The sequence below is a fragment of the Bufo bufo genome, chromosome 6, assembly GCF_905171765.1.
Source record: "Bufo bufo chromosome 6, aBufBuf1.1, whole genome shotgun sequence".
Classification (NCBI taxonomy): domain Eukaryota; kingdom Metazoa; phylum Chordata; class Amphibia; order Anura; family Bufonidae; genus Bufo; species Bufo bufo.
This window is the reverse complement of record NC_053394.1, coordinates 216,957,771-217,029,859: the sequence shown is the minus strand read 5'-3', so window position 1 is coordinate 217,029,859 and position 72,089 is coordinate 216,957,771. Positions and strand designations below refer to the sequence as shown.

Sequence of the window (72,089 nt, the reverse complement as noted above, 5' to 3'; positions counted from 1 at the left end):
TTCTGGATCTTATATTAGGGTCATCCATCATTGTGCACGCATACTGCATAATAATTATGTGCATCATTGTTCACTTTTAACCACTTATATGTCCTTGTAGAGATGTATATTGTGATTACGGGCAATGCCATGAGCTTCAGTGTTTCAGTGTTTGAATGTGTGTATTTTTCATATATATTTGTACGCTGTTATATGCACTGACAGTGTCATATATAATACATATCTATGTTTTTTCTTTATGTATTATATACATGAATTGGTATATATTCTGTATTTTATGTTTGTTTGTCCATCTGTGCCCACATTTCTATGCATTTGCTATATTATATGATTTATGTATTTATTTGTATTCGAACTCATGGGTGCACAAGAACTTCTGCCCCAGCTTCATGTAGAGACAGGTACACAGATTAGGTTTTGGCCTGTCTATGATTATTATAGTATATCATCATATTGCCCCCATCTACAGATGCTTGCTCCTTCTATCCCCTCCAGTGTGCTGAGATGCCTCCGATGCCTCCAAACGGATGCTGGCCGCATTGTGCGCTCCACCAGTCACAGTGGAGCGCACTATGCGTTCCACCATGCGTTCCACTGCGGCACCCGACTTCCGGTTAGGTGATGACTCACTTCCGGTTCGGGAATGCCGCCTCCTCTGCTGACCAGCTTGTCTGGTATCGTTATTGTGATTATAAGTGGCTGTATGTATCTATGCCAATGTATTACTCCAGTGCCCCTTCTCCCTTGCTTATTATATGGCTGAGTTTTGGCTGGTGGAACGCATATGCGTTCCACCAGCCGATCATGTGACTTCCACACTTCCGGTTTGATGATTGGATATGCTCACATACCGCCCACAGCTCTTCCCACTGCACAGGTGAATGAAATTACATCTTATCTAATACCCTTTATAATGTGACACCCCAACATACAGTTCTTTACCCCTGAGGAAGCCGGATTGCTCCGGCGATACGCGTTGGGCGCTTGTCATTTTCCAGGTCCACTGCACCAGCTGGCTACGTAGGTTTGGCTCTTGTCATTTGACCGCATGTTGGTCTGTTTTTATCTGTATTGCTAGTGGTCTTACCTTACCTTGCATTTGCTTTATGGTATTTATTACATTTCTTTATAAGCTGGTTGATAACGTATACACCTATTTTGTGGTAATTCAGTGGACCTGTGTGTGTCGGTTATATATATCTTATTGCATACCGCACTTTGTTCTAATATTGTATACAATTTTTTAATGCGTGTTTTGTTGTCGTGTCTAATAAACTTTATATATATTTTTAATATGTCTTTATGGTCGGATGTGCATTTATGGGGTGGCTTCTTTTGACTCACTCTTGAGTCAGGTCATTTTTCTCTTTCTTTTAACGTGTGCGAAGGGCTCCTCTTTCCTCTTCCTCTCCGCACCGCCTCTATTTCTCCACAGTGGGCAAGGGTAATTCTTTGACCCACCGAAACACTTGTGCTGCCTTTCCTGATCCATAGCTGTGGACGAGCATAACTCCTATACACATATATTTTTTCTATAAAATTCACCTCCACCCCTTGGTGCCTCTGTTAGCCTCTGCTTCAGGTACTTGTTTTTCGTGTCACCTGGTCCATCCTTAGGACCAGAGAGCCCTAATTGTACCGTAATCCTCTTTTTTTTGTATATTTCTATATTCTCACCAGCAGGTGGCAGTGCAAATGGCAGAGCTATAGTTAGAGAGGATAGAACTTACCATTCCATTTACCCCCCTTTGGACTAAAGTGGGTCAGTCCTGCTTCCTGCCGGAAGGGTAGGGCAGAAGTTTCTAGTTAGTTCTAGTCTCCTCTAGACAGGGGAAGGGAGTGCAGGGACACATCACTGCAGCAAAAAAGTCCAAATGGATCCAGAAAGTAAAATTAAGGATTCTTTATTTCTTCATTAAAAAAAAAAAAAGAAACTAAAAAATAATTTCTAAAATAAAGTGTATGAGATCCAATGAGTATTCACTATAAACTCTCAAATGAAATTCCAGAGCTTCCATTATAAACCCATGTGACAATGACAGATACAGAGCGTTTACATCACAGCTAAGCCACCAGTTATTACAGTGGCAAATTCTATGTTCCATATTGCGCAAAATCTGTAAAGAATAAATCAAGGCAACTGGGCTTACTGTAGATTTCTTGGAGTCAGTAGGTGATAATGACCTCCCAGAAAAAGGTGTCAAGACAGCATTGTATGTGGCAGACAATAGCCTCTATTCAAGCTTGGCTTCTCCTTCACACCTTTGAAGACAGTCAAGTATGTGTTTTGGATAAGGAGATGATTGGTACAAACGAGGTGTGAAGGAGGTCATCTACGTAAAAATGGAGAAGCCAAGCTTGAATAGAGGTGGGGGGTTTAGACATCTATTGTCTGCCACATACAATGCTGTCTTGACACCTTTTTCTGGGAGGTCATTATCACCTGCTGACTCCAATTAGGATAATGGCATCAACACCTTTGACCCCATGCTAGGTATAATGACCTCTGACCCCATGCTGGGTATAATTACCAGATGTTGATTCAGTTACATATTTATTCCCAGAGAATTCTTGTACAGTCACTCAGAATTGAGAAAGCTCGTTGGAAGAACGAGTGAAATTTTTTCAAGAAATCTACAGTAAGTCCAGTTGCCTTGATTTATTCTTTACAGATATACCATGACCTGGATAAATGAGAACCTTCACAGACATATTGCGCAAAACTTCTTTTATATCCTTTAAAAGGCCTAGTACTCTGCATATTAAGGGTTGTAGTAAATTGTCTAACCAGGCTCCCAGATTTTCACAAAGGGAACCCACACCTGAGACAATAAGTCTCAGTGGGGGAGGTGAGACCCCCTTGTGAACCTTCGGGAGCCCGTAGACAATAGGTGTAATAGGTTCATTAATAAGTAAAAAAAATCACTTTGTTTTTGGTTAATGACCCCCAAAGCTAGACCTTCAAAAAACAAGATTATTTGTTTCAATAAGTTTTTAGTGGGTTCACTTGTCAGGATTTCATAAATTGGGATGGGGGATATTGAAGAATGACCCCATTTTAAGAGGAGTCCTTCCCGAGCATCCAGTTGTCATCTTTAAGAAGACCCCTAATCTTCAGCAGCAGTTAGTACATAGTGCTGAACATAAGAGTGATGAGAGGAAAAGAGAGGATAAATTAACCTAGGGTGGATTCTGTCTCCCTTGCAAAAATAGGAGCAGGAATTATAGATTGCGGACAACGTAGGTGATATGAAGTCAACGAGTGTTTAAGGTAAAGGGGAGCATCACATGTGAAAGTACAGGGGGGATCTACGTACTGGAGTGCCCTTGCAGCCTTCAGTACGTAGGGAGAACCACTAGGAAACTTAAGACTCAGGTACAAGAGCATATACGCAATATAAAGAAAGGACTATATATGCATGGTGTTCCCATTCATTTTGCGAGATGCTATCATAAGAACACTAAGGGACTGTGTTTTATGGGTGTGGAATTAGTTAAAACTCATTGGCGAGAGAGCGACTATGTAGCAAAAATTAATAAGAGGGAGGTGGAGTGGATGTACAATCTAGGGACACTACAACCTAATGGACTAAATATTGAGTGCGATTTGAAACCATGCTTAATGTAGTTCTATACGTTACATACCGGCAGTGTTATTGAGGTAGGACCTGTGGTTGTAAGGGGTGGTACCAAGCAGTGGTTGGTTGAATTCTGTCAGGTGACCTTGATCACGTGTGTTATCATGTGACCGGTTACCTTTGTGAATGATACCAGCGTATTTCCTTTATAGCTAACATTATGTTAAGACCTTCGATTGTAAGGGGTGGTGCCAAGCAGTGGTTGGTTAGATTCTGTCAGATGACGTGGATCACGTGTGTTATCATGTGACCGGTTACCTTTGTGAATGATACTGGCATTTTTCTTTTATAGCTAATATTATGTATAGGAGTGGGGGGTAAAAATAGATTAGTGAGGATGTTTTTGTTTTTAATTTCTTTGTTTATATTGATTTGAGGTTTTAATTGTGCATGATTAAATTATGTGGATAAGGGGTTTATAAGGTTGGTCATTTGGAATGCAGATATTCCCCATGAAGAAGCATGTAAGCGAAACCCGGGTCGGGCGATACCTGTGATTGTGCACCTTTGTGATTTTATATATATACGTTTTAATCAAGTTTCTGCTTGTGAGTATAATAAAACATTTTTAATGCACGGAGGAAGTCAGTGCTTCACTATGTTTGCGATTCCTCGATTACCTACAGGAAGGGTGGGTAGAGGAGAGATACCTATCTGTGGAGCTTGATGGTCCGTTTTCATGCCAGATATTTGCTCTGTACCGAAAAAAGAGGAGGCTCAGAGGAGTGAACAGCAGCGCGGTCTTCTTATACAACAAATGTGAACAGGAAGCAATACACAATAGATTGTCAGCCAGGGGTTACCCTAATTGGATGAAAAAACAAGCCACTGACCGTGTTAACAAGTTAACACAACATGAGCTTTTAACAAAAGAACATAATGAAAACAGGAACAAAAATAAAAGCAAGTTCACACCAACACTTTTTTTTTTATCAAGTAAGCTCCTTAACTCCTTAAGGACACAGCCTTATTTCACCTTAAGGACCAGGCCATATTTTGCAAATCTGACCAATGTCACTTTAAGTGGTGATAACTTTAAAACGCTTTGACTTATTCAGGCCATTCTGAGATAGTTTTTTTCATCACATATTGTACTTCATGACAGTAGTAAAATTGAGTAAAAAAATAATAATTTTTATTTATAGAAAAAATACCAAATTTGCCAAAAATTTGGAAAAATTTGCAAATTTCCAAGTTTCAATTTCTCTACTTCTATAATACATAGTAATACCTACAAAAATAGTTATTACTTTACATTCCCCATATGTCTACTTTATGTTAGGATCATTTTGGGAATTACATTTTATTTTATTTTCGCAGATGACACTAAACTGTGTAAAGTAATTAACACTGAAGAGGACAATATACTACTACAGAGGGATCTGGATAGATTGCAGGCTTGGTCAGATAAGTGGCAGATGAGGTTTAACACTGACAAATGTAAAGTTATGCACATGGGAAGGAATAATGCAAGTCACCCGTACATACTAAATGGTAAAACACTCGGTAACACTGACATGGAAAAGGATCTAGGAATTTTAATAAACAGCAAACTAAGCTGCAAAAAACAGTGTCAGGCAGCTGCTGCCAAGGCCAATAAGATAATGGGTTGCATCAAAAGGGGCATAGATGCCCGTGATGAGAACATATTCCTACTACTTTACAAATCATTAGTCAGACCGCACATGGAGTACTGTGTACAGTTCTGGGCTCCAGGGAACAAGGCAGACATAGCAGAGCTGGAGAGGGTCCAGAGGAGGGCAACTAAAGTAATAACTGGAATGGGGCAACTAGAGTACCCTGAAAGATTATCAAAATTAGGGTTATTCACGTTAGAAAAAAGATGACTGAGGGGAGATCTAATTACTATGTATAAATATATCAGGGGTCAGTACAGAGATCTATCCCATCATCTATTTATCCCCAGGACTGTGACTGTGACGAGGGGACATCCTCTGCGTTTGGAGGAAAGAAGGTTTGTACACAGACATAGAAAAGGATTCTTTACGGTAAGAGCAGTGAGACTATGGAACTCTCTGCCTGAGGAGGTGGTGATGGTGAGTTCACTAAAGGAATTCAAGAGGGGCCTGGATGTATTTATGGAGTGTAATAATATTACAGGCTATAGCTACTAGAGAGGGGTCGTTGATCCAGGGAGTTATTCTGATTGCCTGATTGGAGTAGGGAAGGAATTTTTTATTCCCCTAAAGTGAGGAAAATTGGCTTCTACCTCACAGTTTTTTTTTGCCTTCCTCTGGATCAACTTGCAGGATAACAGGCCGAACTGGATGGACAAATGTCTTTTTTCGGCCTTATGTACTATGTTACTATGTTACAAGGCTTAGAAGTTTAGAAGTAAATCTTGAAATTTCTCAGAAGTTTTCAAAAACCAACTTTTTAAGGACCAGTTCAGGTCTGAAGTCACTTTGTGAGGCTTACATAATAGAAACCACCCAAAAACAGGAAACATCTGACCTCTGTAATTGCAAAGGTTTCTGTACCAAATACTATGTTCAGTTTGTCTATTGTATCAAATACTTATTTCATGCAGTAAAATGCAATTTAATTATATAAAAATCATACAATGAGATTTTCTGGATTTTTTCTCTCTCACAGTTGAAGTGTACCTACAATAAAAATTACAGACCTCTCCATTCTTTGTAGGTGGGAAAAATGTTAAAATTGCCAGTGTATCAAATACTTACAGTATTTACCCACTTTATATAAAAAATAAAAGTTGTCTGATCATTGCACATTGATTCCGTACTAGGCTTTGTTTATATCTCCGGTGAACAGTATCTGGCATAGTAGTAATATCTGACAGGTAGTGTTGAGCGAGCATTGCAGTTCGGCTCGAGCATTGCTATGCTCGGCACATCGTAGTGTTCGGCCGAATACTGTGTATGCTCGAGCAATTGAACACAATGAAAATCAATGGGAGACCCTAGCATTAAAGGGGTTATACAAGGAGAACGGAGCAAAGAAAGTTGAGGAGGGCGCACTGTGCATGCGCAGCCGCCCTCCATTCATTTCTATGGAGCCACCGAAAATAGCCGAGCGCTGGTTCGGCTATTTCCGTCGGTCCCATAGAAATGAATAGGAGCGGTGGCCATGCATGCGCTGTGCGCTCCCATTAACTTCGATGGGAGAGGCGGGGAGCTGCGCCTGGTGGTGGACAGACCCTGGGAAACCCGGGGTCCTCCAGCCACAACTCTCCCCGGCTCCGTTCTCCTTGTAGGTGCGGGTCCCAGAGGTGGGACCCGCACCTATCAGAAAACGGGGGCATATCCTAGTGATATTTCCCTATTGTCTAAGATGGGATAACCCCTTTTAACCAGGCAGCCCCTGCTCTGAAGAAGAGAGTGTGTCTGGTTCACAGAAAAAGGTTAGAAATTGATGGAAACACCACCAAAATGGTTTGAAAACAGCATGGGAATGATGTCTGGATGCATTTTGGACTCCCATTACCTATGACATACAATAGACAGCCACACAAAGGCTATATGCCAAAAGCCAGGTATGTGCAAGCCAACAATCTATCCATGAGACAGATACAGTCAGCATACCTTACAATGGCAGCCTTGTGCACTATGAGACATTTAAAACTAGCTCTCATCTGGCTGATGAAGCCTCAAAGTTGCTTTATATTTGTTGGGTGGCTTGAGTGGAACTGCACACCTAGATCATTATCATTAGGGTGACAAAAAGTTTTCCGATTGCCCTAACATAATATTCAATAACCTTTCTATACAGTTTTGTAACAGATTTGCATAATCATGGGCATATGCAAATTAGCTGAATCTGCTTGTTTTTCAGCTGAAACACCATTTGCATGGAAAATTCGCAATAAAAATTCACGATTAGAATATTTCCGATCAACTCTACTCATGAACAGCGCCATCTATTGGATTCATAGTCTTATGACAAGACTATTAATCCAATAGATGTCGCTGTTCATGACTCATGAACAGCGCCATCTATTGGTTTCATAGTCTTTTTTTATATACATTTTATTAGGTTTTGATATAATTTGCACATTTACATTCAAAGGTACATATTGGATCCAATTACAGGTCATATTCCTTTTTTACAGATATGTGCATTGAAAACAAAGATAAAACACATATAAATAGTGCAATAATCTTTTCACTAAACACTTCCCTTCCCCCCCCCCCCCCCCCCTAATGCAAGTCACCCGTAATAATGCAAGTCACCCGTACATACTAAATGGTAAAACACTCGGTAACACTGACATGGAAAAGGATCTAGGAATTTTAATAAACAGCAAACTAAGCTGCAAAAAACAGTGTCAGGCAGCTGCTGCCAAGGCCAATAAGATAATGGGTTGCATCAAAAGGGGCATAGATGCCCGTGATGAGAACATATTCCTACTACTTTACAAATCATTAGTCAGACCGCACATGGAGTACTGTGTACAGTTCTGGGCTCCAGGGAACAAGGCAGACATAGCAGAGCTGGAGAGGGTCCAGAGGAGGGCAACTAAAGTAATAACTGGAATGGGGCAACTAGAGTACCCTGAAAGATTATCAAAATTAGGGTTATTCACGTTAGAAAAAAGATGACTGAGGGGAGATCTAATTACTATGTATAAATATATCAGGGGTCAGTACAGAGATCTATCCCATCATCTATTTATCCCCAGGACTGTGACTGTGACGAGGGGACATCCTCTGCGTTTGGAGGAAAGAAGGTTTGTACACAGACATAGAAAAGGATTCTTTACGGTAAGAGCAGTGAGACTATGGAACTCTCTGCCTGAGGAGGTGGTGATGGTGAGTTCACTAAAGGAATTCAAGAGGGGCCTGGATGTATTTATGGAGTGTAATAATATTACAGGCTATAGCTACTAGAGAGGGGTCGTTGATCCAGGGAGTTATTCTGATTGCCTGATTGGAGTAGGGAAGGAATTTTTTATTCCCCTAAAGTGAGGAAAATTGGCTTCTACCTCACAGTTTTTTTTTGCCTTCCTCTGGATCAACTTGCAGGATAACAGGCCGAACTGGATGGACAAATGTCTTTTTTCGGCCTTATGTACTATGTTACTATGTTACAAGGCTTAGAAGTTTAGAAGTAAATCTTGAAATTTCTCAGAAGTTTTCAAAAACCAACTTTTTAAGGACCAGTTCAGGTCTGAAGTCACTTTGTGAGGCTTACATAATAGAAACCACCCAAAAACAGGAAACATCTGACCTCTGTAATTGCAAAGGTTTCTGTACCAAATACTATGTTCAGTTTGTCTATTGTATCAAATACTTATTTCATGCAGTAAAATGCAATTTAATTATATAAAAATCATACAATGAGATTTTCTGGATTTTTTCTCTCTCACAGTTGAAGTGTACCTACAATAAAAATTACAGACCTCTCCATTCTTTGTAGGTGGGAAAAATGTTAAAATTGCCAGTGTATCAAATACTTACAGTATTTACCCACTTTATATAAAAAATAAAAGTTGTCTGATCATTGCACATTGATTCCGTACTAGGCTTTGTTTATATCTCCGGTGAACAGTATCTGGCATAGTAGTAATATCTGACAGGTAGTGTTGAGCGAGCATTGCAGTTCGGCTCGAGCATTGCTATGCTCGGCACATCGTAGTGTTCGGCCGAATACTGTGTATGCTCGAGCAATTGAACACAATGAAAATCAATGGGAGACCCTAGCATTAAAGGCGTTATACAAGGAGAACGGAGCAAAGAAAGTTGAGGAGGGCGCACTGTGCATGCGCAGCCGCCCTCCATTCATTTCTATGGAGCCACCGAAAATAGCCGAGCGCTGGTTCGGCTATTTCCGTCGGTCCCATAGAAATGAATAGGAGCGGTGGCCATGCATGCGCTGTGCGCTCCCATTAACTTCGATGGGAGAGGCGGGGAGCTGCGCCTGGTGGTGGACAGACCCTGGGAAACCCGGGGTCCTCCAGCCACAACTCTCCCCGGCTCCGTTCTCCTTGTAGGTGCGGGTCCCAGAGGTGGGACCCGCACCTATCAGAAAACGGGGGCATATCCTAGTGATATTTCCCTATTGTCTAAGATGGGATAACCCCTTTTAACCAGGCAGCCCCTGCTCTGAAGAAGAGAGTGTGTCTGGTTCACAGAAAAAGGTTAGAAATTGATGGAAACACCACCAAAATGGTTTGAAAACAGCATGGGAATGATGTCTGGATGCATTTTGGACTCCCATTACCTATGACATACAATAGACAGCCACACAAAGGCTATATGCCAAAAGCCAGGTATGTGCAAGCCAACAATCTATCCATGAGACAGATACAGTCAGCATACCTTACAATGGCAGCCTTGTGCACTATGAGACATTTAAAACTAGCTCTCATCTGGCTGATGAAGCCTCAAAGTTGCTTTATATTTGTTGGGTGGCTTGAGTGGAACTGCACACCTAGATCATTATCATTAGGGTGACAAAAAGTTTTCCGATTGCCCTAACATAATATTCAATAACCTTTCTATACAGTTTTGTAACTGATTTGCATAATCATGGGCATATGCAAATTAGCTGAATCTGCTTGTTTTTCAGCTGAAACACCATTTGCATGGAAAATTCGCAATAAAAATTCACGATTAGAATATTTCCGATCAACTCTACTCATGAACAGCGCCATCTATTGGATTCATAGTCTTATGACAAGACTATGAATCCAATAGATGTCGCTGTTCATGACTCATGAACAGCGCCATCTATTGGTTTCATAGTCTTTTTTTATATACATTTTATTAGGTTTTGATATAATTTGCACATTTACATTCAAAGGTACATATTGGATCCAATTACAGGTCATATTCCTTTTTTACAGATATGTGCATTGAAAACAAAGATAAAACACATATAAATAGTGCAATAATCTTTTCACTAAACACTTCCCTTCCCCCCCCCCCCTTAACATACAGGTGATGTGGTTTAAAGTTTTCTTTTTATTATAGGTATTCCTGGAGGTGTACAGTGTCTTATTTCGGAGTTCATTATGATTTATTGTCGTGTAGTCTCATGGTAATGCGTCTTTATGTAAGGATTGATGATGCGTTATGTGTTATTGGTTTCATAGTCTTATTACAAGACTATGAATCCAATAGATGGCGCTGTTCATGTCTTTCCCATATGCCCACGTTTATTCAAATGAGTTTACATGACAAAACTGTATAGAAAGGTTATTGAATATTATGTTAGGACAATCAGAAAACTTTTTGTCACCCTAATGATAATGATCTAGGTGCGCAGGTCCACCCAAGCCATCCAACAGATATGAAGCAACTTTGAGGCTTACTGGTTCTCAGTCAGGTGAGAGCTGGTTTTGAATGCCTCAGACGGGATGGAACGTTTAGGAATGATAGAACTTGATAAGAAAGTATGCAATAAAGTCCGATGATGTTGGGATGGAACGTTTATGAGTAAAAGATCGTAAATATTCCTACCTGAGAAAAAAAAAAGAAGCTGGTTTTGAATGTCTCATAGTGCACAAGGCTGCCATTGTAAGGTGTGCTGACTGTATCTGTCTCATGTATAGATTGTTGGCTTGCACATACCCGGCTTTTATATATAGCCTTTGTGTGGTTGTCTATTGTATGTCATAGGTAATAGAAGTCCAAGATGCATCTAGATGTCCTCCCCATGCTGTTTCCAAACCATTTTGGTGATGTTTCTATCAATTTCTAACCTTTTTCTGTAAACCAGACACCCTATTCTCTTCAGAGCAGGGGGTGCCTGGTTTAATGTTTGAGTTCTCCCATTGACTTCCATTGTGTTTGGGCATCCAGATGTGTTTGGGCAGAACACCTGAGCACTTTGGTGCTCGATCAACACTACTGGCAGGCTGTTCAGGCAGATTGCTCTGGCAGAGAACAACCCGCCGAAGTTTACCGGATCCAGCATTGCCGGATTGTAACATTCACCAGTAGAACAGTTTTTGTCAGAACTAAACCCAGCACTAATGCTGGAAAGCGGCTGGATCCCCGCCGAATCTCATTATAGTCTATGGGGTCCAGCAGTAAATAGTACAACCTGGCAATGTTAAATCTGGTGAACTCTGGCAGGCTGTTCTCTGTCAGAACAACCTGCTAGATATTTTCACCAGAGAAGTACACGAAGCCTTAGCTGGCAGCCTTAGTGTACACATAGGGTGAAATTACCTACTAATTTCACCCTATGTGTACATATTTTTCATAAGCACCCTGCAGGTTATCAAAACCAGTAATAATAAATAATGCAGCACCAATGTTAAGGCACAGTTCATGGGTAGGGAAGAGGAGGGGCTAGGGTTAGATGGTGTGAGGGATCAGGCATGGGTAGTTGGAGGGGCTTGGAAAGGGCCATGGGGGCCCAATTCAGATTTCTGCTATGGGGCTCAGTGAATTTTACATATGCCTCAGCATGTGGTGCTCAGCAGTTTCCATGTCGCTTATTCACAATGGTGCCATGTGTCCACTCATGATACACTTTCACCACAGCAGCATGAGAACATTTTACAAACTCCACAGTTCCAAAAATATTGCCATCCTTGGCTTGAAAGACAATAACCATTCCTTTTTGCAACTCTGATAAATAAGCCCTTTTACCCATGACAACAAGGGACATTCAGCACTCCACATGGGAGCAGAGGGACACAAAGAGCCCAATCCATGTCAGTGGAACGCCTGCGTGGTCATTGTTGAGCATCCCAAATACTTAGGTACTATTACCCTAGCAGATGCACTACAGATCACGATAAACAATCGAAGATGTAGCGACAAAACTTTTGCTTTATTATACGCATCAATAATAATGGGACTGTTATGTGGGGGATCTGTGGATGGCATTATGATGGGGGGGTCTCTGGATGGCATTATGATGGTGGGGGGGATCTGTGTATGGCATTATGATGGTGGGGGGATCTGTGGATGGCACTGTTATGGGGTAGTGGATCTGTGGATGACACTGCTACACTGCTATATGTGTCATCCACAGATCCCCCCATAACAGTCCCATCCACAGATCCCCATGATAATGCCATCCACAGACCCCCCCCCCCATCATTATCCCATCCACAGATCCCTAAGGAGGGGCTGTAGAAGGCGGGGAGAGCGGTGGGGCAGTGCAGGCTGTACTCTGGCCCCGCCACTCAGTATGTACTGTATTATACGTAGTGTTAATCATCATATCTAAACTGAGTAATGATGCGCTCCCCCTGCTCCCCATGTGTACCGTACTTACCGGTGCACATGTCACGCTCCTGTAGTAAGCACTAGCAGGCAGGCCAGGCTGCAGGCGGCCGTAACTCACTGAGGTCACGTGCCTGCTCCGCCTGCTTCATTCATAGAGTAGGCGGAGCAGGCACGTGACCTCAGTGAGTTACGGCCACCTGCAGCCCGGCCTGCCTGCTAGCTGCTTACTACAGGAGCATGACGTATGACGGTAAGTACGGTACACATGGGGAGCAGGGGGAGCGCATCATTACTCAGTTTAGATATGATGAGTAATGATGCCTGCACTGCCCGCCACTCTCCCCGCCTACTACAGCCCCTCCTCCCTCCTCACTAATACATCGCAGTCTGCGATGTAAATTGCCAGCATTCGCCCCATAAGACGTAGGGGCACTTTTCCCCCACTTTTGGGGGGAAAAAGAGCGTCTTATGGGGCGAAAGCCGGAATTAGTACTTACCGGTAATTCATTTTCCATGAGATCACCACAACGGCCATACAAGGAGATTGACCCCTGACCTCTGTAGGGGCAGGAAGCAGAGAAAGGTTTAAATACTCCCCTCCCACCACCAAACACCAGTGCTTCCAAAATACCAGAGTAAAGGGTGGTGGATACACACGTGAAAAAAATAAATAAACAGGAGAAGATATTTCATCATATCAACCCCCAAGTAATTAACAGGGAGGGAAATACGGGCCGTCGTGGTGATCTCATGGAAAATGAATTACCGGTAAGTACTAATTCCGGCTTTCCATATCATCACCACGACGGCCATACAAGGAGGTATATCAAATATGAATCTACAGGGGAGACACAGACTGAAGGACTTTTTGTCCGAAAGACATATCAGTCTTTTTGAAAAGGTCCAATCTATAATGTTTGGCAAAAGTATGGATACTGGACCAAGTGGTTGCCTTACAGATCTCCTCAAGGGAGACACCCACTCTTTCTGCTTGAGAAGATGACATTGCCCTGGTAGAGTGGGCTCTGATATTATCAGGGCAGGAAAGATTCTGTAAGGAATAACAAGAAGCGATGGTAGCTTTGATCCATCTGGCAATGGAGGACTTGGAAACTTTCTGACCCTTGCTTCTTCCTCCAAACTGGATAAAGAGGCAGTCTGACTTCCTAAAGTCTTTTGTGGTCTCTAAGTAATCCAGTACTGCCCGTCTGACATCAAGTGAATGAAGGGTAGATTCCCAATCATTAGATGGGTTGTTAAACAAGGAAGGAAGAGTGATCTCCTGGTCTTTATGAAATTACGAGACTACTTTCGGTAGAAAACACGGGTCTAGTTTTAGAATTATCCTGTCGTCCAGGACCTGTAGATAAGGCTCTCTAATTGAAAGTGCCTGTAGTTCACTTATTCTTCTGGCTGAGGTGATGGCAACCAGGAATGCAGTTTTGTAGGATTTTAGTTTCATAGAGCAGTCACTCAGAGGTTCAAATGGAGGATGTAATAGTCCCCTAAGGACGATGTCTAAATCCCAGGTAGGTACCTGAGACCTTATAGTCGGACGTAACCTCGTTATTGCCTTCATGAATCGCTTTATCCACCTATGGTTCGCCAGTTCGGTGTCGTAAAAGCAACTGAGGGCTGATACCTGTACCTTGAGTGTGGATGGTCTTAATCCCATGTCAAAGCCTTTTTGTAAAAAGTCCAGAATCATTTGGATGTTTGGAGCTGAGGTATTCAGTGAGGGCGAACCTGACCACGAGCAGAACCGTTTCCAAATCTTCAGGTAAATTGAAAAGGTGACTTTCTTTTTGGAAGCCTTTAGGGTTGAAATTACTGCATCTGATAGTCCCTGATGCTTTAGGATCTGGGTCTCAGGATCCAGGCTGCTAGGTTGAGGAAGTCCGGGTCCGGGTGTAGAATCGGACCTTGGTGAAGGATGTCTCGTCTCTTTGGTAGAATCCAAGGATCCTCTCTGGCAAGGTTCCACAAGATTGGGAACCAGCTCCTCTTTGGCCAGTAGGGTGTTACTAGTATGACTGAAGTACTGTCCTGTATGATCTTCTGTACCACCCTCGGTATAAACGGAAGAGGAGGGAAAGCGTAATGGAGACCTCGGTTCCATCTGAAAGAGAAAGCGTCCAGAAATCTCGGGCTGTCTCTGGGATGTAGGGAACAAAAAACTGGCAATTTTGTGTTTACTCGAGTGGCAAAGAGATCTATTGTTGGTCTCCCCCACTTGTTGCTTTAGAGTTTCCCAGACTGCCATCAATTCTCAAAGATTTGATGACTGGAGACTGAAAGATTTTGGCCAGACTCCCTGGTAATAAACATCTCCGACCTTCGCTCCCCAACCATACTGGCTTACATCCGTGGTGATCTGGGCATAGGGATTCTTTGACCACTTCACCCCCCTGGAGATATTGAGCCTGTTTTTCCACCAAAGAAGGGAGGTTTTTATCCTCTGAGGGATGATCACCTTTTGGTCTAGGGAAGATTCCCTTCTGTCCCAGACCCTGAGGATCCACATCTGCAGGGTTCGGAAATGGATCTGACACCACTGAACGGACGGTATGCAGGATGTGAGGATCCCCAGGAGACTCATTGGGTCTCTGATGGAGCAGAAACTCTTTGAGTTGAAGATGGAGATTTTCTTTTGGATGTCCTGTATCTTGCTCTGAGGTAAACAGGTTATCTGTTTCTGGGAATCCAGAATAACCCCCAGGAACTGGATCTTTGTTGTCGGATCTAACTGTGATTTTCTTATGTTGATCAACCAACCCAGTCCCTCTAGGGTTTGACGGAAAAAAATTAGATCTCTCTGCAGAAGAAGAGCAGAACTGTTTGAGATCAGAAAATCGTCTAAGTATGGAAAAACTGTCAGACCTTCCTTCCTTAGATAAGCCACTACCTCGATCATTAGTTTTGTAAAAACTCGAGGGGCTGATGATATGCCGAAGGGGAGAGAGGTGAATTGGTAATGGAGAATTCTGCCCAGATGGTCTCTGACCGCGAACCTTAAGAACCGTTGAGAGCTGGGATGTATCGGTACATGATAGTAGGCGTCGGTCAGATCGACCGAGCACATTACTGAATTGTTCTGGAGCAGAGGAACTATGGATCTTAGGGTCTCCATCCTGAATTTTTGATAGGTAATGTACCTGTTCAGGCGCTTTAAGTTTATTATTGTGCGATAGGATCCCTCCTTCTTCTTCACTAGGAAGAGGTTCGAATAGAACACCTTTCCTTGTTCGGATCGTGGTACTTCCACCACTACCCCTTTTGCGAGTAGTTCCCGAATGCCCACGTGAATAGGATGATTGAAGTCTGGGATCGCAACATTGGTGACTAGAAATCTCTTTGGGGGAGAATCCGAGAATTGTATTCTGTAACCTGACTCTACAATCCTCAGAGCCCAGGAGTTTGAGGATATCTCCTCCCAATGGAGAAAAAACATCCTCAATCTCCCCCCTACCCTGATGTCACTGGTTTCCATTTCCTTTTTGGGGGGCAGAGGCGGGAGCCCTACCCCTCCCCCTTTGGGGTAACTGAAACGGCCTGACTTGCCCTTACCACTGTACTGACTACTTTGGTTGGAAGGGGCACGAAAGACTGCCATTGACTTCCATTGTGTTTGGGCATCCAGATGTGTTTGGGCAGAACACCTGAGCACTTTGGTGCTCGATCAACACTACTGGCAGGCTGTTCAGGCAGATTGCTCTGGCAGAGAACAACCCGCCGAAGTTTACCGGATCCAGCATTGCCGGATTGTAACATTCACCAGTAGAACAGTTTTTGTCAGAACTAAACCCAGCACTAATGCTGGAAAGCGGCTGGATCCCCGCCGAATCTCATTATAGTCTATGGGGTCCAGCAGTAAATAGTACAACCTGGCAATGTTAAATCTGGTGAACTCTGGCAGGCTGTTCTCTGTCAGAACAACCTGCTAGATATTTTCACCAGAGAAGTACACGAAGCCTTAGCTGGCAGCCTTAGTGTACACATAGGGTGAAATTACCTACTAATTTCACCCTATGTGTACATATTTTTCATAAGCACCCTGCAGGTTATCAAAACCAGTAATAATAAATAATGCAGCACCAATGTTAAGGCACAGTTCATGGGTAGGGAAGAGGAGGGGCTAGGGTTAGATGGTGTGAGGGATCAGGCATGGGTAGTTGGAGGGGCTTGGAAAGGGCCATGGGGGCCCAATTCAGATTTCTGCTATGGGGCTCAGTGAATTTTACATATGCCTCAGCATGTGGTGCTCAGCAGTTTCCATGTCGCTTATTCACAATGGTGCCATGTGTCCACTCATGATACACTTTCACCACAGCAGCATGAGAACATTTTACAAACTCCACAGTTCCAAAAATATTGCCATCCTTGGCTTGAAAGACAATAACCATTCCTTTTTGCAACTCTGATAAATAAGCCCTTTTACCCATGACAACAAGGGACATTCAGCACTCCACATGGGAGCAGAGGGACACAAAGAGCCCAATCCATGTCAGTGGAACGCCTGCGTGGTCATTGTTGAGCATCCCAAATACTTAGGTACTATTACCCTAGCAGATGCACTACAGATCACGATAAACAATCGAAGATGTAGCGACAAAACTTTTGCTTTATTATACGCATCAATAATAATGGGACTGTTATGTGGGGGATCTGTGGATGGCATTATGATGGGGGGGTCTCTGGATGGCATTATGATGGTGGGGGGGATCTGTGTATGGCATTATGATGGTGGGGGGATCTGTGGATGGCACTGTTATGGGGTAGTGGATCTGTGGATGACACTGCTACACTGCTATATGTGTCATCCACAGATCCCCCCATAACAGTCCCATCCACAGATCCCCATGATAATGCCATCCACAGACCCCCCCCCCCATCATTATCCCATCCACAGATCCCTAAGGAGGGGCTGTAGAAGGCGGGGAGAGCGGTGGGGCAGTGCAGGCTGTACTCTGGCCCCGCCACTCAGTATGTACTGTATTATACGTAGTGTTAATCATCATATCTAAACTGAGTAATGATGCGCTCCCCCTGCTCCCCATGTGTACCGTACTTACCGGTGCACATGTCACGCTCCTGTAGTAAGCACTAGCAGGCAGGCCAGGCTGCAGGCGGCCGTAACTCACTGAGGTCACGTGCCTGCTCCGCCTGCTTCATTCATAGAGTAGGCGGAGCAGGCACGTGACCTCAGTGAGTTACGGCCACCTGCAGCCCGGCCTGCCTGCTAGCTGCTTACTACAGGAGCATGACGTATGACGGTAAGTACGGTACACATGGGGAGCAGGGGGAGCGCATCATTACTCAGTTTAGATATGATGAGTAATGATGCCTGCACTGCCCGCCACTCTCCCCGCCTACTACAGCCCCTCCTCCCTCCTCACTAATACATCGCAGTCTGCGATGTAAATTGCCAGCATTCGCCCCATAAGACGTAGGGGCACTTTTCCCCCACTTTTGGGGGGAAAAAGAGCGTCTTATGGGGCGAAAGCCGGAATTAGTACTTACCGGTAATTCATTTTCCATGAGATCACCACAACGGCCATACAAGGAGATTGACCCCTGACCTCTGTAGGGGCAGGAAGCAGAGAAAGGTTTAAATACTCCCCTCCCACCACCAAACACCAGTGCTTCCAAAATACCAGAGTAAAGGGTGGTGGATACACACGTGAAAAAAATAAATAAACAGGAGAAGATATTTCATCATATCAACCCCCAAGTAATTAACAGGGAGGGAAATACGGGCCGTCGTGGTGATCTCATGGAAAATGAATTACCGGTAAGTACTAATTCCGGCTTTCCATATCATCACCACGACGGCCATACAAGGAGGTATATCAAATATGAATCTACAGGGGAGACACAGACTGAAGGACTTTTTGTCCGAAAGACATATCAGTCTTTTTGAAAAGGTCCAATCTATAATGTTTGGCAAAAGTATGGATACTGGACCAAGTGGTTGCCTTACAGATCTCCTCAAGGGAGACACCCACTCTTTCTGCTTGAGAAGATGACATTGCCCTGGTAGAGTGGGCTCTGATATTATCAGGGCAGGAAAGATTCTGTAAGGAATAACAAGAAGCGATGGTAGCTTTGATCCATCTGGCAATGGAGGACTTGGAAACTTTCTGACCCTTGCTTCTTCCTCCAAACTGGATAAAGAGGCAGTCTGACTTCCTAAAGTCTTTTGTGGTCTCTAAGTAATCCAGTACTGCCCGTCTGACATCAAGTGAATGAAGGGTAGATTCCCAATCATTAGATGGGTTGTTAAACAAGGAAGGAAGAGTGATCTCCTGGTCTTTATGAAATTACGAGACTACTTTCGGTAGAAAACACTGGTCTAGTTTTAGAATTATCCTGTCGTCCAGGACCTGTAGATAAGGCTCTCTAATTGAAAGTGCCTGTAGTTCACTTATTCTTCTGGCTGAGGTGATGGCAACCAGGAATGCAGTTTTGTAGGATTTTAGTTTCATAGAGCAGTCACTCAGAGGTTCAAATGGAGGATGTAATAGTCCCCTAAGGACGATGTCTAAATCCCAGGTAGGTACCTGAGACCTTATAGTCGGACGTAACCTCGTTATTGCCTTCATGAATCGCTTTATCCACCTATGGTTCGCCAGTTCGGTGTCGTAAAAGCAACTGAGGGCTGATACCTGTACCTTGAGTGTGGATGGTCTTAATCCCATGTCAAAGCCTTTTTGTAAAAAGTCCAGAATCATTTGGATGTTTGGAGCTGAGGTATTCAGTGAGGGCGAACCTGACCACGAGCAGAACCGTTTCCAAATCTTCAGGTAAATTGAAAAGGTGACTTTCTTTTTGGAAGCCTTTAGGGTTGAAATTACTGCATCTGATAGTCCCTGATGCTTTAGGATCTGGGTCTCAGGATCCAGGCTGCTAGGTTGAGGAAGTCCGGGTCCGGGTGTAGAATCGGACCTTGGTGAAGGATGTCTCGTCTCTTTGGTAGAATCCAAGGATCCTCTCTGGCAAGGTTCCACAAGATTGGGAACCAGCTCCTCTTTGGCCAGTAGGGTGTTACTAGTATGACTGAAGTACTGTCCTGTATGATCTTCTGTACCACCCTCGGTATAAACGGAAGAGGAGGGAAAGCGTAATGGAGACCTCGGTTCCATCTGAAAGAGAAAGCGTCCAGAAATCTCGGGCTGTCTCTGGGATGTAGGGAACAAAAAACTGGCAATTTTGTGTTTACTCGAGTGGCAAAGAGATCTATTGTTGGTCTCCCCCACTTGTTGCTTTAGAGTTTCCCAGACTGCCATCAATTCTCAAAGATTTGATGACTGGAGACTGAAAGATTTTGGCCAGACTCCCTGGTAATAAACATCTCCGACCTTCGCTCCCCAACCATACTGGCTTACATCCGTGGTGATCTGGGCATAGGGATTCTTTGACCACTTCACCCCCCTGGAGATATTGAGCCTGTTTTTCCACCAAAGAAGGGAGGTTTTTATCCTCTGAGGGATGATCACCTTTTGGTCTAGGGAAGATTCCCTTCTGTCCCAGACCCTGAGGATCCACATCTGCAGGGTTCGGAAATGGATCTGACACCACTGAACGGACGGTATGCAGGATGTGAGGATCCCCAGGAGACTCATTGGGTCTCTGATGGAGCAGAAACTCTTTGAGTTGAAGATGGAGATTTTCTTTTGGATGTCCTGTATCTTGCTCTGAGGTAAACAGGTTATCTGTTTCTGGGAATCCAGAATAACCCCCAGGAACTGGATCTTTGTTGTCGGATCTAACTGTGATTTTCTTATGTTGATCAACCAACCCAGTCCCTCTAGGGTTTGACGGAAAAAAATTAGATCTCTCTGCAGAAGAAGAGCAGAACTGTTTGAGATCAGAAAATCGTCTAAGTATGGAAAAACTGTCAGACCTTCCTTCCTTAGATAAGCCACTACCTCGATCATTAGTTTTGTAAAAACTCGAGGGGCTGATGATATGCCGAAGGGGAGAGAGGTGAATTGGTAATGGAGAATTCTGCCCAGATGGTCTCTGACCGCGAACCTTAAGAACCGTTGAGAGCTGGGATGTATCGGTACATGATAGTAGGCGTCGGTCAGATCGACCGAGCACATTACTGAATTGTTCTGGAGCAGAGGAACTATGGATCTTAGGGTCTCCATCCTGAATTTTTGATAGGTAATGTACCTGTTCAGGCGCTTTAAGTTTATTATTGTGCGATAGGATCCCTCCTTCTTCTTCACTAGGAAGAGGTTCGAATAGAACACCTTTCCTTGTTCGGATCGTGGTACTTCCACCACTACCCCTTTTGCGAGTAGTTCCCGAATGCCCACGTGAATAGGATGATTGAAGTCTGGGATCGCAACATTGGTGACTAGAAATCTCTTTGGGGGAGAATCCGAGAATTGTATTCTGTAACCTGACTCTACAATCCTCAGAGCCCAGGAGTTTGAGGATATCTCCTCCCAATGGAGAAAAAACATCCTCAATCTCCCCCCTACCCTGATGTCACTGGTTTCCATTTCCTTTTTGGGGGGCAGAGGCGGGAGCCCTACCCCTCCCCCTTTGGGGTAACTGAAACGGCCTGACTTGCCCTTACCACTGTACTGACTACTTTGGTTGGAAGGGGCACGAAAGGGATACTTCCTTTTATAGACTTTTTCCTCCGGAAAACCCTTCTTTTTATCGGAGGCCTTTTCTAGAATTTTTTCTAATTCTGGTCCGAAGATATACTCTCTAGAAAAGGGGATGCCACATAGTCTGGATTTTGACACTTTGTCCCCCGACCAGCATTTCACCCACAAGGCACGGCGAGCTGCATTGGACAGACCCGCATCCTTTGCTGCAAAACGTACCGACTCCGCGGAGGCGTCCGCTAAAAAAGCTGTAGCAGATTTTAACAGCGGAATAGCACTCAAAATCTCATTTGTTGAGGAATCGCTGGAGGCCCTATTCTCTAACTCTGAGAGCCAGATGAACATAGATCTGGCAACTGATGTGGCTGCTATGTTCAATTTAAGCGTGAACATGGCCGCCTCCCAGGACCTTCTCAATAGACCGTCAGCCTTTCTTTCCAATGGATCTTTGAGCTGAGAGGCATCCTCAAATGGTAGGCTGTTTTTTTTATTGACCCTAGCTACCTGGTCGTCAATTTTAGGGATGGTATCAAAGGTCCTAGCTTCTTCTTGATCAAAGAGAAGCCGGTTTTGGAAGGATCTGGCAACTCCTAGCCGTTTCTCCGGATCTGCCCATTCATCCCAAATCATCCCCTTGATATTATCGTTAGTAGGGAAGACTCTGGATTTCTTCACCCTGAGACCTCCAAACATCTCATCTTGTACTGATGGAGTAGAAGGCACCTCCTCTACTCCCATAGTAGCTCTGACGGCTTTTAAAAGCTCGGGCATATCCTCAGAGGAGAAATAAAATTTCCTTCTGTTCTCTGAAAATTCTCGTTCAGAGAGCTTATCTTCATCCTCCATATGTCTAGAGGAGGAAGCCGAACCGCCATAAACTTCAAAATCAGATGAAATATAATCGTCTGATTTGTGGCGTTTAGCGGGGGGCTCCGAAACAACAGGTTTCTCTGTTTGAAGAGAAGAAAAAGCCGCAAAGGAGGATTTAATCTCTTCCTGCATCATAGACTTAATCTCGTCCATGAGGGACGGCTGTTCCTCACGGACAATTTTAGAAATGCAATCCCTGCACAACTTCTTAGGGTGGTCATTAGGTAGTCGATTAAGACATGAAATACACTTTGATGACTTCTTGGGTTTTCTCAGAGAATCCTTAGCAGTCTGGAAAAGCCAAGAAAAAAACCATCAATAATGTGCCCAGGTGAGAGAGGAAGAAAACTCTCCCCTATGGGGAACTTACAGACGGCAGAGTAGAGGCCTCAGTATGCTCAGACGCAGACATCCTGAAGTATAGCCAGAGAGGGTAAGCACTCACGGCAGGACGCTGCAGCAGGAGGATCCATTTGAATTCTCCCGTCTCCCGAAGCCGGCCCCCCGTACGCGTCACTTCCGGAAACGTCACAGCTACCCGGAAGTGACGAATTTGTATAGCGCCGCATGGTTTCAGTGAACCAGCGGGTGTTCTGTGCTCCAGGAGCAGGCCCCAGATCAACCGGAGGCGAGTTTCTCCCTGTCCGGCGTTAGTACGAGACCGCGGGCTGACAGGGGGGTCCCGCTGAAGCAGGTACGCGACTCCATCCACTTCGGGACCTTAATCTCCACGGCAGCTGCCTGCGGAGACCTTTCTCCGCCCCTGTCCTCTGTAGGGACAGGAAACACTGGTGTTTGGTGGTGGGAGGGGAGTATTTAAACCTTTCTCTGCTTCCTGCCCCTACAGAGGTCAGGGGTCAATCTCCTTGTATGGCCGTCGTGGTGATGATATGGGGGGGAAAAAGAGCGTCTTATGGGGCGAAAAATACGGTATAATATAACATATGATAAAATCATGTCAGGGCCTTAGATTTATTTCAGGAGATTGATCATGTATATTGTACAGTCGTGGCCAAAAGTTTTGAGAATTACATAAATATTGGAAATTGGAAAAGTTGCTGCTTAAGTTTTTATAATGGCAATTTGCATATACTCCAGAATGTTATGAAGAGTGATCAGATGAATTGCATAGTCCTTCTTTGCCATGAAAATTAACTTAATCCAAAAAAAAACTTTCCACTGCATTTCATTGCTGTCATTAAAGGACCTGCTGAGATCATTTCAGTAATCGTCTTGTTAACTCAGGTGAGAATGTCGACGAGCACAAGGCTGGAGATCATTATGTCAGGCTGATTGGGTTAAAATGGCAGACTTGACATATTAAAAGGAGGGTGATGCTTGAAATCATTGTTCTTCCATTGTTAACCATGGTGACCTGCAAAGAAACGCGTGCAGCCATCATTGCGTTGCATAAAAATGGCTTCACAGGCAAGGATATTGTGGCTACTAAGATTGCACCTCAATCAACAATTTATAGGATCATCAAGAACTTCAAGGAAAGAGGTTCAATTCTTGTTAAGAAGGCTTCAGGGCATCCAAGAAAGTCCAGCAAGCAACAGGATCGTCTCCTAAAGAGCATTCAGCTGCGGGATCGGAGTGCCACTAGTGCAGAGCTTGCTCAGGAATGGCAGCAGGCAGGTGTGAGCGCATCTGCACGCATAGTGAGGCGAAGACTTTTGGAAGATGGCCTGGTGTCAAGAAGGCCAGCAAAGAAGCCACTTCTCTCCAAAAAAAACATCAGGGACAGATTGATCTTCTGCAGAAAGTATGGTGAATGGACTGCTGAGGACTGGGGTAAAGTCATATTCTCCGATGAAGCCTCTTTCCGATTGTTTGGGGCATCTGGAAAAAGGCTTGTCCGGAGAAGAAAAGGTGAGCGCTACCATCAGTCCTGTGTCATGCCAACAGTAAAGCATCCTGAGACCATTCATGTGTGGGGTTGCTTCTCATCCAAGGGAGTGGGCTCACTCACAATTTTGCCCAAAAACACAGCCATGAATAAAGAATGGTACCAAAACACCCTCCAACAGCAACTTCTTCCAACAATCCAACAACCGTTTGGTGAAGAACAATGCATTTTCCAGCACGATGGAGCACCGTGCCATAAGGCAAAAGTGATAACTAAGTGGCTCGGGGACCAAAACGTTGACATTTTGGGTCCATGGCCTGGAAACTCCCCAGATCTTAATCCCATTGAGAACTTGTGGTCAATCCTCAAGAGGCGGGTGGACAAACAAAAACCCACTAATTCTGACAAACTCCAAGAAGTGATTATGAAAGAATGGGTTGCTATCAGTCAGGAATTGGCCCAGAAGTGGATTGAGAGCATGCCCAGTCGAATTGCAGAGGTCCTGAAAAAGAAGGGCCAACACTGCAAATACTGACTCTTTGCATAAATGTCATGTAATTGTCGATAAAAGCCTTTGAAACGTATGAAGTGCGTGTAATTATATTTCACTACATCACAGAAACAACTGAAACAAAGATCTAAAAGCAGTTTAGCAGCAAACTTTGTATAAACGAATATTTGTGTCATTCTCAAAACTTTTGGCCACGACTGTATATCCAATCATGCATTTCTTTTTGTTAGCTTATGGAAATATGCCACAATTCTTGTAGTAAATATTTGTTTTGTGTTCTGTTGTAGCTTGAAAAAGGATTTTCTCAATTTAAACCCGAAACGTTGCCTATGTTCTGAACAAAAGATTATGTAATTAATATTTTGCATGTCAATGCTTTACTGTACCTCATATGGCTGAACTATAATGAAATATAGGGAAGCAGATAAAACATAAAAGTTGGAGTGCTGATAATTTTATAGCATGCTGAAATATCACAATGGACGAGAAACGAGCGGTTTATTCTCATCTTTCAATCATTCATACTTAGTACATCACATGATTCACGTCCATTTTCACTCTCATGCAAGAGAATTGGTACGCTATTCGCTCCGTGTAATAGTACCTTTAGTTTCTTATGTTTATCTACATAGCCATAGTATGCCAAACATTATGGTTATACTAGATAAAAACTATTTAGTTCCAGTCCATTGTATAGGATTTAGCGCAGCAATTCCCAAAAGTGAAGTGGGCACAATTCACAGTTCAGTCAATGTGTTATCTGGGACCGCGCGTTCTCTATCCAGAAGAATGAAAACCTCTTCAAGCTCGACCCATCCAATTTTAGAAACATAGGCAATTTATCAGATCCCACTATCACCAATCCAAAGGTTCCTGTGGGATGTCAGAAAATACGCCAATAGTAAATTACTGTGCGTCACCAAAAATCGTATGCCTGAAAACAATCTCAGGTCACAAACCGTGTCAAATACAGACTGCAGGTGACTTGGGGTGGGTTAATGAGTTGAACAAGTTTGTCAATAAGTTTGACCAGATACCCACCCCTCCCCTGACCCAATCCCCCATGCTGCTACAAACAACCAACCCATCTTCTTCCCCCACCACTACCATCACTGCCTGTTCACCTCTTAGCAACCTACCACCACTCTCCCCCTCTACACCAGAGGACTCCATCATTCACCCCCTCCCCACCTTGTCCTTCACCACACTCCAGGTGATGAAGGAACTAAAGAAAATCAAGGTGCGTAAAGCTGCAGGACCAGACGGCATCAGCGCCAGGCTCCTGAAGTGCTGCTCAGACCAACTGTGTGGCATCATGGGTCATGTGTTCAACATAAGCCTGAGGCTGGGAAAGATTCCACAGCTGTGGAAGACCTCCTGTGTGGTACCAGTGCCAAAGACCTCACACCCAAAAGACCTCAGCAGCTACAGGCCGGTAGCACTAACCTCCCACTTGAAGACCCTCGAGAGGCTGGTTCTCAATAATCTTCGCCCCCTGGTGAGGTCTTCATTGGATCCACTGCAGTTTGCCTACCAGCCTGGCATCGGGGTGGATGATGCCATCATCTACCTCCTACACCGAGCTCTAACTCACCTGGAGAGGCCTGGAAGCACTGTGAGGATCATGTTTTTTGATTTCTCCAGTGCTTTTAACACCATCCAACCAGGACTTCTAAAGGGACAAGCTGGAGATGGCAGGAGTGGACTACCACATGTCACATTGGATACTTGACTACCTCACAGAACACCCACAGTTTGTTAAATCTCAGGGTTGTGTCTCTGACAAGCTGATCTGCAGTACGGGGGCACCGCAGGGAACTGTGTTGGCACCGTTCCTCTTCACCCTCTACACTGCAGACTTCTCCATTAACTCCCCAGGCTGCCACCTACAGAAGTTCTCTGATGACTCTGCCATAGTCGGCCTTATCACAGGTGAGGACGACTCAGAGTACAGACAGGGGACACAGGATTTTGTGGACTGGTGTCAGCGGAACCAGCTCCAGATCAACGCAGGCAAAACCAAGGAGCTGGTGGTGGATTTCCGCAGACACAGGCCCTCTGCTTTGGTTCCAGTGAACATACAGGGAACGGACATTGAGGTGGTGGACTCTTATAAGTACCTGGGTGTTCACCTGAACAACAAACTGAACTGGAGCCATAACACTGATGCTCTTTTCAAAAAGGGTCAGAGCAGACTCTATCTGTTGAGGACACTGAGGTCCTTTGGAGTGCAGGGGACGCTCCTAAAGAACTTCTTTGACTCATTGGTGGCATCAGCCATATTCTATGGTGTGGTTTGTTGGGGGAGCAGCTTATCTGTGGCTGAGAGACAGAGATTAGATAAGCTCATTAAGAAAGCCAGCTCTGTCCTAGGTTGTCCCCTTGATCCAGTGCAGGAGGTGGGTGACAGAAGAACTATAGCAAAATTAACATTATTGTTAGACAATGTCTCCTACCCCATGCACAAAGCTGTTGTGGAGCTGGAGAGCTCCTTCAGTGACAGACTGCTGCATCCTAGGTGCACGAAGGAACGTTATCGGAGCTCCTTCCTCCCAGCAGCGGTTAGGATTTATAACCACCACTGTTTCCAGAAACCCAGTAGTGAATTTTTTAAGTAAATTCTGTGTTACGTTTTTCTTGTATTTTAGGCCTCTTTCACACTTGCGTTGTCCGGATCCGGCGTGTACTCCACTTGCCGGAATTACACCCCGGATCCGGAAAAACGCAAGTGTACTGAAAGCATTTGAAGACGGATCCGTCTTCAAAATGCTTTCAGTGTTACTATGGCAGCCAGGACGCTATTCTGTCCTGGTTGCCATAGTAGGAGCGGGGAGCGGGGGAGCAGTATACTTACAGTCCGTGCGGCTCCCCGGGGCGCTCCAAAATGACGTTAGAGCGCCCCATGTGCATGGATGACGTGCCATGCGATCACGTGATCCATGCGCTTGGGGCGCCCTGACGTCACTCTGGAGCGCCCCGGGAGCCGCACGGACGGTAAGTATACTGCTCTCCCGCTCCCCACTACACTTTACCATGGCAAACAGGACTTTAGTGTCCTGGGAGCCATGGTAACCATTCAGAAAAAGCTAAACGTCGGATCCGGCAATGCGCCGAAACGACTTTTAGCTTAAGGCCGGATCCATGCCTTTCAATGGGCATTAATTCCGGATCCGGATCCGGCCTTGCGGCAAGTCTTCAGGATTTTTGGCCGGAGCAAAAAGTGCAGCATGCTGCGGTATTTTCTCCGGCCAAAAAACGTTCCGTTCCGGAACTGAAGACATCCTGATGATTCTGAACGGATTTCTCTCCATTCAGAATGCATTAGGATAAAACTGATCAGGATTCTTCCGGCATAGAGCCCCGACGACGGAACTCTATGCCGGAAGAAAAGAACGCAGGTGTGAAAGAGCCCTTAATCTTTAATTTCTAATTACTCTTATTTTGCTCCTGTTGTGATTGCTGCTGTTATGCCAAAGTTTCCCCACTGAGGTACAATAAAGGGATTTTTTTCTTCTTCTTCTTCACAAGTGTAGCTTGGTATATGCAGGAATGGCTAACCTGAGGCTCTCCAGCTGTTGCAAAACTACAACTCCCATCATGCCCAGACTGCCTACAGCTAGCAGCCTACAGCAGGGCATGGTGGGAGTTGTAGTTTTACACCATCTGGAGAGCCGCAGGTTGGCCATGCCTGGTATATAGGCACACCACACAACCTCCAAGGCTTTGCTTCTTATTTCTTTTTCTTCTTATCTTCTTTTCACCACCGCTATATAAAACATTTAAATCGCTCCAATAGTGAAGCACCGCTTGAGAAATCAGTATAAAGAGGATTTATTATACTCACAAACACAAGACGGTAAAAAGCAATAAAAAGAGCAATCTCCACGATCCTGCCCGACCCGGGTTTTGCTCCAAGCTAAGTCAGGGCGCCGCTGATGAAGCTTGGAGCGAAACCCGGGTCGGGCAGCATCATGGAGATTGCTTTTTTATTTATTTTTACCAAGCTACGCTTGTGAGTACAACTATGTGAATACGATTGTTGGTGACACACAGTACTTTACTATTGGCATATTTTATGACATCCCACAGGAACCTTTGGATTGGTGATAGTGGGATCTGATAAATTGCCTATGTTTCTAAAATTGGATGGGTCGAGCTTGAAGAGGTTTTTATTCTTCTGGATAGGGAACGAGCGGTCTCGGATAACGCATTATGGCTATGATATCACATCTTGGAGCGCTGATATAATAACAACAGAGCTATGCTACATGGACAGAGATAGATATTCATATGTACCAGTAAATAATTTGTCAGACACTAAACATACAATAAAGAGTGAATGATGGAGAATACATTGTGCCAATGAATTATGATACAGGTGTACTGGACTGATCATGAGATTGACAGCCAGTGCTAGTACTAGATAAATACTGAATATGAAACATTGATCATTAAATATGATTTATTGATGGGTCTGAATTAAATGCATTAAACATGATGTGTTAACAAGTGATAAGTTGAATTCATTGAAAAGATAATGAAATAATTGCCAATGTTATTGCTGGGAATCAACAATTCATAATTAAAATCAAAGATCATTGTAATGGTCAATTGTCTCCCAGCCAGTAGTTGGGTATATGACTTTGAGGATGGGTGAATTATGGAAGACGAGCGATACATCTGTTTGGTGCTTGACTGTTTGCTGGATGGTATTGCTCGTAAATGGAAGAGGGGGGTTATGATAATATCTATAAAGTGGCCAAGTTGTTCTCCAATGTTTCATTCAGACCATGAGGTTCTAGAGTTTGCAACTTAAAAGTTCAGAACATTTCTTTTTAACCTCAACATCTGAAAGCGGTCTGGACAAGTCTTGTGTTCTCTCTCTATTGGAGGATACAAGCACCACCTTCTTCCAGAGTGCCGACTGATTATTTCTACCAATAAAAGTTCTGATAAATTAAATGGTGCCATTAAAAAATACAACTTGTCCTACAAAAAAAATAAGCCCTCGTATGGCTATGTGAACTAAAGGTTTTAAAAGTTGTGGCTTTAAAAGTTGGAAAGGAAAAATCAAAAACAAAAATGGTCTGGTCATTAAGAGGTTAACTATGTAGACTTTTTATTCACATTTTTACACGCTCTCTTTTTATTTTAAGTTGATAGCATGTGACGCATCAATCGTCTCTGCTGCTGCATGGATTTTTAGGGCTTACAACTTTTTAGCAAAATGCACATTAACTGCAAACAATTCTATTCTATACAATCTCTACATCTTCTCAAGTTCTTCTAAAAGTACCAGAAAAGAAATGAAATGCCCCATTCACAAATACTGCAGCTGTTCTCTAGCAGATCACACATGGCTTCCTAGCAATGATGGCATTAGAAGAGTTTTGTTGAAAATCTGCAATGCTTTTGCTTTAATTCTTGAGGTAGAGAGAGGGTTAAAGTGGTGGATCTTTTTTTTTTTTTTACAAACTTTTCCTGTAAGGTTAAATGCTGGCCTTTGAATTCCATGCACGCCCTGTGTATATAAATACAGAGGGGGGGCTGGGAGTCTCTCTGGACTCCTGCCAGATTGCTGGATAACTGGGACTGCTGTTAGGCAGGGTAAAAAATATTCCAACCAGCTTTTCCTGATAATATCCTACTTTCAGAGCTGTCTCGCGGTCTTCAGAATAGTGACATAGGACATCTTAAGCACCCTGGATAGGAAACACTTTTTTCAGCTGGATGAAGCTGGATCATAGTATCAATATGGGCACCATCATTCCTGTAATATTCCTGCTGCTAGTTGTGCTGGATGGAAGCATGACAGGTAATGTTATACTTGCATGTTTTTGGTAACATGATTGCAGTTTCTATATGCTTTCATGGTCACTGTATTGAGGCATGCTATTAAGTTTTCAGTCATAGACATGATTTGCAAGCCTTATCAGCTTGTATACTGGTGAAAGGGTTAATTTGGCATGTGCTGACATGTTTCCAAAAATAAGTCTAATTGGGGTGTAATTTGTTATTTTGAGCTTAAAATGTTTCAGTTCTAAACCATACCCATGAAAATGTGTATTATGTGTAAAGAATATGCTGTTATCGACAAGTTTTATCACCGCTTTTGAATGCTTGACAATGTTACAAAGTGTTTTGTGAAAAACGTTTTTCTATGTAAACAGAAAAATCCTATAGATTAGGTTCACATGTGCAATGCTTTTCCATTTTTCCCTCCCGGGATAAGAAGAGAAGAATGAAAAAAAACAAAAACAAATGACAGATCTGAAATGCCCAACCCTTCTTCCCCCCAACAGCAGATAGTCAGGATGCCACCATACACATTAGAAGGTTGGTTGATCCTGCCAGATTCAGCCAGCAGGTACGACCAGCTTTACAGCAGTTTTTCACATTGGAGACATTTATTATAAAATAAAATAAGATGCTAAATTGAATATATAAAAATTTCAGTAAAGCCAATGACCCAAGTGATTCAATTTGTAATGAATAGAAGAGGAAACCATCTGTTCTGCTGTGTGTAATACATTCCATGCCTCAGTCGACAAGTTGTGTGAGTGGCCCAGTTAATTGATAGTAAGAGGTCCTCACAATCAGTTCATCTAAGTGGGTAATAGTTTAGCACTTATTGTAGTTTTGGGAATTCCGATACCGTACTTGGTGGAGGTGAGTGACAGTGTCAGAAAACTTCTGTGAGTGTCAGTTTCTGTCTCAAATACAGCGTTCTGTCAGGCAGGAATTAATTTATGACCTGGAGAAAATAGAGTTAAAACAATGAACTCCTTCTTTCATGATTCTAGACCATGATGCATTGCACCACAATACCAAAATAATTTTTTTCTGATTAAGCATCAACTCCTTAAATGACCAATCCATTTCCGATCTTAAAGAGCATTCCCTGTTACATCAGGCACAATGCTGAGGCGATCATGCAGGACCCTGACCCTGTTGGTCAAGGAAAGTGGGGCTGGCAGAAGGAGGAGGAGAAAGGGTGCACTGGGTGTCTTGGGCCTGCCCTTAGTGCACTTAACTTCTCATTTGCATATAGATTAAAGAACTTTTCTCCAGAATCAAGCTCCAGATCGCTCATTACATTCAGCTGAGCTGGTCCTACAAGGCATTGGGGATCATTTATCAAAGACCAGTGTTTTACATCAATCTTTAATAGCCCCGCACTGCTGAAGGATGCACTCAATGATGATCCGCACACCTTGTCATAAATTAAGCACATCCTCTGGCACTCCATACACCTTAAATAAAAAACACTCAAGTCCCTGACCAGAGTAGTTTTCAATTGTCATTTACACTTTTTCCCAGGCATAAATGTTAGTGAATTTTCCGGGGCTGATAGCACAGCCCCGGCGCCTGCCACCCTCAAATTTTGTCGCATTGGAGTTTAAACAGTCTCAAAATAGGGTCTTGCGACTATTTTTAAGCCAATCACTGTCGTAGCTTTCTTAGTAAATGACCCCTGTTGTGCCTCGTTTAACCCTTAATTTCCTGGCGACAGACTCCCTTTCAGGACCACAAGATCTTTTTCAGCTTTTCGGCTGAAGACTGCATCACATGGGTTTGGTTCATAGGTGTGCACAGAAGCTGTAGACACAACATATCAGGCTATTTCAAATTCTTTCTTTCTTTTTTATTTAAATAAAAATGGAAGGAAAATGTCTTATGGATTTGGCTCTATCACCCACCAGTAAATAATAAATATATGTGTCTTTCCCCCTTGGGCAGCCAATTACACCAGCGGTGCAGAAATTTCTGCAATTGAAAATCCTTTCCATGTTAATCGGTTTGGTTCAGCAGCACATGCATGAATTTCTGCAAGATCCCTTCAGATGAATGGGACAGTCGCATAAACTTCTGCAACGAGTCTGCTACATGTGAATTCATTCTTATGCTGCTTTGACATTGCTGTGTGTAATCCATAAAACACACTCCATGTGACAACCGCATTTTCCAAACTGACTGTGGCTCGTCTGACACCAGCCAAACTCACCCCATCATGGTGATCTATGATGCTGTGAGTTCCAGTCGGACTGCTCTCCTGTACTTACATCATCAAGCTGGAACTCACAGCATCATAAATAATTATGATGCAATGAGCCTGGCTCAGATGGGTCTCAGTCAGTCCGGGGAATGTGACTGTGGCACAGAGCGTGATTCATGGACCACACATGGCTGTGTGAAAGCAGCCTTAGTATCCATTAGCCAGGGTTGCCAACCAGAATTTTTCTTTTTTTCTGGACAACTTGTCCCAAAATCATGGACATTCAAAAAACTTTTATGGGCAAATTGGAAAACCATAAGAAATGATACATACAGGGAGTGCAGAATTATTAGGCAAGTTGTATTTTTGAGGATTAATTTTATTATTGAACAACAACCATGTTCTCAATGAACCCAAAAAACTCATTAATATCAAAGCTGAATATTTTTGGAAGTAGTTTTTAGTTTGTTTTTAGTTTTAGCTATTTTAGGGGGATATCTGTGTGTGCAGGTGACTATTACTGTGCATAATTATTAGGCAACTTAACAAAAAAGAAATGTATACCCATTTCAATTATTTATTTTTACCAGTGAAACCAATATAACATCTCAACATTCACAAATATACATTTCTGACATTCAAAAACAAAACAAAAACAAATCAGTGACCAATATAGCCACCTTTCTTTGCAAGGACACTCAAAATCCTGCCATCCATGGATTCTGTCAGTGTTTTGATATGTTCACCATCAACATTGCGTGCAGCAGCAACCACAGCCTCCCAGACACTGTTCAGAGAGGTGTACTGTTTTCCCTCCTTGTAAATCTCACATTTGATGATGGACCACAGGTTCTCAATGGGGTTCAGATCAGGTGAACAAGGAGGCCATGTCATTAGATTTTCTTCTTTTATACCCTTTCTTGCCAGCCACGCTGTGGAGTACTTGGACGCGTGTGATGGAGCATTGTCCTGCATGAAAATCATGTTTTTCTTGAAGGATGCAGACTTCTTCCTGTACCACTGCTTGAAGAAGGTGTCTTCCAGAAACTGGCAGTAGGACTGGGAGTTGAGCTTGACTCCATCCTCAACTCGAAAAGGCCCCACAAGCTCATCTTTGATGATACCAGCCCAAACCAGTACTCCACCTCCACCTTGCTGGCGTCTGAGTCGGACTGGAGCTCTCTGCCCTTTACCAATCCAGCCACGGGCCCATCCATCTGGCCCATCAAGACTCACTCTCATTTCATCAGTCCATAAAACCTTAGAAAAATCAGTCTTGAGATATTACTTGGCCCAGTCTTGACGTTTCAGCTTGTGTGTCTTGTTCAGTGGTGGTCGTCTTTCAGCCTTTCTTACCTTGGCCATGTCTCTGAGTATTGCACACCTTGTGCTTTTGGGCACTCCAGTGATGTTGCAGCTCTGAAATATGGCCAAACTGGTGGCAAGTGGCATCTTGGCAGCTGCACGCTTGACTTTTCTCAGTTCATGGGCAGTTATTTTGCGCCTTGGTTTTTCCACACGCTTCTTGCGACCCTGTTGACTATTTTGAATGAAACGCTTGATTGTTCGATGATCACGCTTCAGAAGCTTTGCAATTTTAAGAGTGCTGCATCCCTCTGCAAGATATCTCACTATTTTTGACTTTTCTGAGCCTGTCAAGTCCTTCTTTTGACCCATTTTGCCAAAGGAAAGGAAGTTGCCTAATAATTATGCACACCTGATATAGGGTGTTGATGTCATTAGACCACACCCCTTCTCATTACAGAGATGCACATCACCTAATATGCTTAATTGGTAGTAGGCTTTCGAGCCTATACAGCTTGGAGTAAGACGACATGCATAAAGAGGATGATGTGGTCAAAATACTCATTTGCCTAATAATTCTGCACTCCCTGTATTATAAGTAATACATGTTTATAGCTCAATATAGATGAGAACTTGTAAACAAGCATTTACTGTGACCGGGAAAATGATGATAATCAACACCAAAATAATGTAGTCAAGTACCACCAGCCTAAAAAAAAAATCACGGACACGTCTATTTTTTTTCACGGACACAGAAAAAAAGCCCTATTTTTACTAACTGTCCAGAAATTTCTGAATGGTTGGCAACCCTGACATTCACACATGGACTTTGGCATATATGCTTCAAAAAGATCCTTTTTTTGACAATCTGGATCACACACAAGTGAATGGGATTTCATAACTCCATTCCCAGAAAGGAGAAATTTTTTGTGCAAATTTTAGGCTACGGTGGAGGAAAAACATCTGCTGTGGAAATAAGCAGGATAGCTATAAGTAGCAGATTGCAAGCGGAAAAGCCTAACATTAGTCCTATTAAATAACAATAAGGCTAATACTTGTGGGTATCCGAGGGTCTTATAAAATACATTATTGCACCAAACACCACATAAACACACAGCATGAACTCAGCCTCTTTGTACTGTTCTCTGTCTGGAGAAAAGGAAGCAGTTCTCACATCCTAATAACATACTCTATCGCTCCATATAACGGTTTGGTTCCAAGAGCCTAATGAATGGGGCTGTGCCAGTAATTGGCATTTGCCCCTCATGGTGTCATTGAGACATATATTATGTCTTGTTGGTGGCTATATCTCTCTACTCCCTCTGCCCCCCTTCTTTCCCTCCTTTTCCTGCCATTTATTTCTCCTCAGGTGAATCTGTGGTTAGCCGGCAGCTGGATTAAAGGTGATTGGCAGGAAAGGGTTGCTGACCAGTTGCTGGGCAAAGGGCTATTTTTAGCTGGAACAATGGATTGGTCAAGGGCAAGTTTCGGCAGGAAGAAAGGTGTATTTATGGAAGACACTCAACATTGGGAGCTCTGTCAGCGGCTGCAGAGATGAAGAAAGAAGATTGTGTGACACTCTGCAGGACAAGCGGCATCATCAGCGGCGGACGAAGTGGTGGTGTAGAAGCAGAGGAGCAGGAATAGCGGAAGAAGAAGCCTGGATGAAGGAATTAGTGCCGGTGGTCAGAAGAAGCAGAGCGTCACCTGTTTGAAGAATCGATTCCGGCGGTGAACGGAGGATCCTGGGAGTCATGGAAGCCCTGCTCAGCCAGCTCCTTGAAAGAGCTAAAACCTGTGGTGGTGAGGAGTGGCTTCAGAGATGTCTGGCTGATGCGGTTCCTGACCCGGGTCCTTCGCAAGAGACAGCAGCAGACGCTGGCGGCGAGAGTCAAGCAGAAGAGCGGCGTCGAAGTCAGCGGAGGTCTGAAATGAACAGTGCATGCGCGGCCAGCGCCAACCAGGAAGCAGTGCGGCAGCCGGAAATACGTCATCAGGAGGCGACTTCCCGTCCGGCAAGAAGGCAGAAGAGGCCTAGGATCCGTTATTCGCCAACAAGGGTGCAAATTAGAGGCGGGTGCCAGCGGTCCCCCCCCAGGAAGGCGAGCTTGCAGCCTGAGGATGCGGAGATAGCTAGGCTGCCAGCTGAAGATTCGTCAGGACAAGAGATGGGTGAGAGCTCTGGTGGGCAGGCGGTGCTGCCTACTAATTTTTTTTTAATGCTAATGATGGTGTTTCATTTTTGCAGGGGTGAGCCAAGGTTTTTTCTGACTTGGCTAGTGGAGCAGCAGATGGTATTGGTTCGGCTTCACCCTCGCCGGCGGTGGTATGTACCGACCGGCCCTCAGCTGGGACAGTTGTTGCACCTGCTGGGGGTTTTGGCCAGTGCAGTGGGGGTGGCTGAAACTTGTTTTAAAGAGGTTTTATCATGTGAGATGTCACCGTTAGGGATTCATCTGTCTAATTCCGTCAGGGAAAAAATTTGGCGTTTGGAGTATATTGATATTTTATCATTGCTCCCTTCGTCAAAAGAAGTCTTTAAAGCAGATAAGAAAATTGAGGATAAGTCAGAGGAAGACAGAAGGAGGAGTGCCCCTAGATCCTTCAACAATTGGCTTCAAGCTCTTTGCATCTATGCGTCAATTTTGGGAGCTAAGCATCCGCAATATTGTTCGGGTTTGTTTCAGCATATTGACACCATATTGGAAGCATACCGCAATTTCGGCGGTATGTCATGGTTTCAGTATGATGAAACATTTAGGCAGAAGTTAGCAGTCCATCCATCTTTAAAATGGGGTGTTAAAGACGTGGGTCTGTGGTTAAGTTTAATGCTTCCTCAGAAATCGAGTGGAGGGTTTAGGCAGTTTGTGAATCCGTCTCAGAATGTGTTAAAAAAAAGGTTTATGTTTTGCATTCAATGAGTCGGCATGCAAGTGGTTAAATTCATGTAAATATAAGCACGAGTGTTCGGTCTGTTTGGGTCCTCATCCTATGTTTCGTTGTTTAAAAAGAATGTCAGGACCCCAGCAGGCTGTTAGCACGCGTGAATTTCGAAAAAGCAGTGACGCCAGTGATTTTGGAAAACATGGTCCCATGGCTCGACATCTACCCAAATCAGGAGAAGGCGGAGTTAATTCGTAAGGGTTTTGAGTTTGGTTTCTTTGTTCCAAAATTTAAAGGTACAGGGTGTATGTGGATAGAGAATCTAAGTTCAGTTAATACGAATATGGAGATAGTTCGGTCAAAGATAGAGAAAGAAGTGGCGGCTGGTAGAGTTGTGAGACCATTTGTGCAGCGCCATTTAAAGATTTTCGGATATCTCCGTTAGGTTTGATTCCTAAGAAAACATCTAAAGAATTCTGTTTAATTCATCATTTGTCATTTCCAGAGAATCATGGTGAGTTAAATAAGGAATTATGCTCAGTTTCTTATAGTTCATTTGATGAAGCTGTATGTTTGTTGAATGAATTTGGAAAAAATTGTTTAGTGGCAAAAGATGATATTAAATCAGCGTTTAGATTGTTACCGGTATGTCCAGATGGTTTCAATTCCTTGGGTTTTCAGTTTGAAGGGTTTTATTATTTTGATAAATGTTTACCGATGGGTTTTTCGTATTTTGAGTCGTTTTCGTCATTTGTTCATTGGGTTACTATGTTTTCAGTTAATAGTGGTGGTTTGCTTCATTATTTAGATGATTTTTTGTTTACAGGTACTGCTGAGTCCGATAGTTGTTTGTCATTGTTGAATCGTTTTATGGAAGTTTGTGGGTGTTTTGGCATCCCCTTAGCGGAAGAGAAAACGGTGTTACCATGTAGGTTAATAGAATTTTTAGGAATAACTATCGATACGGTGGTGATGGAGTTTAGGTTACCAGTAGAGAAAGTGCAAAAAATGTTAGAGCTTATCAAGCGTATGTTAGCAGTTAAGAAAACTACTCTGCGGGAATTACAGAGTTTATTAAGACTGTTTGTTTTTGCTTCTAAAGTAATTCCTATTGGTAGAGTATTTTCTAGAAGGCTATATATGGCAACCAGAGGTGTTAAGTCTCCGTTGCGCATATCAGGTTGACTAAAGCATTGAAGGATGAGTTAAGGATCTGGGAGGAATTTTTGATTCATTTTAATGGTGCTAGTATTTGGCAAAAAGAATTAATTGAATCTTGTTTATCATTATTAGGACTAGAAGGGGAGCATTATTCATCTCATTCCTTTCGGATTGGCACGGCAACCGAAGCGTCTAGAATGGGGTTGGATAATGCTGTAATTAAAAGAATCGGAAGATGGGATTCTGACCGATATAAGTCATATATCAGGCCTAATTTAGTTTTATTGTAATTAAATTTTCTTTCAGGTTCCGAACAGATCAATGTTTGGATTTTCGAGCATTCCTTTGTTTTTTGGGCAGAGAAGAGGGCTTCAAATCGTAACTATGGTCAGCAATAGTTTTTTGATATCCCATCAGTTTACATTTATTGGTTAGGATTTAGAGGGTTGAAGAGGAACCAGGTTATTCCGATTATTAAAGGCGAGTTGCATGCTCGGCCTCCTCCTCAGGTTATTATTTTTCACGCAGGAGGTAACGATTTAGGTAAGAAGAAGACTTTAGAGTTATTAGCAGATATGAGGAGGGACCTGTCTTATATTAAGCAATTGTTGCCAGAAGTTGTACAGTTTTTTTCTGAAATTATTCCGTGTTTTGTGCGGAACAATCCTCAGCTGCGTTTTCTGGAGAAAATTCGGAAGAGAATAAACAGGGGCTTGGAATTTTTTTTGCCGTTATTAAAAGGTTGGTCATTTAGGCATTTTGAATTAGATGGGTCAATAAGGGGACTTTATCGCGAGGATTTGGTCCATTTATCAGACATTGGTCTAGATATTTTCAATTTGGGATTGCATTCAATTATCGAAAAAAGCCGCGGTTTTGTTGGGGGGGGGCCAAGAACGGCTAATGCCGTACTTGGCGGGTGGGGGGTTAGTCGCTCAGCCTTACTGGGTGGACTCTTGATGAGTAGTGCACTAATGGACTTGAGTTAATATTGGTGGGAATTTCAATGGTTTAATAATTTATGGAATGTTATTATTTATGGTTACCCACCTCCCCCCCCCCCAGTTTAATAAAGACCGCGGCCATTTTTATCCACAATGGTAGTCTTGTGTATTTATTATAATGGTAAGGTTAAATTGTCGATTATGGCACCATGAATGGGGCTGTGCCAGTAATTGGCATTTGCCCCTCATGGTGTCATTGAGACATATATTATGTCTTGTTGGTGGCTATATCTCTCTACTCCCTCTGCCCCCCCTTCTTTCCCTCCTTTTCCCGCCATTCATTTCTCCTCAGGTGAATCTGTGGTTAGCCGGCAGCTGGATTAAAGGTGATTGGCAGGAAAGGGTTGCTGACCAGCTGCTGGGCAAAGGGCTATTTTTAGCTGGAACAATGGATTGGTCAAGGGCAAGTTTCGGCGGGAAGAAAGGTGTATTTATGGAAGACACTAACCATTGGGAGCTCTGTCAGCGGCTGAAGAGTGAAGAAAGAAGATCGTGTCCCGCCCGCCTGCCCTCCCAAGGGTTTAGTCAAGGTCTTTTGAAAAGGGGGGAGGTAGGGGGGGTTAGTCGCTCAGCCTTACTGGGTGGACTCTTGATGAGTAGTGCACTAATGGACTTGAGTTAATATTGGTGGGAATTTCAATGGTTTAATAATTTATGGAATGTTATTATTTATGGTTACCCCCCCCCCCCCCCCCCCCCCCAGTTTAATAAAGACCGCGGCCATTTTTATCCACAATGGTAGTCTTGTGTATTTATTATAATGGTAAGGTTAAATTGTCGAGTATGGCACCATGTTTTGAGTATTTACAGTTTCTTGATAAGCATAGGTAAAGAAAGGGGGCAGTGCAAGGGCAGCAGTCACCACTTGTCCTGGTCCCTGATGCAGCCCAAAAGACCTTCTGCCACATTAGGAGACACCAGTATTATATATGGTACATCGTAGGTGGCCCCTGTCACAGATTTTGCATTGGAGCTGAGGAGCTAAACTTCTCTGGGGAAAGACAGCATGAACTATACACATGGTTCTTCTCCTTTGGTAAGTAAAGTAAGCAAGAAAAGACCTACCGTACTGTGTCTATACTTATACTATTACTTTATTTCAGTTGATGAACTGTTGTTGCCTTTGAGCAGTTAAATTAAATAATGATAAGTTTCAGTCACTTACATTAAGCCAGCTGTCCCTTAACTAGCTGGGGAGTATGGGAATAGTAACAGCTGGGATGCTGACAGAAGCCATTTCTAAAGTGATTAAATGCTTTTACATGCACATTATTTAAATGTTTCCTAATTATAAAATATTTGACTGTTTTATGTATGTACACCCCTTTTCATATGTACAGCGCTATGGAATGAATGGCGCTTTAATAATAAATAATATTTGGTGACGTAGTAGTACAGCGCAGGAAATAAAGGTTATTCTTTCTATAACAAAAAGTTTTATCCAAGATACTTTCTGGATCAATTTCTCCCAGTTTTAAAGGGGTTATCCAGTTCTAAAAATGCCCCCCCAATGCCCAGGCTCCTCCTATAGATCATACTTACCCTGTGATGCAGCGGCGGCCGTGCAGGGATCAAGAGTTATGCAGGTGCCAGGGATTGGGGTAAGTATGATCTATAGTAGGGGGCATTTTTAGGATCGGTTAACCCCTTTAAGCTCTATTCTTGTAGTCATTCAATAGGAACTCAATAGGGCAAAAGAACAGCCTGAGTGTGTTTAGCAGACACCTCTACACTCTAAATTGTGCTACAGGTATTTAATGGGAGTTACTTGATATACATATTTTTAGAATTTGTGGTAATTTTTATATTCTATATTAAGAAAACAAATCCTAAAATCATGCAGTTTTCACACTAGCCACTAGGCCTAACAACATGCCAACACTTTTGGATTCATTTATTAAGACCAGTGTTTTAGACGCCGGCCTTAATACCCCTGAGCTGGAGCTTGATGCGCCTATGTTATGTAGAGGTGCTGGCCTCTACATAACTTTGGCGTACCCACTGCCGGCCTAAATCCACATCCTTGCTGGCAAATATTTAGATAATTTTCTATGCCTAAAACAGACTGATAAAATTATAAATGAGACGGGTCGGTTGGCCTGCCCCCTTCCCCCCATGCAACACCCCCTTTTTTAAAACTGGTGTACGTGGCACGGATGGGGAAGAAGTCGCAGATTCGAATCTGCAACAGATATACACAAAAAATTGGCATATATCTATTCATAAATTACCCCTTTTGTGTTCTGAGCAGATCACTGCTCAGCAGTCATCTTATTATTGTCAAAGTGAAGATAAAAATGACAGGTAATACATATATAGATAAATGTAGTAATAGAGTAATGAGCGAGCACTCATACACTTGGCAACCAGATTGACATGTGCAGAAAATATTTATTATATCCCCATAAAATACAAGTAATAAAATTTATAAGAACAATGTAGCAATAATATACAACATTACAGTCACATATATTGTGGTAGATATGATCAACACTATATTCATATGACTCAATAGTGTCGATAAATTCAATAATATATATCACACCAAGAAACTTCAAGTATATGCTGTTATTTGGGAAAGAGGGGGTATTATCTTCTAGCGCTCTATCCCAATTTGGGAAACTGAATGTCACTGAAAATGTTGTAGGTGTATTCACTGGGAGCGCAATATGTTCATAAAGTGTCCACAGGAATCCTGATAATGTGAAAAGTCTCTTATAGCATATCCTTTTAAGGTCGATATGAGCTTTGAATTGAAGAAAACTTTAAATCAATATTTGGCGAAATATATGGTGAAACAAGTGATGTACCTGCATTGAAAAGCCTCCGATAATACTGTATGGCCATACAGAAGAAAATTTCTACAGTAAAGGATTAACTATTCTTATCGTCGAAAGCTGCACCAAAGGAAATTGCGGAACAGAGTGGCAACTCCCGCGATCTTTGGAACTCCCGCAAAATTTAAACCAGCTTGCTGTATGGAGCGACTAAATAAGCCGGCAAATATTTAAAGCTCCATTGAAGCAATAGGGAGAAAGCAGACGCTAGACGGTAAGCCAAATATCGATTTAAAGTTTTCTTCAATTCAAAGCTCATATCGACCTTAAAAGGATATGCTATAAGAGACTTTTCACATTATCAGGATTCCTGTGGACACTTTATGAACATATTGCGCTCCCAGTGAATACACCTACAGCATTTTCAGTGACATTCAGTTTCCCAAATTGGGATAGAGCGCTAGAAGATAATACCCCCTCTTTCCCAAATAACAGCATATACTTGAAGTTTCTTGGTGTGATATATATTATTGAATTTATCGACACTATTGAGTCATATGAATATAGTGTTGATCATATCTACCACAATATATGTGACTGTAATGTTGTATATTATTGCTACATTGTTCTTATAAATTTTATTACTTGTATTTTATGGGGATATAATAAATATTTTCTGCACATGTCAATCTGGTTGCCAAGTGTATGAGTGCTCGCTCATGGTTGCTATGGACAACTAAGCCACTTTTCTAGTGTTTGTGGTGCATGTTGATACTTTAACGCACATCTCTAAACAGCAGCTCAGCAAAGATGGCTGCCCTCATAGTCTTGCATATAAAATATACAAAAAAAAACTTCTAGCAGAAATAATAAAGGAAGAGCACATCATAGTCATAAGAATAGATGCTCCAGAACGGTTATTACATGGGGAATGCATGTAGTCACTACAACAGGTTACAGGTCCTCTTCTCACTTCTCACAAGCATAAAATGACTACACCCCTGTAGGACTGCATCTTACACTTGGATGAGGACATACTTGGCTGTCTGCATTTCTTTGGAAAATGTATTTGGGGATTCAAAATGTTTTCAAAAGTAGGATTTCTGGTATGTGTGGTTGGAAGCTTGATTTATACTTGGCATTGGCTATATATGTTGTTGTATGTTAGCATTTATCAGATGGGTATAATATGTCTGCTAAACATTTTGACAAGAGGCGACAGAGGCTAGTAATGACTGTCAGAGAGCCCATATACAGCTGTGAACGTCGTATTCTTTCTACACAGGAACATATCATACTCGTATAAACAATCTTATTATAAGACTTTAATAGGAAAAAATGAAGCTGACTGCATGCTGGCAAATCTCTTCTCAAACTTCTGCAAAAGCCATTTGTGCGTTGTAAGTGGTAGTTATCTCTGGTGAAGCATGCAGTAGAAAAAATCCTTAAAGGGAACCTGTCACCATGAATCACAGTGCAATATGCATGCAGCTTATTGTAGAGCAGAAGGAGCTGAGCAGATTGATATATAGTTCTGTGGAGGGGGGGGGATAGCAAAACATATATTATACACTTAAAACTCTGCTATTTCTGACTTCAGTTGTACAAAGGGACTGCCTTATCAGTGGCTGACAGCTATCGCTGTATACACACACAGGATGCTATCAATCACTGATATCACAGCCTCAGTGTATAAATTAAGTCAGAAAGAGCCATACATGTAATTACAGGCATCACAGATGTGGTGATAGAGGGTTCCAGATATTAAAATTATTGTTAGGAGTAGGCAACCCCTCCCTTTACATTCCTCTAGGAGGTCATCACTTTTTCCATGTCCGTTCTGGAGACAGGTCAGGAGATTGTAGCAATAAAAACCAGTAAGCTGGAACAACTTCACAGAAACCAGAGACCCGTATCATAAAATGTGAAGATGTCATGTACCAGCCTTATACAGACCAGAACAGTTAGAGGGGTCAGGAGAAGGCTAGTGTCCTTTCCACCGAGGTCACACATGAATCCCCTATCTTGCAATATACATCAAAGAAATACGTGGACAAATTCATATTTAAGCCACGTACTCCCTCCTGAGAACTCAGACCATGGATATGCTTCCATGGTATCAAAATCAAATCAATCCCAGCTCAGTAACAGGGATCAATTAGATAACTCCATCCATCCTGCCATTACCTCTGCCATGTTTGGTACGCACGTGTGAGGGACATTAGGACGGAGTGGATGGAGGTAATATGAAATTGCTAGGCTGAATACCCAAAAAGATATTTCAATACAAAGAGTTTGAGGCAGACTTGATTTTCAGCAAGTGGATGTACAAAAACGGTCATTACCATACTCCCTGGCCTCCTCTGAAATCACAGGTGTGTGTGGGGGTGGGGGGGGGGGGGGGGGGGGGAGATACTGACCCTTTTTAACACATGTAGGGAGAAAAGCAAACTGTAATTTCTTTGGTGGATCACTAGTCTGATGGACTGACAGATATTTCCCAGGCAACCGGACTTAACTGTCGCGTAATGTATTAAGTTCTGTTTTCATCCCTTTCATCTTCCGAACTGTTATTTGCACTGTATGTATATGTCTGTGTATTTTATGTTATGTTTTCTGTGATAACCCCATTGTTTGTACGCACTGTCCTTTTTTTTTTATATTAAAACTTCACTTTAATAAGAGCCTTCTTGTGTTCTAACGATTCCATGACCTTAAAAGAGGCGTTACCTAGATTGATTTATTAACCCTATGAATACTAGCAGTTGTAGAGAGTACTTAGGGGTTATTTCATGCAAGGTGTCTCGTCAACCTGATCTGATGAGTGGTGGCAGCTAAGATTGATTAGTTTCAGATGATGGAGTGCTGACAGAGGGAGGTCCAGTGTGACCATGCAGGCTCCCCTCCTGAATCTAAGTCCCTGATCCTGACAACAGACATCTCCAATGCCGGCGGTGTAACTTCTTAGATGTGGCTGTCAATGGTGACCGACACATCTAAGTAGTTTTTTAGAAGGAAAGTGCTCCCTCTCTCACTCCATCGGTTCTCCGCAATGCGATTGCAGGGTGCTGATGGTAGCCATAGCAGCCAGAGGCCTTACAAAGGACAAAGGAGAGAGGATGGAGAGGACAGACTGTGGTAATGTGGGGATGTGGTAATGCAGACTGCATACAGATGCTGCTGCTCATTAGCCACATCCCCACCTCCGCTCTGTACTTCTTGTCTCCTCATGAACTGCATTCCTACAGATTCAGCTGAAGATATTAAACTGTATGTACAGCCAGCCAGTCGCAGAGGCAACACGTGAGGTGCACGGTGGACCGATGAGGGGCCAAATAGTATAACACACAGTTCATCAGTTTACTCACGGTTAGCAGAAAGCCTCCCTGGGCTGGCAGCACAGTGTTGAGGTGGACAGCACAAAATCCTCCGGGGCACGCTCTGTGGTAGGAAGCATCAGCCAAGATGGTGGTTGAGGTGCCCTTGATGTTAGGGGTGCTTAGGGTGCTTGTTGCGGCTGAGTCCCTTGATGGTTTTTGTTGTGAAGCCAGTACCGTTAATAGTGGTACAACCATAGGTTGTAATAATGAGGTAGACAGTGGTAAGATGCAACTCACAACCTTTACTTTGGATGTCTTTTAGTTGCAGTAGTACAAATATGCAGTCTCTAGATGGTACAGCGTTAATTCTGCAAATCCACTGTTTTAGGCTTGTCAAGTTTCTTGGGTTTTTGGAGCAGTGGGTTACTTCTACATCAGTTGAACTTCTGGTGAGGTGGCCGGAGGCTATGGTATCCTTCACCTAAATTATCCCAAAGGTCCCTTATACCTGGGTTACGGCTTTTATCCTTTGGATAAACTTAAATTTGTCCTTCTCACTTGTCCCTTTCTGGACTAAGACTTCTTTTTAGAGCTGAAGTGCTGGATCTGCACCTTTCCACTCTCTGATCTTCACACTGACCTGTGGTCTCACTCTATTCAACCTCCACTAACCTGAACTGATCTGTCTCACTAGGCATGCACTGGGTATATATAGGACCTGAACTTTATCCCCATCTAGTGGTGGGATGTACAAATTGCACCTAATAGGCCTGTTAACAGGGATTTTGCAGATACATAAATGCAAAGTTATGCATGACAACCTAGTATTCTCAATAATATAAAAAAGTGTGTTTAAGCAGTGCCCACACACACGTAGTGGGACGCTGCATATTCAGGATCATAAACCCTGACAACTAGTAGAGGAGGATGAGGCAGCTGTGAGTTGTGAAGTACCTTGTCCTGCTGTGTGATTTGGACAGGTTTTGTGTGTACTACTAGGACAGGTGATGAGTGCTCCCCAGACAAAATGGGCCATTACAACTAATGAAAGGTATTTGGGAATATATTTATAATAAAGTAATATTTAAGTTTTTTCAGTAATTTTATTTTCTTAATTCCCAGAGAAGGGAGATGGCACGTGCACACTGAACCTTCTTTTTATACAGCAGGGGTGCCGGGTGTTGGACTCTCACCAATCTGATATAGTTTGAAGAACCCCTTTAATTTCAGCACAACACCTGTGGTGTCAAAATGCTCACTTTACCTCTAAATAAATACCTTGAGGAGCATAGTTTAAAAAATGAGGTCACTTATTGGGATTTATTCTGTACAGGTATATCAGGGTCTCTGCAAATGTGATGTAGCACCCAAAAACCATTCTAGCAAAGTTCATGCTCCAAAAGCCAAATGGCACTCCTTCACTTGTGAGCCCTGCCATATGCCCATCCAGCAGCTTATGTCCACATTTATGGCGTTTCCATACCCAGTAGAACCTATCAATTTAAGACATGTGGTGTGAGTCTCAGTTAGCACCAGCAGGGCACAGCATATTGGTCATTGAATTGCCATATCTGTGGTACAATTTCAAATTTCATTTTGCACAGTCCACTGTACATTCATTTCTGCAAAACACCTGTGGGGTCAAAATGCTCACTACACTCCATGTTAAATTCCTTGGGGGGTGTAGTTTGTAAAATGGGGTCACTTTAGGAGGTTTCCACTGTAGGCGTACCTTAGGGTCTCTTCAAATGTGACATTGCACCCTAAAACCATTCTAGCTAAATCTGCTCTCCAAAAGCTAAATGGCACTCCTACCCTTCTGAACCCTGTAGTGTGCTCATACAGCAGTTTACAACCACCCATGGGGTGGAAACTGCAGAATCAGAGAATTCAATTCTGAAGTTTGTGTTGCTGTTAATGCTTGGATGGATTAAAATGGAAAATCTACAAAAAAATCAATTTTGCTTTAATTCATATGGAACACCTAAAGGATTATTAATGTTTTTAAAATCAGTTTCGAATAATATGAGGGGTGTAGTTTCTAAAATTGGGTCAATTATGGGTGGTTTCTATTATGTAGGCCCCTCAAAGTCACTTTAAAACTGAATTGGTCTTTAAAAAAAAAACAGTTTTAGAAATTTACTTGAAATTTTGAAAAATTGCTTGTAAACGTCTAAGCCTTCTAACATCCTAAACAAATAAAATAACATTTGCAGGACTTCTGAGAGACGGCCCTAAGCAATGGCTGCATTTTAAAGGAGCACCTGCCGGTGAACCTGATTCCCCTTGTGTCTTATTTGCTTTGCAGCAAGTGCTAGATAAGTTAAGGAAAATGTTATGCACCTATTGCACTGCCCGATTTGCTGATCAATTATCAGGAGCAAGCCTTCATAGGAGCACTTGTTCCCGATAATTGGCCCATATAATTGTATCCCTGATAAGCTGAAAAAGAGCAAACGCTTGTCATGTTTGGCTGATTTCAAACGAGTGAGTTCAACTCATTAAACTCGCAAGCTGCGTCTGTGGAAGCTCCCATACTGACCATCCTAGCACTGATGGGGTCGCATAGCATTATATTAATTAATATCATGCTATATAACCCTTAGAGTTCTGGATACATTCCAGAACTGTAAGGGTTACATAGCATCATAAATCAATATAATGCTATGCGACCTCGTCAGTGCTAGGATGGTCAGTATGGGAGCTTCTGCAGACACACGCTGGGAGTTCAATGATTCAATGAGTTAAACTCGCTCGTGTGAAACCAGCCTTTCATTCAGATTATTGGCAGCACATTTCCCTGTATAATCAGGGATATGTTGCTGGTAATGATCACAATTGTATGAGGTAGCAATCATTCCTCGCCAATATACTATGCGTCAGCTAGTGAAATAGGCTGGTGTAACAATCACTGTGTTTTTGTTGTGTGAAACATCAGTGACCAAGTATTACATAACCTTTCAAAGAGGATATGTTACCACTTCAGACTTGTTGTTTTAGGAAATAATTGTATTCCTCATAACAAAACAATCGTGCATCATTTGTTCTACTCTGTGTTGTTCTGTTCCTCTGGTATTTCTGCAAAAAATTAACGGCTTGTCCTTTTTGGTGTTGCAATTTCAATGTTGGGAGTTTATAAAAGTATATAAATGGTCCCTATTAGGCCTGTACGATATATCGCCAAAGCAATCGTATCGCGATAATCGCCGATTGCGATATGGCCGACCCTAAAATGCTGCTATTATTTTTCACTTTATAAGACACACTGTGCGTCTCATAAAGCGACGGTTGACTTTTTACGTGGCTGACACTGATGTATCGCCGGATGCTATGCTGCACAGCGCGGCCGGCGATACATCAGTTACAGTGTGGGGATGGGGGAGGAGCTGGAGGCAAGTCATGGCGGGCCCCGCGCACATAACTGTCTTTGTATGTAAAGTCTTTCTTTACTGCTGAAACAATCGCTCTCCTATTGATAAACTCCTATTGATAAAATCGGCATCCTCTGTACTCACTATGAATGCACTGCAGCGAGCGGGCCGGCCGGGGCATGACTTTAGTCAGTCGCGCTCCTGCTTCATTAATGAAGTGGGAGGAGCGTTACTGACTGACTGAAGTCATGCGCTGGCCGGCCCGCTCGCTGCAGTGCATTCATAGTGAGTACAGAGGCTGGTTATTTTATCAATAGGAGTTTATCAATAGGAGAGTGATTGTTTCAGCAGTAAAGAAAGACTTTGCATACAAAGACAGTTATGTGCGCGGTTTAGGACACATGAGGGGACATTATTAAAGTACTGCTGTGACACATAGGACCATGAGGGGGCAAGCATAATATGCTATGTGTGTGTCATTCACACATATAGCATCTTATGCTGCCCCCCCTCATGGCCCTATGTGTCATAGCACACATCCCCCATAACAGTGCATCATCCACAGACCCCCCATAACAGTGCCATCCAAAGAATCCCTCATAACAGTGCCAACCACAGATCCCCATAACAGTACCAACCACAGATCCCCATAACAGTGCCAACCACAGATCCCCATAACAGTGTCATCCACAGGTCCCCTATAACAGTGCGTCATCCATAGGTCCCCCATAACAGTACTATCCAAAGAATCCCTCATGCCAGTGCCATCCACAGATCCCCATAACAGTGCCAACCACAGATCCCCATAACAGTGCCATCCACAGATCCCCATAACAGTGCCATCCACAGATCCCCATAACAGTGCCAACCAGAGATCCCCATAACAGTGCCAACCAAAGATCCCCCATAACAGTGCCATCCACAGATCCCCCATAACAGTGCCATCCAAAGAATCCCTCATAACAGTGCCAACCACAGATCGCCATAACAGTGCCAACCACAGATCGCCATAACAGTGCCAACCACAGATCGCCATAACAGTGCCAACCACAGACCCCCATAACAGTGCCAACCACAGATGCCCATAACAGTGCCAACCACAGATCCCCATAACCGTGTCATCCACAGTTCCCCCATAACAGTGCCTCATCCATAGGTCCCCCATAACAGTGCCATCCAAAGAATCCCTCATAACAGTGCCATTCACAGATCCCCATAACAGTGCCATCCACAGATCCCCATAACAGTGCCATCCACAGATCCCCATAACAGTGCGTCATCCAAAGAATCCCTCATGATAGTGCCATCCAAAGAATCCCTCATAACAGTGCCATTCACAGATCCCCATAACAGTGCCATCCACAGATCCCCATAACAGTGCCAACCACAGATCCCCATAACAGTGCCAACCACAGATCCCCATAACAGTGCCAACCACAGATCCCCATAACAGTGCCATCCACAGATCCCCAAAACAGTGCCATCCACAGATCCCCCGTAACAATGTCATACCCAGACCACCATTAGTTCAAAATCCACCAAAAGCACACCTTCTGGTTCAAAATCTTTTTTTTTCTTATTTTCCTCCTCAAAGACCTAGGTGCGTCTTATAATCAGGTGCGTCTTATAAAGCAATAAAATATGGTACCTGGGTGACGGGTCACGGCAGGGGCTCCTGTGGCGGCATCAGCGGCTCATACGGGAAAATCCAAGCAAATAGACCTCTAGCACAATTCCCTTAAAATATTGCATTGCATATAGTTATCGCAATTTTTTGGGCCCTAATCGCAATCGCACAAAATTCCCATATCGTGCAGCCCTAGTCCCTATCAAAACTAATGAGAAAGTTATTGTTGTTGACCCCACAGAGAACACTGGGTCATTGCTTGTGGTTAAAAGGGTTGTCCAAGTTATTTTTATTGATGACCTATCCTCAGGATAACTCCTCAATATCAGATTGGCGGAGGTCAAACACCCAGCAACCCCATTGATTAGCTGGTTGAAGAGAAGGTCGTGCACCATGCCAGCGCTGCCTTCTGTTCATTGTTTACCTGCTCGCCGTCACAACCACAGTGGTGAGCAGATGTAATTACAAGAAGCCGCCCCATTCCCTTCTATGGGACGGCTTGTTCCTATTCAAGTGTATAACAACGAATCAAACGAGTGGGACAGCTTCTTGTAATTACACCTGCTCACTGCTGCAATGTCAACGGCGAGCAGGTAAACAATGAAAGGAAGGCTGCGCTGGCAGGGTGCATGGCCTTCTCTTCAAACATCTGATCGGCGGGTGGTGCTGGGTGTTGGCCCCCCACCGATATGATATTGATGACCTGTCCTGAGGATAGGTCATCAATAAAAGTGGCTTGGACAACCCTTTTATGGTCAAACTCTAAACTCTAAAGCAGGCATGCTCAACCTGCGGCCCTCCAGCTGTTGTAAAACTACAACTCCCACAATGCCCTGCTGCCGGCTGATAGCTGTAGGATGTTCGGGTATGCTGGGAGTTGTAGTTTTGCAACAGCTGGAGGGCCACAGGTTGAGCATGCCTGCTCTAAAGTATTACTTTACTACCTGAATTGTAAAGTTATGTATCATGCTCTCATAAGTTCTTGTACGTTTTTGTAATAGCTCAAAGTATAGACATAAAGGGTTAGACATGAAGCATGGGAAATTCAAATACAGGGTTAGGCTCCCTACACATATATCCAACTATCTGACTCCACCAGTCTCCCCAGAGAGAGAAACTGAGCCAGAACTGATCCCAAAGTTTCTATGGGATTGTGCACATACATCAAGCACATCAGTTATGATGATGATCTACATATATCTGTTGTGTTCAACTCCAGCATAAAACAACCGGCCAGGCACAACGTAAATATGTTAACCTAGCCTTACTGGTGCAAATGTAGACTGTTAATCCATAATCTGTTCAATGAATTTACCAGTAGGGATCAGGAACATGTCTTCCCCTCAGTGGCAAGTACGTTTATACCAGGTGGCTTTTGCCTTCTTATAAAAGAATAAACTAGACTCACTTTCAGCCAACTAACTACTGTACAGTGGCGGAAATAATTATTTGACCCCTCACTGATTTTGTAAGTTTGTCCAATGACAAAGAAATGAAAAGTCTCAGAACAGTATCATTTCAATAGTAGGTTTATTGTAACAGTGGCAGATAGCACATCAAAAGGAAAATCGAAAAAATAACTTTAAATAAAAGATAGCAACTGATTTGCATTTCATTGAGTGAAATAAGTATTTGAACCCCTACCAACCATTAAGAGTTCTGGCTCCCACAGAGTGGTTAGACACTTCTACTCAATTAGTCACCCTCATTAAGGACACCTGTCTTAACTAGTCACCTGTATAAAAGACACCTGTCCACAGAATCAATCAATCAAGCAGACTCCAAACTCTCCAACATGGGAAAGACCAAAGAGCTGTCCAAGGATGTCAGAGACAAAATTGTAGACCTGCACAAGGCTGGAATGGGCTACAAAACCATTAGCAAGAAGCTGGGAGAGAAGGTGACAACTGTTGGTGCGATTGTTCGAAAATGGAAGGAGCACAAAATGACCATCAATCGACCTCGCTCTGGGGCTCCACGCAAGATCTCACCTCGTGGGGTGTCAATGGTTCTGAGAAAGGTGAAAAAGCATCCTAGAACTACACGGGAGGAGTTAGTTAATGACCTCAAATTAGCAGGGACCACAGTCACCAAGAAAACCATTGGAAACACATTACACCGCAATGGATTAAAATCCTGCAGGGCTCGCAAGGTCCCCCTGCTCAGGAAGGCACATGTGCAGGCCCGTCTGAAGTTTGCCAATGAACACCTGAATGATTCAGAGAGTGACTGGGAGAAGGTGCTGTGGTCTGATGAGACCAAAATAGAGCTCTTTGGCATTAACTCAACTCGCTGTGTTTGGAGGAAGAAAAATGCTGCCTATGACCCCCAAAACACCGTCCCCACCGTCAAGCATGGGGGTGGAAACATTTTGCTTTGGGGGTGTTTTTCTGCTAAGGGCACAGGACAACTTATTCGCATAAACGGGAAAATGGACGGAGCCATGTATCGTGAAATCCTGAGCGACAACCTCCTTCCCTCTGCCAGGAAACTGAAAATGGGTCGTGGATGGGTGTTCCAGCACGACAATGACCCAAAACATACAGCAAAGGCAACAAAGGAGTGGCTCAAGAAGAAGCACATTATGGTCATGGAGTGGCCTAGTCAGTCTCCGGACCTTAATCCAATCGAAAACCTATGGAGGGAGCTCAAGCTCAGAGTTGCACAGAGACAGCCTCGAAACCTTAGGGATTTAGAGATGATCTGCAAAGAGGAGTGGACCAACATTCCTCCTAAAATGTGCGCAAACTTGGTCATCAATTACAAGAAACGTTTGACCTCTGTGCTTGCAAACAAGGGTTTTTCCACCAAGTATTAAGTCTTTTTTTGTTAGAGGGTTCAAATACTTATTTCACTCAATGAAATGCAAATCAGTTGCTATCTTTTATTTAAAGTTATTTTTTCGATTTTCCTTTTGATGTGCTATCTGCCACTGTTACAATAAACCTACCATTGAAATGATACTGTTCTGAGACTTTTCATTTCTTTGTCATTGGACAAACTTACAAAATCAGTGAGGGGCCAAATAATTATTTCCGCCACTGTATATCTCTAAACAGTTGGAGGTTGGTATGACATTGAACATATCTTGATCTTTTACCTTAATGTTTTGCTTTTTAACCCTTAGCTGCTGACCCAGTGAGTACCTTGCAGAGAGAAAGAGGAGAGTGGTGTAATGAACACCAAAAGGTCCACAAACGTTTGGATGCAATAGAGGAGGTAAGGTTTATTGTATTCTCTGAAAGCAGACGCATTTCGATCAGATTTTCAAGCTATAAGGAGTCCTTCAAACAAACATTACTGTAAAATGGGCATTGTCTGCTCTTCACTGAGGTGTGACAAACTGATAATCTACTACTTGAATAGTGCAGTTTGCACTAATGCCTACCATGGCTTCAGTTCATCTATAGGGTGAACATTAGAATTACAATTCATTAGGCCAAGTGAAAGTACACTAAGGGGATTGTTCAATAGCGTTGTAGGATGCCTGCATTAAGGTGTTGGTGAAAATAGTGTAAGTTGTGCTACATTTATCAAAATGGCCAATGCCTGGGCATGAACATATTCCTCTTCCTCATGCATTAAGAACTGGTGAATGTGTTAAACAAATTTTGTCAAACCTTTTTTTAAACACTTTTCAAAACTGTACAAGTACCTGTGAACAAAATTATATGAGGTAATGATTCTAGCTGTTAAACATTTCATAAAATGATCATTACGATTCCCGATATCTGCATGGAATGTTCATTAGAATGGAAACTACCAATTCACAGGCCCATAGCACCCCCTTGTGTTTTTTTCTGAATCCATCACCTACAGTATTTGATGGACACTATGTATGTTGGAATACACATGCAACATATATATTTAAATAGTGTGGGAATGAATACTCCCCAGTAACTACTTTACTACGTAGCCCTTTCCTGGACCCCTCTTTGCTATCTGAACTGTCTGGATTTTTTACAGCATTGCTGTAGTAATATGCTGGATTTTAAAGGGTTTCTATCACTTCGTTTCACCTATTTAGCTTTCAGACACTAGCGATCCGCTAGTGTCTGCTTTATCTAACCATCCTAATATAAGAGCTTATTGTCCTGCCGTTTAGCTAAAAAAATAACTTATATAGATATGCAAATGAGCCTCTAGGTGCTATGGGGGCGTGATTAGCACCTAGAGGCTCCGTCTACCTTAACAAACTGCCGCCGCCCAGCGCGTCCCTCCAGCCCGCCCATCTCCTCCGGAATGCGATGCTCCTCGTATTCGGCGCATGCGCAGTGAATGTCTGATCGCTTCCCTGCTCAGACATCTCCACTGCACCTGCGCCGATGACGTCATAGCGCTCCGAGGAACAGGCGCAGTGGAGATGTCTGAGCAGGGAAGCGATCAGACATTCACTGCGCATGCGCAGAACAGAGACGCGCACGGAGAGGATCGCTTCAGCTGGAGATGGGCGGGCTGGAGGGACGCGCTGGGCGGCGGCAGTTTGTTAAGGTAGACGGAGCCTCTAGGTGCTATTCACGCCCCCATAGCACCTAGAGGCTCATTTGCATATCTATATAAGTTATTTTTTTAGCTAAACGGCAGGACAATAAGCTCTTATATTAGGATGGTTAGATAAAGCAGACACTAGCGGATCGCTAGTGTCTGAAAGCTAAATAGGTGAAACGAAGTGATAGAAACCCTTTAAGGAGGACAAAGGGATATTAACCAAGACAAAGGGATATTCACCATCTAGGGGACTTAAACAGACACTCTCAGTGGCAAAATATGGGATTTTAAACATAGTAAATACTTGTATTCAGCACTGAATGGCTTTCCAGGACTTAGATACTGATAGCCTGTCCTCAATATCAGATCAGTAGGGGTATGACACCCAGCACCACCACCTTTCAGCTGTTCAGGATAGCCACTGGTGGCAGAGACTTTAAAGTGGACAGAAAGCTCCATCCACTGTGTATTTTCCAGCACGGGAGTATTGCAGTTCAGCTGCCACACACTACACAGTTGAGAGATCGTTGTGCTTCCAGCACAAGTTCACTGTATGGTTTATGGCACCTGCCCGAAACAGCTGATCAGTAGTGGTCAGACCCACAGCAATCTAATATTGATGACCTATCCTGAGGTTAGGCCATCACTATCTAAGTACCGGAAAAACTTCTGATTTACCTCCTGGAAATGTAAACATATATTGACAAATGGATGGTATGGCTAGGTCTACATGGCGACATTTTGTCGCACCAATGTCGCGTGACAATTTTTATAATGGTAGTCTATTATGTCGCACTGCGACATGCGACATACTGCGACTGCGACAGTCTCAAAAAAACCATTCAAGATGGATTTTTCTGCAACTGTCGCGTCGCAGTATGTCGCAGTGCGACACCATAGACTACCATTATAAAAATTGTCGTGTGACACATGTTGCAGTGTAGTTGTGCCCTATGTGTCGCGCGACTTATTGTCACACTACACATGTCGTCCTGTAGACCTAGCCTACCACTCCGCTTGTCAAAAGGGTGTATTTAAAGATACAGTCTGGTAATCTCTGCACTAAGTGGTCAATTTATTCATATTTGGTCCCATAAACTTTAAATGGAGCTGCACAATTATTTATAAGTTATGAATGTTCTTAGTGGGCAACTTAGAACTATCCTGGTTGATGTCATAAAAGTAAAAGAGGGGTTGGCCACAAATTATCACTGGATTTTTTATTTTCATTTTATATTCTCTGTGTGCTAGGTTAATCAAGTATTAAACTCAAAATGTATCATCCTCTGGTATTTTAGCAACTGGATGTAGATAGGACTCACATAAATATTTTTAAACTGTGTTTATATAAAATCACAAACCCCAATTAAGGCCTCATGCACACGACCGTTGTTGGGTTCCGTGTCCGTTGTTCCGTTTTCCGTGATTTTCTGCGGACCCATTGACTTTCAATGGGTCTGTTGAAAACTCGGAAAATGCACCGTTTGTCATCCGCGTCCCTGATCCGTGTCTCCAGTCCGTGAAAAAAATATGACCTGTCCTATCTTTTTCACGGACAACGGTTCGCGGACCCATTCAAGTCAATGGGTCCGTGAAAAAACACGGAGGCACACAAGTTTGTCATCCGCGTCCGTGATCAGTGTCCGTTTTTTTCCTATCATTTTCAAGGCAAACATGACTTAGATTTTTTTTTTCACTTTTCATGTCTGGTGATCCTCCAAAAAAGACACACGGAAAAAAAAACAGAAACGGATCCCGAAACCCCGTTTTGCGGACCGTGAAAAAATACTGTCGTGTGCTTGAGGCCTTATGCATATGTAAAGTCATCTGTGAAGGCTATAACCCTGATAAATGTTCTATATGGACAATTTACATTTCTATTATGTGACTGTGAAAGTGGTGGAAATAAAATACCTAGGTACTTACCATTTGTTTTCTAGAGAGTGACAAAAACTGTGGAGCACCTGTATTCTGAAGTCAATTCTTTGCTCGACACCATTTCTGGATCTTCTTGGGCCCTGTCGGTAGCACCCAGTGGCCCTCTCTTGAATATATTTGAGGAAGGTTAGTAAATAAATGAGAAATATTTAAATAAAAATTAAAACATCTACCATTATTAAAACACTTTAGACAAAACTGCAACATTGGGGACATTTCTTATTACCATCTTAGATTGAGACAGCTTATACCTAGACCAGGGAAGCAGAAGATTCAACACAGTGAGGGAAGCAGAAGATTCAACACAGTGGCTCATGTTGTGTGATAGATTTGGTGCTAGACTTGTTAGACAACCCTCTGTCCACATTCTGACAACCTTTGGTTGGCTAACTTTAGACTACTGTTTTTTTGACAATATATTGGTTTGCCACAGACCTTTTCTAGACAATTTTAAAAACTACTGAGGTTCAAAAAGTGCCTAAAACTCACATTAAATCTGGTGAAATGCACATACACTGGAGTTTTTTTTTGTGCAAATTGAGTCAGGATTCTGCCACATTTAGCTTAGCAGTTCGTCATCACTGGCTAGTGCAGGACCTGAGGTAGAGATGCAGTCTCTATGAATCCCTATGTTATGCACTGCACACTTAGGTCCTGCACCAGTCATAACACAATAGCGAGACTTCATGAAAATTGGAGCAAGGGAAAACTGGAGCACTTGTCCATACTAAAATTCCAGCTCTCATTTCACAGAGGCTCTTTAGAAAATAAAAGCAGCGACCCAACTGGTGACTGTGTGCAACAGTTCTACTTTTCCCTTCCAATAGTGTTGATAAATACTGTATCTACTTAGTGTTTCAGTTTTGTCTGAATCCGTCATGCATCAGCAAAAATGCATCTGTTTTGATAATACAACTTTCTGCATCTGATATGAACGTATCCAGTGGTATTGTCTTTAAAATAGCCAAGACGGATCCGTCATGAACACCATTGAAAGTCTATGGGGGATGGATCAGTTTTCTATCTTGTCCGAGAAAACTGATCCGTCCCCATTGACTTACATTGTAAGTCATGACGGATCCGTCTTGCTCGGCACCATAAAACCGCTGCTTGCAGCGTTATTCTGTCTGCGATGGGGAAGCAACCAAACGGAACATTCTGGTGCATGACGGATCTCAATAGCGGAAAGGGAAAATGCTGGTGTGAAAGTAGCCTTAATGATGCAAAATAGAAACAAAATATTCAAAGCATCTCAATTTATTCAGTGTCAAGTATATGCAGCATGTGCAGAAATACATGCAATTACATGCTTTGGTGAGGTTACTTATTTTACCTGAGTAATGTTCTGCCATGTACACTAAAGGCTCTTGGTCACACAAATCATCAAGATCCACTGCTGGCAGCTACCTTTGCAATTGCTCGCCAATGACATTCTAGTTGTGCTCAGTGGGAGACAAGTCCGGAGATGCTGCAGGCAATGATAGCAAGTTTAGACCACTCAGGCTGCTCACAGTAGCATGAGTAACATGCGGCCTGGTATTGTCCTGTCGAAAAATGGGTCCCTTTGTAGAAATGGCGGTACCACTAGTTCCATGAACAAATTAATGTTACGCCAAGCTGTTAGTGTACATGAAATAAAAACTAAAGGGTTCCAGCTACCTTACATTATGCCACTCCACACCATAATCCTGGGAGTAGGACCAGTATGACGTTCCCTTGCGAAGACCACTCCCTGCCCATGTGGCCTCCAGACCAACCTCCGGGTATCAACAAACATAAACGATGATTGATCCGCTCACCACTCCTGGTCATTCCCACGGATCTAGACAAAGGAGGTCCAGCAGGCAACAAAAAAAGGAAATCCAGCAACTGGAGGATGCTGTTTCATAAAAGTTTATTTTATTGAAAAATCCTTTAAATAGTCCAAAGACTGAGCAGTCAAAAATTCTCCCGTGGAACAATCAACATATTTCAGTCTAGACCTATTCCTTACTCATGACATACAAAACTGAATAAAACATTGACTTTATAAAATATTAGCCCCAATATTAGGGGCATCACATGATCACATCTAGGAAAGAACAAAAATATGGAACGGAATCATACCCTCCATATGTAGCAAACAATACTAGGATAAGAAATATTCTCAAGACTACATATGCATCGGAATTGAGATTTATGGGCATTGAAGTAGTCGTGAGACCAAAAAGGGGAGGTGATTGGGACCGGAGGATTTTGCAGAGAGAGACTTGGTGGATATTTCACCTTCAAACTGTGGCCCCTAGGGGTCTAAATGAGCAACTGTCATTTGGTTGCTATATTGAACCTTAATACATCTCTCTGCATTTCAGCGACATGGTCCGGTCCCCCCCTCAGTCACCCTTAGAACGTGCTAAATGTGGATAGGATTTTTATAATAACAAATGATTTTGTTGGAGTGATATACCGAGCTAGATTATTATACCTTCTATTGAGATATGAATAAAAGACGTACTTTAAAATATGGTTGCGCTGAAGCGATTAATTGGCAACGACAGTTATTTGAGGAATCACCTTAAAAACTCTGATATTCCATTTGGTGATCTGCAGACCAGGCGGACCATTGGAAAATACTTTAGATCTTAGTGGGAGCGGAGGTCGAGCTTACTTGCCCTCTGACTTCATCTCTGCACCTCACTAAAACACCCACCTCAAGCATGCGCAGTGGAGAGTATATGCCGTCTGAAATTTAACATGTGAAGACGGCGCTTTGCTTGGCCACCTCAAATGTATGGAGCTCGACTTCATTATGAAGGCTGAGCTTCGTCTTGGTTGCCTGGCAGCAGGAACCCGCCTCCACACTAAGCATCATAGAAAGGAATAGAATCACGTGACTATAGGCGGAACAGCTGATGTTTCACGTGACTATGACGCTGCCTGACAATGAGGGGGCGTTGGATGGGGGCGGGGCTTCTCGGCTTTTTAAATGACCCGCGAACATGGCTTCATTGTCACTGCTACACGCGGGACGCCAGGGAGCACCCTCCACCCATTCCTATCTGGGAACAGTTACCATCAACAACTGGACAGATAAGCCGCTTATACCTATATGCTTTTATATCAGATTGTTACAGCATTTGATAAGCAACATTGCACGGATCTCTAAACGTCCGCTAGTGATATTACTAGTGGGAGATTGGTTACAATGTATATTAAATAGATACTATCAACTGACGTGATGTATTTATAATTGGTTGGGAGGCATACCAAATAGATACTCCTAACTAATGTGATGCATCTATGAATTGACTATCATTGGTTTACTAAGCCTGGATTGAAGTTTTACTGACAAGTACAACCTTGTACAGTTAAGACTGGTGACCTCTGGTTATTCCTGGTTGACTTGCCAGGTTTTGGCACTCACACCTGGACATTAATGTATATCGAATACTGAATACACTATATATTTTTCTCTATATGAACAGAGACTAAATACCAGGAACTACCACAGGCCTTGTGAAATAGAGGGCAATTCGGCCTTTATCACCATAACGCTTAGCTGGTTGGAGGCCACATAATTATCTGCCTATGCAGTTTATCTGCTGTACAGCTTTCCATCACAGGAGGGACTGTATTAGCTCATTAGGCATAATATATTAATGTGCTCTCTGTGACCCCTCTATTTTGCTGGATAAGTGACTCCAGTTTAGGGGCTCCTTGGATATAATTTTGTCCCCTGACGAATCAGGTATCACTGAGGAAACGCGTCGGGACTCCATGACCACTTGAATATGTACATTCTTGGGACATTTTGATCATCTGATTATATACATCCTTGTGTGTATGAACTTGTTCAGGCACTATAGGTGACTCATCTCAGCTGTGAACATACCTGATCTTGTTTCATCACATCCATTTTTTGCCAGCTTTTCCTTCCCTTGCCCTTCTTGTTAGGGATAACATCTATAGGACCATATTCTGGCTATCGGGCAAAGCTGGGCAGTCCACAATTAGGGAGGGTGACAATAGGGATATTGAAGTAGATAGGAGGGAGGATATAGAAGGACAGGGCTATCTAGGGTTTGGACCCAGCGCTGTGTCTTTCTGCCTTGGTACCTGGCTACCCTTCACCCTGTTTTCTTACATTGTTGCTATCCCTATACATGGTCCCTTCCCATCTCCGCCCATTTTTTATAGGAGATTAGTGTAACTAGTGGTAAACTATTAAGAATTGTTTAGTATAGTAGGGCCCATTATTTTATCCATATACATTAATAAATGTTATGTTTTAAACCTAATAAGCTACCCATTTATTGTGAAGTCTAAGACATGCAGGTTGCCAGGTAAATCACATGTGTGGTATCGTAAGTTATGTACGCCCTGATTTTAAACTCCTGAATAGTGGTACATGCTTGAAAAGAATTATGACCCAGGCAGCACCCTGTTATGAGCCTCGGAGCATTTCATGTTCCCGCAGTGTTCCCGGTGACGTCACCGGGAACAATGCTAGGGGGAAGCCTCCACCCAGCAGCGTGTTATTATAAACAAAAAAGCCCTTGCCCTGTGCTGGATTGAGGGAGAGCATGAAATGCTCTGATGCTCATAACAGCCTGGGTGAAAATATGGGTATATCCGGGTTCAGCTCTGATTTTGGACAACCCATTTAAGGCTACTTTCACACTAGCGTTCGGGGCTCCGCTGGTGAGCTCCGTTTGAAGGGGCTCACAAGCGGCCCCGAACGCATCCGTACTGCCCTAATGCATTCTGAGTGGACGCGGATCCGCTCAGAATGCATCAGTCTGGCAGCGTTCAGCCTCCGCTCCGCTCAGCAAGCGGACACCTGAACGCTGCTTGCAGCGTTCGGGTGTCCGCCTGGCCGTGCGGAGGCAAACGGATCCGTCCAGACTTACAATGTAAGTCAATAGGGACGGATCCGTTTGAATTTGACACTGTACGGATCCGTCCCCCATTGACTTTCAATGTAAAGTCTGGACGGATCCGTCTGAAGCTACTTTCAGACTTAGAATTTTTTCTACAATATAATGCAGACGGATCCGTTCTGAACAGATCCAAAGTCTGCATTATATGAGCGGATCCGTCTGGGCAGACCCCAGACGGATCCGCTCTGAACGGTAGTGTGAAAGTAGCCTAACTCTAGCATACCTACATGCCTTGCATTTCAAATAGCCACATTTGTAAAAACCAGGAAAAGACAGCCAAGTCTTTTGATGTACATTCCCAGGGGAAAACAGACTCTGAGAAACTACATTGCCCAATCTCTGTGCTCGTCTTTGTACAAATCTGACACCCCTTTTTATGAACTGTCCAAGCACTTCACCTTGTTGTAGTATTGGTAAATATTTATGTATTATATTCACTGTTTGGTAATATTGTCTATTGTAGGTAGTTACAAAAGTAAATGGTTGCTCAGATTTTTCCTTTTTGGTAGTATTTTTTAATTCAACTAACAAAGAAGCTTGGGTATAAATCTGCACTTTGCAAGCAGCCTTCAGGGTACAATCAATTTGAGACAAGCAAGCACTTTATGTTTTTCTTCATTATACGTGTCATCATTTGTGCAGTTACGTCTGATACAAGCTATGGTCAGACACATATAGTTAGTTGGGCTACTTACGATGTAGTGTGGCTATATTCTTCTATACCACATGCCCTAAGTTTGTCAGCACTTGGTGAACATCTTATAATGTATAGTAGATACCGGTATACCCCACAATTACAAGACTTTATTTGGATGGTAGTTGAATTTTTATGTATTTTTTCAGGTTCCGTGGGTACTATGGGGGGCCGCTTCTCCCCTTCTCTCTCTATATATATATATATATATATATATATATATATATATATACACATACACACACTGCTCAAAAAAATAAAGGGAACACTTAAACAACACAATGTAACTCCAAGTCAATCACACTTCTGTGAAATCAAACTGTCCACTTAGGAAGCAACACTGAGTGACAATCAATTTCACATGCTGTTGTGCAAATGGGATAGACAACAGGTGGAAATTATAGGCAATTAGCAAGACACCCCCAATAAAGGAGTGGTTCTGCAGGTGGTGACCACAGACCAATTTTCAGTTCCTATGCTTCCTGGCTGATGTTTTGGTCACTTTTGAATGCTGGCGGTGCTTTCACTCTAGTGGTAGCATGAGACGGAGTCTACAACCCACACAAGTGGCTCAGGTAGTGCAGCTTATCCAGGATGGCACATCAATGCGAGCTGTGGCAAGAAGGTTTGCTGTGTCTGTCAGCGTAGTGTCCAGAGCATGGAGGCGCTACCAGGAGACAGGCCAGTACATCAGGAGACGTGGAGGAGGCCGTAGGAGGGCAACAACCCAGCAGCAGGACCGCTACCTCCGCAACCTCCAGCAGGCCACAAATGTGCATGTGTCTGCTCAAACGGTCAGAAACAGACTCCATGAGGGTGATATGAGGGCCCGACGTCCACAGGTGGGGGTTGTGCTTACAGCCCAACACCGTGCAGGACGTTTGGCATTTGCCAGAGAACACCAAGATTGGCAAATTCGCCACTGGCGCCCTGTGCTCTTCACAGATGAAAGCAGGTTCACACTGAGCACATGTGACAGACGTGACAGAGTCTTGAGACGCCATGGAGAACGTTCTGCTGCCTGCAACATCCTCCAGCATGACCGGTTTGGCATTGGGTCAGTAATGGTGTGGGGTGGCATTTCTTTGGAGGGCCGCACAGCCCTCCATGTGCTTGCCAGAGGTAGCCTGACTGCCATTAGGTACCGAGATGAGATCCTCAGACTCCTTGTGAGACCATATGCTGGTGCGGTTGGCCCTGGGTTCCTCCTAAAGCAAGACAATGCTAGACCTCATGTGGCTGGAGTGTGTCAGCAGTTCCTGCAAGACGAAGGCATTGATGCTATGGACTGGCCCATCCGTTCCCCAGACCTGAATCCAATTGAGCACATCTGGGACATCATGTCTCGCTCAATCCACCAACGTCACTTTGCACCACAGACTGTCCAGGAGTTGGCAGATGCTTCAGTCCAGGTCTGGGAGGAGATCCCTCAGGAGACCGTCCGCCACCTCATCAGGAGCATGCACAGGCGTTGTAGGGAGGTCATACAGGCACGTGGAGGCCACACACACTACTGAGCCTCATTTTGACTTGTTTTAAGGACATTACATCAAAGTTGGATCAGTCTGTAGTGTGTTTTTCCACTTTAATTTTGAGGGGGGCTCCAAATCCAGACCTCCATGGGTTGAAAAATTTGATTTCCATTTTTTTTATTTTTGTGTGATTTTGTTGTCAGCACATTCAACTATGTAAAGAACAAAGTATTTCAGAAGAATATTTAATTAATTCAGATCTAGGATGTGTTATTTTTGTGTTCCCTTTATTTTTTTGAGCAGTGTATATATATATATATTTAAATAAAATAAAGTTTTCCCATATCCGCTCATTTATAATTGGATAAAAAATAAATAAATACATTACACGTTTGGTATCGCCACGTCCATAACGACCTGATGTATAAAAGTATCACTTTCCTTTTACCGCACGGTGAACGCCATAAAAAATAAAATAAAAATACTATGATGGAATTGCAATTTTGCCCATCTCACTTCCCCCAAAAATTTATAAAAAAATGATAAAAAAAGCCATATGTACCCCAAATTAGTACTAATTAAACCGTAACTTAAGCCCGCAAAAAATGAGCCCCTACATAATACAATCGCCCAAGAAATAAAAAAATATGGCTTTTAGAAAATGGAGACACAAAAACATGATTTATCTAAAAAAAAAACTAAAATAAAAACTGTGCCAGAACAGCCATTTTTTTTGTCTACACCTTGCCTCACAAAAAGCATAAAATCTAGCGATGAAAAATCATATATATCCCAAAATAGTACCAATAAAACTGTCACCTGATCCTGTGGTTTCCAAAATGGGGTCACTTTTTGTGAGTTTCTACTGCAGGGGTGCATGAAGGGGGCTTCAAATGGGACATGTGCCTAAAATACAGTCCAGCAAAATCTGCCCTCCAAAAATTATATGGCGCTCCTTTCCTTCTGTGCCCTGCTATGAGCACATACAGCAGATCATGACCACATATGGGGTGTTTCTGTAAACGGCAGAATGAGGGTAATAGATATTAAGTTTTGTTTGGCTGTTAACCCTTGCGTGTTACAGGAAAAAAATTATTAAAAACGGAAAATCTGCTAAAAAAGTGAAATTTAGAAATTTCATCTCCATTTTCCTTTAATTGTTGTGAAACACCTAAAGGGTTAACAAAGTTTGTAAAATCATTTTTCAAAAACTTGAGGGGTGTAGTTTCTAATATGGGATAATTTATGGGTTGTTTCCACTATGTAAGGCCTCTTGCACACGACCGTGTGGCTTTTTGAGTATTTTGCGGTCTGCAAAAAACGGATCCGCAAAAAATATGGATGACATCCGTGTGCATTCCATTTTTTGCGGAACGGAACAGCTGGCCCCTGATAGAACAGTACTATCCTTGTCCGTTATGCGGACAATAATAGGACATGTTCTATCTTTGAACGGAACAGAAGAACAGAAAAACAGAAATACGGAAACAGAAGGCATACGGAGTACGGAGTCTATTGAAATTAATGGTTCCGTATACGGAAGGTAAACGGGAAAAAAAACATTCGTGTGCAAGAGGCCTAAGCCTCAAAAAGTTACTTCATAACTGAACTGGTCCAGAAAAAATTGGGTTTTGGAAATTTTCTGAAAAAGTTTAAGAATTGCTTCTAAAATTCTAAGCCTTCTGATAAAATGCCATTTAAAAAAATGATGCCAACATAAAGTAGACATGTGGGGAATATTAAAAAATATATATTTTTTTAAGTATCACTATCCGCCTTAAAGGCAGAGAAATAAAAATTTTGAAAATGACAAAATTTTCGCTAAATTTAGGATGTTTTTATAAATAAAGGTGGTTTATATCGACTCAAATTTACCACTAACATGAAGTAAAATGTGTCACAAGAAAACAATCTCAGAATGGCTTGGATAAGTAAAAGCATTCAAAAGTTATTACCACATGAAGTGACATGTCAGATTTCCATAAATCAGCCTGGTCAGGAAGGTGCAAAATGGCCCGGTCATTAAGGGGTTAATTAACCCTTAGAGGACCGATTTTCAGTTTTCGTTTTTCACTCTCCACCTTCCCAGATGCATAACTTTTTTTATTTTTTGGTTCACATAGCCTTATGAGGGCTTATTTTTTGTGGAAAAAGTTGTACTTTCTAATGGCACTATTTAATATTGCATATGATGTAGTGGAGAGCTGGAAAAAGTTGGGGTGGAATTGGAAAAAATGCAATTCTGCCACAGTTTTCTGTTTTGTTTTTATGCTGTTCCCTATGTGGTAAAATTGACCTGTTACCTTCATTCTCCCGGTTGGTACAATTACAGCGATACCAAATTGTATAATTTTTTTTGCGTTTTATTACTGAAAAAAATAAACTTGAAAATAAATTCTGCCAGGGAAAGCTGATACAGGCGCGGGAGCGCTCGGCTCCCGCCTCCGGACCACTCAGATGTTGTGGTTTGAAACAGCAAAAGCTTGGCGGCTATGGTGCCCTCTGCATGAGCTGATGGGCGCCATCTTTAAAGTGGCAACTTCCACCATACATGTAAGATGGAGGTCGCCAAGATGTTAAAACTGAAAAATTGAGCTGCAAGTGCAATAACATTTTTTATCCTAGTATTGTTTGCTACAGATGGAGGATATGATTCCGTTCCACATTTTTGGAATTTTTCTATAAAATAAGCTTTTATGAAACAGCATCCTAGAGTTGCTGGATTTCCTTTCTTTGCAACCTCTGGGTATCATTGCGTTCGAGACAACAGCAGGACTCATCGCTGAAAAGGAGAGACCTCCATTCTAGTCTCCATTGCTGTCTTGCTATGCACCATAATAGCCTTTAAGAGCAGTGGCATGAGGTCACTGGAACACCTATAGGTGTACGTCTGGCACAAAGCTCAATGTGTATCTGATAGTTTGAGTAGACACTGCTTGCTGCCCTAGTTTCCCTAGCCCTGATTTCACATGCAGTACAGAATGGATCATTATTCTTCTAATCAGATGATCCATCGGTGCAGAAGTTCGACTCTGCGCACCTCTTGCTGTCATTCCAGTTCGTTGTTGTTCTCCCAACCACTGGGACATGCAATACTGTACAGTGCTGACATCTTGGTCTAGGTGCGTAGCGATCTGACGAAGTTATAAACCTAGGTCTCTCAGTTCAATGATTCTGTCCCTCCCAGTTTGGGACAAGTGGTGATAACTGGCACATCGATGAACAGGAGGCATCGCACAATAATCCCACACGACTTCAATACAATTTTTGTGGTTTCATGTGGCTAAAAAGCTTTGCTTTTGATCTGGCTTTTATGTCACTCCCACATGTCAGAGATTGGAGCTAGAGCCTCAATTTGTATGTCCTTACAGCTTGTCCTACTTGGTGCTGTAATTTCCATGTGGAGGAGTATATATGATGGGAAGAATGCATACAAGGAAAAATGTAACAATAGACAAAGTGAACACGAGAAAACATAACACAGTTTAGAACAAAATATGGAAAAACTTAAAATATAGTCATTTTTTGTTCATGACCAGAGCTGTTCTGGGCCTTGACACCCCAAAGAAAAATGTCATCTTTCACTTGAGCTGTCTAATGCAGAGAGGAGTTTTTTTAATCTCCTTTTTCATTGTTTTACTATTTTTTCTTATTTGCAATTCATTTTATGTATTTATTGATTTATTTTATACTATAAGCCTAAATTGATCTGCCTGCTGCCATTCCCATATACACATCATTAATAACGATGATCTAACGGTATTGCTCATTAGATCACTGTTGCCGGTGAGCTGTATACAGAGACATGCAGAAAAGATGCAGATCCTGTCTTACCTGCATGAGATCTCTTTACCACTGGGAATCCCTGTGATGTCATCCATGGTGTCACAGATGCTCAGAGAATCTACCTAGATGCAGAAGCTGCAGTGTTCATGGATTTTAGTCATATTATTTCAGTTCTCTAGCACTGGTCTATTTCGATGGCGCTGTACGCATGTGCACACAGTGCCTTCAGTGAGGATAGTGAAATTAAGGTGCCATTATTTTAGTAGCTGTGAGGGGGCCCCAGTGGTCAGACCCTCATTAAAGGGAACCTGTCATGTGGATATTTGATTATAATCTAACTAATTATATACAATCATTAACTACTAAAAAGTGCCTTAGATGTATTCACTTACTGGTGTGACAGATGGTTACCTCATAATATACACACAAAGGTGCCACATGCTAATGAGCTGATTTGAGTCCAGCGTGATGTCAGTGAGTCCAGCGTATTTTTAATTCAGAGCTATAGCCACTCCCCTGCCCACCTGCTGCTGATTCATATGGAAAATAACTGTCAATCAGCAGCAGGTAGGCGGGAAGAGTCAGGAGCTCATGAATATTCAGGACTTATCATTATCAGCTGGAGCTTTTCAATACAAGATGTTGGCAGATTAACTGGGTCAATTAAAGAAAGTGACCCAGCATTTTGCTAAGAGAATCAGTCACTTATTTATGTTGCCCTTAGTTAGGACACCATAAAACTGGTGACAGGTTCCCTTTAAGTCATGAAATCAACGGTAATCCTCTTAACAACTTAAATAAAAGACTCACAGTTCTAGCTGGTCCATACTTTAATCTGAATATAATTACAATGAGGGATTCTTTGTGGTGAGCTGTATAACCTCCCCCATTCCAGAGGTTAATCAGACATAACTACCTTTGTATACAAAGGTTTATCTTCTGTGTGCGGAACAACACAAAAGGTAAAATTCTTTTTACGGCACAAACATGTGAGCTGCCCCTTGAGAAAATCAGGGATATGTTTAACAAAATAATCCAACTGCACTAGAATGTGTGTAGTCCTAAACCTGTACAAGGTGTAGCCCATGGTTATAACTCCACTGTCATAATAACCCTTGGAAGTGGGTCAAGAAAAATACATTTGTAAATTCTTGGTATTCAAGGTATGCTTAATTTTTTAAGTATTGGTTTCCCAATAGAAAAACTAATTTCTTTCATGTTTCTATTTCTTGCAGATTCTAGATGAAGATGCAGAACAATACTTACTTTCTGAACACAATTTTTATATTTTTCCATTGTGTGCTTTGTGACAAATAAAGGTATATTTTACTACACCAGAAGCTTGTGATCTGTTGCTTTCTAAAATGTATCGGACATAAAAGATGTAAACTTAGCATGAAAATTATTTTATTCACTGAAATCAAACATGAACATTACCTATGTTACCAGGTAAACTGTCAACTTACTTTTCCAAACTGTTGTAAAAACCAACTAGACCCTTTTTGACCTAATATTAACCAAAAAGAACAGCAAAGGTGTAGGTTGGGCATCACCTAGGAAATGGAGACAAAAACATACCGCAATACATTTTCACTTGTCTTTCAACAGGGTGTTTAGTCAGGGAAACACAAAAAAAAACTGAATTTCACTGAGACAAAATCTCATAAGTTTAACCTCATTGACTGCCTCATTTTGTCCTCAATAATAAGAGTATTGGAAATTTTGGACATAAACCTAAAATGTTCATCAGTTACATAATTCAAGCAAGCAAATGTATTCAGAGTGGAAAATGAACTGCCAGGTGAAATGCAGAGCAACAGTGTAAACTGCCTATTAAATGTGGCCTGTCTGACATAGGAAGAAGTGTAGTGCAGCCTTAAATAGATCAAAATATACAAATCACCTGCTCCAGATGGCATACACGTATTATCCTAAAGGAATTAACTAATGTCATAGGCAGACCCTTATTTCCGATATTTAAGGACTCCATAATAACAGGGTCTATTACTCTATTCAATAGGTTTGGCGCCTAGCAAATATGGTGCCGATATTCAAAAAGGGGTCAAAAAGTGTGACTGGAATCTATAGGCCTGTAAGTTGTTGAACCTCTATTGTGGGTAAACTGTTTGAAGCTTTAGAGCAGGGGTGCACAACATTTTTTGGTCTGAGGGCCGCATTGTCACATCACTCTATTTCAAGTGGCCGCAAATAAAATAAAATAAATGTTGATTGGTGCTCATTTGCATCAGCCTATTACACAGGCCAATGTAAAGTAACTGGGGAGGAATGATCGCTATCACAGTCATTCCTTTATTTAGTTATATTGATTATCAGTAGCACATCCATGATTACACAGAGAGATGTGCGGCTGATTATACCGGCCAGTTATCATGAACACTTGTTCCCAGTAATTGACCTGAATATCTCGCAGTGTAATATGGGCTTAAAGGGATTTCCCAGAAAAAATGAATTTTTAACAAGTTCTTGCAGCATGGCCCCTGAAACCGAAGAGTTATACTTACCTGCTCTCTGCGCTGTTTTTACTTGGCAGTGCATGGCTATGGTCACATGCACCTCTCCAGCCAATCACTGGCTTCAGCGGTGATGTGGCCACAAGCAGCGTGTCACTGCTGAAGCCAGTCATTGACTGTAGAGGTGTATGTGCCCATGTCCATGCACTGACAGGTGTAAAAGTGCAGGAACCAGAAGATGGAGGCTGAGGGGGCCAGGGCGGCATGAAGCAGGCAAGTATGAATCTTCTGTTTCAGGGGCCATGCTGCAGGAACTTAACACCTTCCTGCATTATCATGTACATGTATGTTGGGGAATGTGGTGCCTTACTGCATTCCCACATGCATGTACACGATGGGATCGGGCGGGTGTAGGAGCTTCACCCGCCCAATCTGCAGCACGAGCCCGGCTGTTACTGATAGCCGGGTCCCTGCTGCATCTGTCAGCATCGCTGTATGCAGTGATGCTGGCGGGTTAACCCTTTCACATGCCGCGGTCAGCGCTGACCGCGGCACATGCAGGGTTTACAGCTGGAGGGGGCTCCCTCTGACTCCATCAGGCCCCTGCACTGCTCTGGCAGGGGGCCGATGGTTGCCATGGAAGCCTCGATGCCTTACAAAGGCATCGGAGCCTGCCAGCTATGGAAGCCCAGGAGATCCAGCCGGCAGGCTGGGTCTCCTAGGCAACTGTCAGCGTCTTACTGTGTAAGATGCTGACAGTTCAATTCAGTACAATACATAATGTATTGTACTGAATTGAAACAGGGATCAAACCCTAAGAACTTGAAGTCCCACAGTGGGACAAATATAAAAAGTAAAAAAAAGTTTTAAAAAAATGTGTTTTTTTATAATAAAAAAAATAAAAGTTTCAAATAATAAAAAAAAGTGTCCTTTACCAAATGAAAGTTAAAAAAATTGTGAAAAACAGGGAAAATAAAAAAAGTAGACATATTGGGTATCTCCGTGTCTGTATCGACAGGTTAACCCCTCAGGTCAAAAGAATAAAATAAAAACTGTGCTAAGAAAACAATTTTTTTATCACCTTACATCACTAAAAGTGAAACACCAAGTGATCAAAAAGGCATATGCCCGCCAGATTAGTACCAATCTACCAATCAGACCTGAACTGGGTCCCTAAAAAGTGGGTTTTTGAAAATTTCTGAAAAATTTCAAGATTTGCTTCTAAACTTCTAAGCCTTGTAACATCCCCCAAAAATAAAATATCATTCCCAAATTGATCCAAACATGAAGTAGACATATGGGAAATGTAAAGTAATAACTATTTTTGTAGGTATTACTGTGTATTATAGAAGTAGAGAAATTGAAACTTGGAAATTTTCTATTTTTTACCAATTTTTGGTAAATTTGGTATTTTTTTATAAATAAAAATGATTTTTTATTTATTTCATTTTACCAGTGTCATGAAGTACAATATGTGATGAAAAAACAATCTCAGAATGGCCTGGATAAGTCAAAGTGTTTTAAAGTTATCACCACTTAAAGTGACACTGGTCAGATTTGCAAAAAATGGCCTGGTCCTTAAGGTGAAATAAGGCTGTGTCCCAAAGGGGTTAAAATAAAAAATGTAATCACTCCCTTTCCCCATATTAAAAATAAACAAAAAAAAAATTATCATTTGCACTGCCATACCCCAAACCATCAGCGCTACTAAAATATAAATGTATTTATCCCTTTGGTGAATAATGAAATCATTATTTGAATGAAATCAAAATAGGCAATTCTTTGTTTTTTCATCGCTTCACGTCCCAAAAAATTGAAAAAAGTGATGAACGTCAAACACACTCCTAAATGTTATCAATAAAAGTTACAGATCGTCCCACAGAAAAAAAACGAGCATTCACACAGCTCTGTATATACAACTATAAAAAAGGGTCACAATATGGTGGTGCAAATAAAAACTAAATTTGTTCCAAAGTTTTTTTCTTTTTCAGTATTAAAACACAAGAACGAAGCTAATGTACAGCATATGGAACGCCGTAGAAACAAAACCCATTAAACTAGCGGAATTCTGTGTTTTTTTTTCCAATTCCATCCCATTTGGATTTTTTGTTTTCAGCTTCCCACTACATCGTATGCAATAGTAAATTGTGCCATTGGAAAGTACAACTTGCACAACAAAAAACAAGCCCTCATATGGCTATGTGAATGAAAA

The 72,089-nt window shown here is 42.6% G+C and overlaps 1 protein-coding gene across 1 annotated transcript; it reads left to right on the top strand.

Moving 5' to 3' along the window:
• The first annotated feature begins 30,227 nt into the window (after nucleotides 1-30,227).
• Nucleotides 30,228-68,743, top strand: PLAC9 (placenta associated 9). Its single transcript, XM_040437247.1, has 4 exons — nucleotides 30,228-30,480; nucleotides 53,237-53,328; nucleotides 56,538-56,661; nucleotides 68,642-68,743. Exons 1-4 carry the CDS (start codon nucleotides 30,396-30,398, stop codon nucleotides 68,650-68,652), a joined length of 312 nt encoding a protein of 103 aa, XP_040293181.1. The 5' UTR covers nucleotides 30,228-30,395; the 3' UTR covers nucleotides 68,653-68,743.
• Nucleotides 68,744-72,089: the final 3,346 nt, after the last annotated feature.

Bases quoted from the DNA above. Each gene is read 5' to 3' on its own strand.
- PLAC9 (XM_040437247.1), top strand. From the start codon at position 30,396: ATGAAGCTGGATCATAGTATCAATATGGGCACCATCATTCCTGTAATA. The intron at 30,481-53,236 runs GTAATGTTATAC...TTTAACCCTTAG, and splicing joins GCTGGATGGAAGCATGACAG to CTGCTGACCCAGTGAGTACC. The intron at 53,329-56,537 runs GTAAGGTTTATT...TTTGTTTTCTAG, and splicing joins GTTTGGATGCAATAGAGGAG to AGAGTGACAAAAACTGTGGA.